At 44.4% G+C, this 71804-nt stretch overlaps 3 protein-coding genes across 5 annotated transcripts; 2 read left to right on the top strand and 1 right to left on the bottom strand.

The window, feature by feature from the left end:
• The first annotated feature begins 6901 nt into the window (after nt 1-6901).
• si:ch211-121a2.4 (transmembrane protein 205) lies at nt 6902-16117 on the top strand. The gene is made up of 4 exons (XM_046301349.1): nt 6902-6987; nt 14784-14928; nt 15018-15181; nt 15552-16117. Exons 2-4 carry the CDS (start codon nt 14829-14831, stop codon nt 15852-15854), a joined length of 567 nt encoding a protein of 188 aa, XP_046157305.1. The 5' UTR covers nt 6902-6987; nt 14784-14828; the 3' UTR covers nt 15855-16117.
• On the top strand, nt 6935-11014 carry LOC123997201 (piggyBac transposable element-derived protein 4-like). 2 transcript variants are annotated; one of them, XM_046301351.1, is made up of 3 exons: nt 6935-7000; nt 9277-9867; nt 9997-11014. In XM_046301351.1, exon 3 carries the CDS (start codon nt 10020-10022, stop codon nt 10509-10511), a length of 492 nt encoding a protein of 163 aa, XP_046157307.1. In that variant the 5' UTR covers nt 6935-7000; nt 9277-9867; nt 9997-10019; the 3' UTR covers nt 10512-11014. The 2 variants fall into 2 exon arrangements, with proteins under 2 accessions (XP_046157307.1, XP_046157308.1); XM_046301352.1 differs by lacking the exon at nt 6935-7000 and adding an exon at nt 7810-7867.
• A 6485-nt stretch (nt 16118-22602) lies between the features above and the next one.
• slc35d1a (solute carrier family 35 member D1a) lies at nt 22603-47630 on the bottom strand. Of its 2 annotated transcripts, none has more exons than XM_046301035.1 (12): nt 47315-47630; nt 46838-46871; nt 46672-46758; nt 46523-46590; nt 43304-43375; nt 40049-40117; nt 36898-37000; nt 31594-31686; nt 28433-28500; nt 28238-28316; nt 23488-23570; nt 22603-23394 (listed from the first exon to the last, which is right to left on the bottom strand). In XM_046301035.1, exons 1-12 carry the CDS (start codon nt 47422-47424, stop codon nt 23391-23393), a joined length of 870 nt encoding a protein of 289 aa, XP_046156991.1. In that variant the 5' UTR covers nt 47425-47630; the 3' UTR covers nt 22603-23390. The 2 variants fall into 2 exon arrangements, with proteins under 2 accessions (XP_046156991.1, XP_046156990.1); XM_046301034.1 differs by having other exon boundaries at nt 22603-23402; nt 47315-47624.
• Nucleotides 47631-71804: the final 24174 nt, after the last annotated feature.

The following is a 71804-nucleotide window of genomic DNA, read 5'->3' on the forward strand; positions in this document are numbered from 1 at the left end:
TAATGATGTACTGAGTGACATGCTGAACATCTTTGTTTTTGTTTACCTTGACGAGATCCTGATTTTTTCACCGTCACTCCAGATTCATGTTCAGCACGTTCGACGTGTTCTCCAGCGCCTTTTAGAGAATTGTCTTTATGTGAAGGCTGAGAAGTGCGCTTTTCATGTCTCCTCCGTCACTTTTCTCGGCTCTGTTATTTCCACTGAAGGCATTCAGATGGATCCCGCTAGGGTCCATGCTGTCAGCGATTGGCCCGTCCCTAAGTCACGTGTCGAACTGCAGCGCTTTCTCGGTTTCGCAAATTTCTATCGGCGTTTCATTCGTAGTTTCGGTCGAGTGGCAGCTCCTCTCACAGCCCTTACTTCTGTCAAGACGTGCTTTAAGTGGTCCGTTTCCGCCCAGGGAGCTTTTGATCTCCTCAAGAAGCGTTTAACATCCGCTCCTATCCTTGTTACACCTGACGTCACTAAACAGTTCATTGTAGAGGTAGACGCGTCAGAAGTGGGCGTGGGAGCCATTCTGTCCCAGCGCTCCCATTCTGACGATAAGGTCCACCCTTGCGCGTATTTTTCTCATCGCCTGTCGCCGTCGGAACGTAACTATGATGTGGCTAACCGCGAACTGCTCGCCATCCGCTTAACCCTAGGCGAATGGCGACAGTGGTTGGAGGGGGCGACCGTTCCTTTTGTCGTTTGGACTGACCATAAGAACCTTGAGTACATCCGTTCTGCCAAACGACTTAATGCGCGTCAGGCTCGTTGGGCGCTGTATTTCGCTCATTTCATTTACATTTACATTTAAGTCATTTAGCAGACGCTCTTATCCAGAGCGACTTACAAATTGGTGCATTCACCTTATGACATCCAGTGGAACAGTCACTTTACAATAGTGCATCTAAATCTTAAAGGGGGGGGTGGGAATACTTATCCTATCCTAGGTATTCCTTAAAGAGGTGGGGTTTCAGGTTTCAGGTTGTCTCCGGAAGGTGGTGATTGACTCCGCTGTCCTGGCGTCGTGAGGGAGTTTGTTCCACCATTGGGGGGCCAGAGCAGCGAACAGTTTTGACTGGGCTGAGCGGGAGCTGTACTTCCTCAGTGGTAGGGAGGCGAGCAGGCCAGAGGTGGATGAACGCAGTGCCCTTGTTTGGGTGTAGGGCCTGATCAGAGCCTGGAGGTACTGAGGTGCCGTTCCCCTCACAGCTCCGTAGGCAAGCACCATGGTCTTGTAGCGGATGCGAGCTTCAACTGGAAGCCAGTGGAGAGAACGGAGGAGCGGGGTGACGTGAGAGAACTTGGGAAGGTTGAACACCAGACGGGCTGCGGCGTTCTGGATGAGTTGAAGGGGTTTAATGGCACAGGCAGGGAGCCCAGCCAACAGCGAGTTGCAGTAATCCAGACGGGAGATGACAAGTGCCTGGATTAGGACCTTCGCCGCTTCCTGTGTGAGGCAGGGTCGTACTCTGCGGATGTTGTAGAGCATGAACCTACAGGAACGGGCCACCGCCTTGATGTTGGTTGAGAACGACAGGGTGTTGTCCAGGATCACACCAAGGTTCTTAGCGCTCTGGGAGGAGGACACAATGGAGTTGTCAACCGTGATGGCGAGATCATGGAACGGGCAGTCCTTCCCCGGGAGGAAGAGCAGCTCCGTCTTGCCGAGGTTCAGCTTGAGGTGGTGATCCGTCATCCACACTGATATGTCTGCCAGACATGCAGAGATGCGATTCGCCACCTGGTCATCAGAAGGGGGAAAGGAGAAGATTAGTTGTGTGGCGTCTGCATAGCAATGATAGGAGAGACCATGTGAGGTTATGGTAAGCAACATTATATTAGGTAGCATTGTTTAAAGTGGCTAGTGATATATTTACATCATTTCCCATCAATTCCCATTATTAAAGTGGCTGGAGTTGAGTCAGTGTCAGTGTCAGTGTGTTGGCAACAGCCACTCAATGTTAGTGGTGGCTGTTTAACAGTCTGATGGCCTTGAGATAGAAGCTGTTTTTCAGTCTCTCGGTCCCAGCTTTGATGCACCTGTACTGACCTCGCCTTCTGGATGATAGCGGGGTGAACAGGCAGTGGCTCGGGTGGTTGATGTCCTTGATGATCTTTATGGCCTTCCTGTAACATCGGGTGGTGTAGGTGTCCTGGAGGGCAGGTAGTTTGCCCCCGGTGATGCGTTGTGCAGACCTCACTACCCTCTGGAGAGCCTTACGGTTGAGGGCGGAGCAGTTGCCGTACCAGGCGGTGATACAGCCCGCCAGGATGCTCTCGATTGTACATCTGTAGAAGTTTGTGAGTGCTTTTGGTGACAAGCCGAATTTCTTCAGCCTCCTGAGGTTGAAGAGGCACTGCTGCGCCTTCTTCACGATGCTGTCTGTGTGAGTGGACCAATTCAGTTTGTCAGTGATGTGTATGCCGAGGAACTTAAAACTTTCTACCCTCTCCACTACTGTTCCATCGATGTGGATAGGGGGGTGTTCACTCTGCTGTTTCCTGAAGTCCACAATCATCTCCTTAGTTTTGTTGACGTTGAGTGTGAGGTTATTTTCCTGACACCACACTCCGAGGGCCCTCACCTCCTCCCTGTAGGCCGTCTCGTCGTTGTTGGTAATCAAGCCTACCACTGTTGTGTCGTCCGCAAACTTGATGATTGAGTTGGAGGCGTGCGTGGCCACGCAGTCGTGGGTGAACAGGGAGTACAGGAGAGGGCTCAGAACGCACCCTTGTGGGACCCCAGTGTTGAGGATCAGCGGGGAGGAGATGTTGTTACCTACCCTCACCACCTGGGGGGCGGCCCGTCAGGAAGTCCAGTACCCAGTTGCACAGGGCGGGGTCGAGACCCAGGGTCTCGAGCTTGATGACGAGCTTGGAGTGTACTATGGTGTTGAATGCCGAGCTGTAGTCGATGAACAGCATTCTCACATAGGTATTCCTCTTGTCCAGATGGGTTAGGGCAGTGTGCATTGTGGTTGAGATTGCATCGTCTGTGGACCTATTTGGGCGGTAAGCAAATTGGAGTGGGTCTAGGGTGTCAGGTAGGGTGGAGGTGATATGGTCCTTGACTAGTCTCTCAAAGCACTTCATGATGACGGAAGTGAGTGCTACGGGGCGGTAGTCATTTAGCTCAGTTACCTTAGCTTTCTTGGGAACAGGAACAATGGTGGCCCTCTTGAAGCATGTGGGAACAGCAGACTGGTATAGGGATTGATTGAATATGTCCGTAAACACACCGGCCAGCTGGTCTGCGCATGCTCTGAGGGTGCGGCTGGGGATGCCGTCTGGGCCTGCAGCCTTGCGAGCGTTAACACGTTTAAATGTCTTACTCACCTCGGCTGCAGTGAAGGAGAGACCGCATGTTTTCGTTGCAGGCCGTGTCAGTGGCACTGTATTGTCCTCAAAGCGGGCAAAAAAGTTATTTAGTCTGCCTGGGAGCAAGACATCCTGGTCCGTGACTGGGCTGGATTTCTTCCTGTAGTCCGTGATTGACTGTAGACCCTGCCACATGCCTCTTGGGTCTGAGCTGTTGAATTGAGATTCTACTTTGTCTCTGTACTGACGCTTAGCTTGTTTGATAGCCTTGCGGAGGGAATAGCTGCACTGTTTGTATTCGGTCATGTTACCAGACACCTTGCCCTGTTAGTGTCCTAGCTTTACGGACACTAACACACAGATAGCTTTCCGGGAGCAACCTTTAGACATATTGCAGGAGTGATAGGCAAGTTGGAGAAACAGGAAATCACACAGAAGGTGGTTCTATCAGTGGGTCTTGTCAATGGCTTGAACCAGCAGTACTCAACTGCAGTCAAGCAGTTGCAACAGCTACTGAATAAAACAACTGAAGTTTTTGCACAGGTTTATGTTCCCATCATACACTTTTCGGATGAGCTTTCATGGGAAAAGCAGAAGGTACTGAATCAATTGAACCAGTATATTCAGAAAAATTGTAGGGAACTACTGGATCTAACCCTAACCCTACTGGATCTAACCCTAACCCTAACCCTAATAAACTTAGATTTCACACAATGCAGGATGATCCAATACATTGGAGACCAGATACAGCTGTAAACATTTTAAATTACTGGCTAGACCAGTTAAACTATTAAGTGGGGAAGAGTGTATTGATATTACTCCCCAGCACTCTAATGTATTGAATTTATCGATTACTTTTAGACTTACAGCGGCAGAACAGCAACTTCTGGAGAAGGGCCTTATGTTTATTCCGACACCCGCTAAGATCGATCGTCTGGAGCTCAGGAGGGATCTGCACACTTATCATAGAAAATTAAAATGACTTGATCATTTTAATTATAATACTGACAACCAAAGAGTACCATTTATTGGTCCATCACACTGGGAGCCTAAACTACAGGGAGTGTCTAATACGATGCAGACTTTAATTCAAAGGGACTATACTTCCTTTAGTACATAGTACATGGCTCCATGTCATCTACAAGACCCTGCTAGGTAAAGTCCCCCCTTATCTCAGCTCGCTGGTCACCATAGCATCTCCCACCTGTAGCACACGCTCCAGCAGGTATATCTCTCTAGTCACCCCCAAAACCAATTCTTTCTTTGGCCACCTCTCCTTCCAGTTCTCTGCAGCCAATGACTGGAACGAACTACAAAAATCTCTGAAACTGGAAACACTTATCTCCCTCACTAGCTTTAAGCACCAACTGTCAGAGCATCTTACAGATTACTGCACCTGTACATAGCCCACCTATAATTTAGCCCAAACAACTACCTCTTTCCCAACTGTATTTAATTAATTAATTAATTTTGCTCCTTTGCACCCCATTATTTTTATTTTTACTTTGCACATTCTTCCATTGTAAAAACTACCATTCCAGTGTTTTACTTGCTATATTGTATTTACTTTGCCACCATGGCCTTTTTTGCCTTTACCTCCCTTCTCACCTAATTTGCTCACATTGTATATAGACTTGTTTATACTGTATTATTGACTGTATGTTTGTTTTACTCCATGTGTAACTCTGTGTCGTTGTATCTGTCGAACTGCTTTGCTTTATCTTGGCCAGGTTGCAATTGTAAATGAGAACTTGTTCCCAACTTGCCTACCTGGTTAAATAAAGGTGAAATAAAAAAATAAATAAAAATGTAGGTTCTATATGGCAGGAAAAGATAATCTTACAAAACAAGAATGGAATTCTTTAAATTCCTTAAGTAAGAATTCAAACATAGTTATAAAACCAGCAGATAAAGGATCAAAGATTGTTATATTGGATAAAACCCAGTATCTGATAGAGGCGAATAGGCAATTGAGTAATTCTAAACATTATAGACCACTGACTCATTCATTGCAGCAGGAGACCCAGAGAAAATGGGGAAGATTATAGGGGAACTTTATGAGAATAAATACATTACAGACACAAATGTTTTACCTATATGGACCAGATACCCCGCCCCCCAGACAATTTTATTTGTTGCCTAAAATCCACAAACCTCCTGAGGCTTGGACCATTCCTTCAGAGGTTCCATGTGGTAGGCCGATTGTATCGGATTGTGGTTCTGAATCATATAGAATAGCGGAGTATTTAGATTATTTAATAAATCCTCTGTCACGAAAACATCAAAGCTTCATTAAAGACACGTATGAATTTGTGACAAAATTGAAAGAAATTAGTGTGCCTCAAGAAACTGTTTTTTTCAATTGATATTGACTCCTTCATACCAACATTGACACCAATGTGGGTCTTAGAGCAATCAAAAAAATCCATAAATATCCAGACTCCACTGCATTTATTGGTTCAATGAGACCTTTCAGCAATCCATACTCAGTTGGACCCAAACCACTGAGAAATACGTCTGCTTTCTTTCCATCTTTGATTTAATTTGCGGCCAGCCAACGCTCAAAACGCTCTAAATGGGAATCAAAATCCTCTTTTGTAGCCTCAAACTCTAGTACTCGACCAATGGTTGCCATTTTCTACATACATTTTTTTTGTATCCTCATTCCTTGTATTCCTTCATTTTCAGAATGTTCGTTCATCCTATTCCTCACTTTCTCCATTTCAGAAGTTTCTGCAATTTCTTCAATCTCTGCACTCATTTGTAATAATTTTACGCTTGTTCTATTTCGTCGTTTAAAAAAACATGTTTTACAATATTTCTCCGCTGAGATTGCCTATTTTCAATGGGTTCAATGACAGTTCTTAATTTAAACACCAGAGGGCAGTGTCGCTATTCTGGACTCCAATATAGGCTTGCTACTTGGCAGCTCCCGAACACTGTAAAATCTGTCATCAAGGCGAAGGGTGGCTACTTTGAATAATCTCAAATATAAAATATTGTAGCGGCCCAGGGTCGTTAAAATATATTTTGATTTGTTTAACACTTTTTTGCTTACTAGATGATTCCATATGTGTTATTTTATAGTTGATGTCTTCACTATTATTCTACAATGTAGAATATAGTAAAAAATAAGGAAAAACCCTTGAATGAGTAGGTGTGTCCAAACTCTTGACTGGTACTGTATGCTTCAGTAAGGCTGGTTTCTTAGCGTTCATAGCAATGGTTATCAACTGTGCCAGAGATAGAACGTAAATCACAGAAAATATATATTGTGGTGGAAACTGCAGATAAGTATTTTGGTAAACGAGATCTGACTTCAGAAGAGTTACAGGGTGTGTTGAGGGATGGTGTTCTGTCCTCCCAGGTCGTTGGCATGGTGCAGGAGCAGATAGCATCAAAGTAGTGGAATGGGGTAGAGGGTTCTTAATGAGTGTAGTTTTTTAAATGAAACAGTGGTGTATAGGTATAGGGTTAGTTGGTGGTGCAATTATTAATATTTATTTTCATTTTACGAACAAGAATAATTCAGATAGGTTGGCCGTGACTGGCCTCACACTTCAGTACAGTAGGTGGCAGTGCACCTTAAAGTTGTATCCGCAGACCCATCTCCAACGAAGAAGAAGAGCGTCTCCAGTCAGCAAGGAAAGGTGTCGTTTTCAAGACTGCAACAAACTGGTAGCTATTTGAGGTGCTGTTGAAATAACATTAATTTCCTAAATAGAGATTAATGGACGTTATCATGAAAAGCACTGATTACAAATCTTTATGCACGATTAGACAACTTTGCACAATTTAGGTGGCTAGTTAGCAAGCCTGTCTTGACTTCTCATAATTGGCTAGCTAAGCTGCCAGGTAGGCAGCAGTTCGGGTTAGCAGCTACAGTACCTCTTCAAACATGACAACAAGTAGCTAGTCTACGTAGTTCGTTGAAGGTGACATTGAAGCTGGCTTGTTATGTCCCACCCCACCCTGATCAAATGGCTTGCAGGCTAACGTTAGCTGCCTAACTGTAGCATGCTGTAACCAGCTAGCGGGCTAAGTATGTCTGCAGTTAGTTAGTCATGTTATGCTGTCAGACGGATTAAAAAACCCACATGTTTAACTAGGCAAGTCAGTTAAGATCACATTATTATTTACAATGACGGCCTACAAAAAAATGCCTTTTTCCGGGGATTAAACCTACATAAATATATATTGTAATGACCTGACTAGATCATAAATGAACAATTGTCCAGACAGAGGCTTGAGTTTGCGAATTGACGGTTTATTAAACCAACTTTACACAGGCTACTGTTTGGGCCGTAGCACACGCCAAATAGATGACAGATAACCCACAAGCCAATCGTGACCTTCTCTTGTGAAGCCCAGACGTAAGAGAGAGAGAACAAAGGCTGAACCTGGTCTTAACTTCCAATGCTCCACCCCCCTGCCCAACCCCCCTCCACGCCACTCCACCAACCACCAGGATGCCCGGCATCAGAACATTCCAGGCATTCCCGTGATTGGCAGATAGCAGGTTGATTGACATGTCGGACCCCGCGAACACCGGGTACTGGTCAGTACAACACAACCACCTCCTAGCCTAACACATAACAAACAGCTAGCTGTCTGTGCGGGTCGCTACAATATATATAATTAAATAAATAAAAATATAGGGCAAAACGCACATCACGATAAGAGGCATCACTAACGTTACATAGAGACCTAAAACAACATAGCATGGCAACAACACATGGTTCTGGGGTCGAAATAACCAAGGGACACAACGGTGTAAAGCTGTTGGGAAAAAGCCGTAAGAATCGGACTACATTTTAATTACTCTCTAGTCACAACGCGACTTTTCCAAGATCAGGGAGGCGAATTTCATTTGTAAACAACCGCTGCAGACTACCAGTGAAATTCTTAATTACGTGCCCTTCCTAACAATGCAGAGAGGAAAAATATGAAATAAAATAATGAGGAATAAATACACAATGACTAACGATACCATGGCTATATATACACTGGGTACCAGTACCGATATGTAACTTTACATAACGTATACAGCACCAGTCAAAAATGTGGATAGCCTACTCATTCCAGGGTTTTTATTTTATTTTTGACTTTTCTACATTGTAGAATAATAGAAGACATCAACTATGAAATAACACATGGAACCAAAGTGTTGAACAAATCAAAATATATTTTAAATGTGAGATTATTCAAAGTAGCCACACTTTGCCTTGACAGCTTTGCACACAGTTGGCAATCTCTCAACCAACTTCATGATGTAGTCAACTGGAATGAATTTCAATTAACAGATGTGCCTTGTTAAAAGTGAATTTGTGGAATTTTCCTTAATGCATTTGAGCCAATCAGTTGTTTTGTGACAAGGTAGGGGTGGTACAGAAGGTATTTGGTAAAGGACCAAGTCCATATTATGGCAAACTCAAATTAGCAAAGAGAAATTAGTCCATTCATTACTTTAACTCTTATTGTCTTAAGTATCAAAAATGACCCGCCACTATGTTTAACAGCAGAGAAAACACCCTAAATTGTATTTTTTCAACTTGAAATTAGTTGACTTTTCCTAGAGTGACCCCAACATTAGAAAAAGTTAAACATTGCCTTTGTTCATATTTCCATGAAAGCTGTACACCACCAGGGTACAAAGATTCTTAGGGTCATTTTTGTCCCAGTAGTTATTTACACACCAACAATGAGAAATTGAGATTGTGTGCTACTGATTGAACTTAGACGTGCATGTGCAGCATCTCCCCTCCACGACCCCGCACATGACTCAAGTTCACAGACAAAATAAAAACAATTTCAGACTAACTAAATATTGTTTGCTAATGGTGAATGCAGTCAGAGGCTATAAAGGTGCTGCAGATGACAGTCCCTCCCAGTTCTCTCTCTGCTGAAGCCATGAGTGCAACGTTTCAGTGCCCAACAGGTCGTAGATCTGATTTTTATTTTCTTCAGATGTCCAGGAGAAACAAGAAAACAATGGTTTAGAAGAGGTATCTAAAGAAGAAGATGGGGAAGAATACAACCCATAACACGATGAATCATCTTCAGATGGAGAAATCCCCCAAGCTGAAAGATACATTTTTGTCAAAGAACAGCAAAATAACATGGTCCTTGTCACCATATGACAACCAGGGCAGGAAGGCAGCACAAATGTCAGAAGGATGGCCCCAGGGCCCACAATGCATGCAGTTGCCCAGGACATTACCTCAACATTCTACATGTTCACACCAGCCATCGAAAAAAATCATCCTGGAAATTACAAAATTGGAGACAACTCGAAAAGGATGGATGAGATTGACCTGCGTGTCTATATAGGGCTGCTAAGGGCCCGAGGCGAGGCTACATGTAGTCTCTGGGATGCAGAGAGTGGAAGGGCGATTTTCCGTGCCATGATGCCACAGTCTTTCACACGGTCTCAAGAATGCTAAGATTTGATAACTGAGTCAAGATCTGTGAGAGACAAACTGGCAGTCATAAGAAGTGGGTGGAGTGTCTGCCATACCTCTACAACCCTGGGCCTAAAGCAACTGGTTCTATTCAGAGGTACATTTTTATTTTCATATCTGTAATGTGATTCACTGTTAATTTTATTATGTATTGCTGTAATATCATTGATTTAAGTGATTGTTTTCTGTGACAAAGTAATTACTGACAGTAATCTCTTGTCTAAAGGTCACTGTCCTGTCCGGCACTATATGCCCAGCAAGCCAGCAAAGTATGGCATCAAGATATGGGTGGCCTGTGACACACAATGCAGCTACGCTTGGAAGATGCAAGTCTACACAGGGAAGCTGACCAGTGAAGGCCCGGAGAAGAACCGGGGGATGCAGGTTGTGCTTGGTGCGACAGATCGACTGATGGGGCACAATGTCCCGTGGGACAATTTCTTCACCTCTTATCAACTCAGCCAGCAGCTCCAGAAGAAGATCACCATGGTTGGCACAGTTAGAAAGAAGAAGCCTGAGATCCCCCTGCACTCCTCAACACAAAGGGGGAGAGAGGCCTTCTCATCAAAGTTTGCCTTCACCACCACTCTAGTTTCTTACCTCACAAAGAGGAACAAGAATATGGTCCTCCTGAGCACACTGCACAAAACGGCTAAGATCAGTGATCATAAGGACAGGAAGCCAGATATCATCCTGGACTACAACCACAACAAAGAGGAGTGGACAACCTGGACAAGGTGATTGTAACTGACAGCTGCAGGATGATGACTGCCCGCTGACCCCTGGTCATCTTCCATAACATCATTGATGTGTCCTCATACAATGCCTTCATGATATGGAACAAGATCAACCTTACCTGGATGCCTGTAAGTGGAACAAGAGGATGTTCCTGGAGCAGCTGGGAAAGGCTCTTGTAACCCCACACATTCAAAGAAAGGAGAGGCAAAGGACTGTAAAACAAATACTATGTGCTGCACATGTGAGAAATACATCTGCAAAGTCCATGCACACACACTTGCATACTTTCCTACATGTGCTAAGTAGAGTTCATTGATTTATGTTCACATTTTTGTTTTGTATCTAGTTTATTGTTTATACACCTTGTGGGTGGGGGCAATGGTTAAAAAATGTGAGAAGACTAGTCTTTTGTAGTTGAATTCCTCATTGTACAGTATAAGAATATCACTGTTGCCAAAAAGGTTCAAGATGTATTGTTTCCCTTCAATATAATGCAATCAAGACTACTTTTCACATTTCTGCTTCTTTCTTAGGCAATACAAGTGCTGTCTCTTGCACATAATATATAATAATAATATATGCCATTTAGCAGACGCTTTTATCCAAAGCGACTTTCAGTCATGTGTGCATACATTCTACATATGGGTGGTCCCGGGAATCGAACCCACTACCCTGGCGTTACAAGCGCCATGCTCTACCAACTGAGCTACAGAAGGACCACATAAGTTTACACCTATGCAGTACATTAAGCAATAATAATAATAAACCTCTACTTTAGTAAATAACTATTGATAGGTGCGTTGTTAAAAAAAGAGTGGTGTAGACTGCATTTAATCAGTCTTTCTGCATGGTGAAGAGGGAAAACCCAGATATTCAAAGTTTGAAGAATGACAGGTTGTTTCTTCATGCAAAATATATTTGGGATTTAAAATTCAATTAAGCTACTTTATTTTAGGGGTTTAGTGAAGGCGGGCCACTTTTTTTTTACCCTTAGGACAAGGGAAGTATACAGAATGCTAAGACTACAAGGGTTGTTTAAGACATGAAGGTCAGCCAATCTGGAGAATTTCAAAGGACTTTGAAAGATTCTTAAGTTGTATTTGCAAAAACCATCAAGTGCTATGATGAAACTGGCTCTCATGAGGACCGCCACAGGAAAGGAAGACCGAGTTACCTCTGCTGCAGAGGATAAGATCATTAGAGTTAACTGCACCTCAAATAAATGCTTCAGAGTTCAAGTAACAGACACATCTAAAAATCAACTGTTCAGAGGAGACTGCGTGAATCAGGTCATGGTCGAATGGCTGCAAAGAAACCACTAATAAGAGACTTGCTTGGGTCAAGAAACACGAGCAATGGACATCAGGTGGAAATCTGTCCTTTGGTCTGTCTGATCAGTCCAAATTAGATTTTTTTTGATCCAACCACTGTGTCTTTGAGATGCAGAGTAGGTGAACGGATGATCTCTGCATGTGTGGTTCCCACCGTGAAGCGTGGAGGTGGTGGTGTGATGGTGCTTTGCTGGTGACACTCAGTGATTTAATTAGAATTCAAGGCACACTTAACCAGCATGGCTACCACAGCATTCTGTAGCGATATGCCATCCCATTGGGTTTGGTCTTAGTGGGACTATCATTTGTTTTTAAACAGGACAATGACCCAACACACCTCCAGGCTGTGTAAGGACTATAAGAAGGAGAGTGATGACCTGGCCTCCACAATCACCTGACCTCAACCCAATTGAGATGGTTTAGGATGAGTTGGACCGCAGAGTGAAGGAAAAGCAGCCAGCAAAGGCTCAGCATAAGTGGGAACTGTTGGAAAAGCATTCCAGGTGAAGTTGGTTGAGAGAATGCCAAGAGTGTGCAAAACTGTCAAAGGATGTCTACCTTGAAGAATCTGAAATACAAAATATATTTTGACTGAACACTTTTCTGTTACTGCGTTGTTTCATAGTTTTGATGTCTTCACTATTATTCTACAATGTAGAAAATAGTCAAAATAAAGAAAAACCCTTGAATGAGTAGGTGTGTCAACTTTTGACTGGTACTGTAGGTAGGGATACAGTGCCTTTGGAAAAGTATTCAGACCCCTTGACTTTTCCCAAAATTTTGTTAGGTTACAGCCATATTCTAAAACTGATGAAATCATTTATTTTCCCCCTCAATCTATATACAAGATCCCATCATGACAAAGCAAAAACAGGTTTTTAGAAATGTTTGCTAATAAAATAAATATGACATTTACATAAGTGTAAGATGGCGTCGGAGAGGATGGCTGCCGTTTCATGGGCTCTTAATTAACCAACAGTGCTATTTTGTTTGTTTTCTAAGCATTGTTTGTAACTTATTTTGTAGATAATATTGCTGCTACCATCTCTTATGACAAAAAGATCTTATCGAAATCAGAACTGCGATTACCCATCTTGAACTGGACGAATAATTTCTCTTAAATGAGTCAGACGAGGGATTTACTCCAGACACCTGAACAGGCCCTCATCCCCGTCATTCACAGGAGATAAGAGACGGAAAAGATATCGCAGAAAGAGATCGGGGGGCCTGGAGAATCTGCAGATGATTGGCTAATCTGCCCTTGCCATCCGTACTACTGGCCAACGTACAATCTCTGGAAAATAAATTGGACATGCTAAAAGCACTTATATATCTTGTTTCACTGAGAAGTGGCCGAACAAAGACATGAATAAAATGCATCTGGCGGGTTATACACTGCATCGGCAGAATAGAACAGCAGCCTCTGGGAAGACAAGGGGAGGCGGTCTATGTATATTTGTAAACAACAGCTGGTGCACGATATCTAAGGAAGTCTTAAGGTTTTGCTTGTCTGAGGTAGTGTGATCAACAGCTTATCATGAGATACTCTATCTACCTAGAGAGTTTCTGTATTTTTCGTAGCTGTCTATATACCACCACAGACCGATGCTGGCACTAAGACCACACTCAATGAGCTGTATACCGCCATTTGCAAACAGGAAAACGCTCATCCAGAGGCGGAGTTCCTGGTGGCCGGGGACTTCAAATCCGTTTTACCTAATTTCTATCAGCATGGTAAATGTGCAACCAAAGGGAAAAACACTCAAGAACACCTTTACTCCACACACAGAGACGCGTACAAAGCTCTCCCTCCATTTGGAAAATCTGACCATGACTTTATCCTTCTGATTCCTGCTTACAAACGAAAATTAAAGCAGGAAGCACCAGTGACTAGATCAATAAAAAAAGTGATCAGATGAAGCAGATGCTAAACTACAGGACTGCTTTGCTATCACAGACTGGAATATGTTCCGGGATTCTTCTGATGGCATTGAATACACCACATCTCTGGCTTCATCAATAAGTGCATCGATGACGTTGTCCCCACAGTGACTGTGTACATAGGTGGACACAGAGGAACTTGAAGCTCTCAACCTACTCCACTACAGCCCCGTGGATGGGGGCATGCTCGACCCTCTGTTTCCTGTAGTCCATTATCGGCTCCTTTGTCTTGCTACATTGAGTGAGAGGTTGTTGTCCTGGCAGGTCACTGACTTCCCTATAGACTGTCTCATCGTCGTCGGTGATGAGGCCTACCACCATCATGTTGTCAGTAAACTTGATGTTGGAGTCGTGCGCGGCCATGCAGGAGTGTTGAGGGTCAGCATGGCGGATGTGTTGTTGCCTACCCTCACTATATGGGGGCGGCCTGTTAGGAAGTCCAGGATCCAGTTGCAGAGGGAGGTTTTCAGTTCCAGGGTCCTGAGCTTGGAGGGCACTAATGGTGTTGAACACTGGTCAATGAACAGAATTCTCTTATAAATTGATAAGATTGAAGTACTGCTAGTTTTGTCTTTTTCATCAGCATGCTAGGCTAGCTAATGCTTTAGCAGCCCATTGGATTCCATGAAAATGCGAAGCCTAGCATTGGTTGCTTTAATATTAGCTTGCCTAGAATACTGACGGAAATGTTTCATTGTAATGCTCCTCGTTTTTAATCATCTTGATTTGTCAGTTGGCATAATTAGTACACTGACATCTCCCATCACTGGATTGAGGTGCGTTTTCCAAGACATTGCCACGTTCCGACTAGAGAATATAATTAACATGTAGTCAGATTCTTATAGCTACAAGGGAAACATAGTTAAGTTGAGTAGCTAGCTAGTTGTACATTGCTGTTATTCTGTAACCAGACTTTCACCTCTGGTCCAGTAACCTGCTACTGCTGGTGACTTAGTGGGGGGACAGGGTCAGAGAGATATAACCCTGTGTGTCTGCTTTACAGGGATCCAGGCAGAGAGAAAGGTGGAAGGAGACGGCTGGACTGACAATGACCACTGAAGGGGATCCCAGCCTCTCTGCCAAACTGCTGCAACTGGTGCTGCTGTCCACCTACTGGGGCATGCAGATCTGGTTTACCTGCATATCAAGTAAGTAACTTGACCTCTGATCCCCTTAACCCTGTGAGACCTGTATGATGGACAGTACTCCTATAGGGCTCCTGTGTGTTTTTGATCAGGCTTGGTGATGGACAGCCACCTGAACAGACACACATTTGGTTTGATCCAGAGCAGACTGGTTCCGTTCTACCTTCACCTGGGCTCTCTCTGTGCCTTCCTCAACCTGACGCTGTTCGCTGTCTACCACCCTGCAGACCTGCTAGATGACAGAGAGGCCTTCCAGGTAACCCGGACCCTTTACCCTACCATCCTGCTAGATGACAAGGAACATTTCAATTGCATACTCATCTCCTTCTCAAAACCCATTGGATGAGAAAGCCAGAGGTCCCTCCCTTCAGACCTTCTCCTCCAATGGGTTATGAAAAGGAGAGGACATGAAATATGCAACAGATTATCCCAGGGAGACCTTCCAGGTACACGAGGAGTCCTGACCGTGGGAGAATCCTCACCTCATAACCCATTGGAGAAGGTCCGAAGGGAGGGACCTCTGGCTCTCTCAATGGGTTTTGAGAAGGAGATCTGTAACCTTGTCAGGGACTCATTCCTCTATGCAGCCGCTTTCATACATTGATACACTTTGTCTCTCGCTGTAGATTGGGGTATACTTCCTGTGTGTGTCGGTAGCAGCGGTCAACGCCCAGTGGTTCGGTCAGATGACATCAGAGATAATGGAAGACATGCATCTAATGGAGCAAGCACAAGGATTGGGCCAGGACATTGGTCTATCTACCAATAGGGAGGCTTACGCCAAGCTGTGTGAGACAGACGGTAGATACAGGCGTCTGTCTGGTCGGCTGTGGCTTTACAGACTGTTGTCTTCGCTGTGTAACATCTGCTGCATTACCTGCAATGCATACAGCCTGTACTACCTAGCAGAGAACCTTACTTCACTATAGCACAGTTACCAAATCTGCAGTATCTATTGGCTGGGGAAATATGGATGGTAAGTCCACGGGTGGCTGGAGTGAATGGTATCGACACATTAAAATCCTGGTTTCATACCATTCACATTACTATGAGCCGCGCTACCCTCACCAGCCTCCCGTGGTTATGTCCAGCAACACTCAGGTTTGTTCTTTTTCAAGCCATTTTAATCTTCTACTAGAGCGATAGAGGGGATGTATTTTATTAAACTAGAGGAGAGATGTATATTATTCTACTGGAGGAGAGATGTATTTTATTCTACTAGAGGAGAGATGTATATTATTCTACTGGAGGAGAGATGTATTTTATTCTACTAGAGGAGAGATGTATTTTATTCTACTAGAGGAGAGATGTATTTTATTCTACTAGAGGAGAGATGTATTTTATTCTACTAGAGGAGAGATGTATTTTATTAAACTAGAGGAGAGATGTATTTTATTAAACTAGAGGAGAGGTGGAGGGATGTATTGTATTAAACTAGGAGAGGTGGAGGGATGTATTTTATTAAACTAGGAGAGGTGGAGGGATGTATTTTATTAAACTAGGAGAGGTGGAGGGATGCATTTTATTAAACTAGAGGAGAGGTGGCGGGATGTATTGTATTAAACTAGGAGAGGTGGAGGGATGTATTTTATTAAACTAGGAGAGTTGGAGGGATGCATTTTATTAAACTAGAGGAGAGGTGGCGGGATGTATTGTATTAAACTAGGAGAGGTGGAGGGATGTATTGTATTAAACTAGGAGAGGTGGAGGGATGTATTGTATTAAACTAGGAGAGGTGGAGGGATGTATTTTATTAAACTAGGAGAGGTGGAGGGATGCATTTTATTAAACTAGAGGAGAGATGCATTTTATTAAACTAGATGAGATTGAGGGATGCTTTTTATTCTACTAGAGGAGAGATGGAGGGATGCATTTTATTCTACTGGAGGAGAGATGGGGGATACATTTTATTCTACTGGAGGAGAGATACATTTTATTCTACTGGAGGAGAGATGTATTTTATTAAACTAGAGGAGAGATGGAGGGATGTATTTTATTCTACTGGAGGAGGGATGTTTTATATTCTACTGGAGGAGAGATGGAGGGATGCATTTTATTCTACTAGAGGAGAGATGGAGGGATGTATTTTATTAAACTAGATGAGAGATGGAGGGATGCGTTTTATTCTACTGGAGGGATGTATTTTATTCTACTACCAGAGGAGAGATGGGGGTATGCATTGTATTCTACTAGAGGAGAGATGGAAGGGTGCATTTTATTCTACTAGAGGAGAGATGGAAGGGTGCATTTTATTCTAGAGAGATTGAGGGATGTATTTGATTCTACTTGCAGAGAGATGGATTTTATTATACGACTAGAGGAACGATCAGAGATGGCAGAGCTTTGGTTTGGCAGCTTTTAAGTTGGATTAAAGGTATACGCAAGGATACTTGCGTGAGCCAATGCTAACTAGTGTTAGCACAATGATTGAAAGTCCATGGTATCATGCAACCCAGTCATTGCACTAACACCAGTTAATATTGGCTCACAAAAGTATCCTTGCGTTAATCAGACTGGGGAAGTAGATAAAGGTTTTCATTGTCAAAATCCCTTTAAAATGTAGAGCTGATGTGGATAGTGTCAGTAAAGCAAGAGATTATTTTTAAAGTCACATTTACACAACCCTCATCTACCGGTAGAAATTAGGGGGTGGTGAGGTAATCACTCTCCTGCAAGACTCAGCCTATCCTGTGGGGCTGCCATGGGGACCTCCAGGTGCGTCCTTGATGTCATCTCCTGAGAACGCTCCAACCTGTGTGTTGGCTTCATAGAGGTAGAAAGGACTCTGTGCCTCAATGGATTCTGTGACAGCATGGGTAGCGCCATCTCAATTTGAAAGTTGTCCATTTTCTTTTGTGTTTAATAAGAGTATTGCTAATATTGGTGATTTAGCGCCACCTGCAGTGCTGAACCAAATCTTGACTCATTTGTTGGCTACCAAATTGATAAAAATGTATTTTACAAACCATAGGCAACAATTCACTGAACACTCCCCACTCAGTTGACTACTATGAAATGGTGGAAGCCATTTTTTTTTCTCACTTTGACTTTTCTACATTGTAGAATAATAGTTAAGACAAACTATGAAATAACACATGGAATCATGTAGAAATCAAGTGTTAAATAAATCAAAATATGAGATTGACAGCTTTGCATTCTCTCAACCAGCTTCATGAGGTAGTCACCTGGAATACATTTAAATTAACAGGTGTGCCTTAAAAGTTAATTTCTGGAATTTCTTTCCTTCTTAATGCGTTTGAACCAAAGTAGGGGTGGTATACAGAAGATAGTCCTATTTGGTGCAAAAAACAGCTCAAATAAGCAAAGAGAAAAAAAACGGTCAGTCAATACAGAAAATGTATTCCAAGTGCAAAAACCAAGCGCTATGATGAAACTGGTTCTCATGAGGACCACCACAGGAAAGGAAGACCCAGAGTTACCTCTGCTGCAGAGAATACATTTATTAGTTACCAGCCTCAGAAATTGCAGCCCAAATAAATGCTTCAGAATTCAAGTAACAGACTGCATGAATCAGGCCTTCATGGTCAAATTTCTGCAAAGAAACCACTACTTAAGGACACCAATAAGAAGACTTGCTTGGGCAATGAAACACAAGCAAAGGACATTAGACCAGTGGAAATCTGCACTTTGGTCTGATGAGTCAATTTTAGATTTTTGGTTCCAACCGCCGTGCCTTTGAGATGCAGAGTAGGTAAACGGATGATCTCCGCATGTGTGGTTCCCACTGTGGAGGTGATGGTGCTTTGCTGGTGACACTGTCTGATTTAATTAGAATTCAAGGCACACTTAACCAGCATGGCTACCACAGCATTCCGTAGCGATACGCCATCCCATCGTGTTTGGTCTTAGAAGGACTATCATTTGTTTTTCAACAGGACAATGACCCAACACACCTCCAGGTTGTGTAAGGGCTATTTGACTAAGAAGGAGAGTGATGCATCAGATGACCTAGCCTTCACAATCACCCAACCTCAACCCAGTTGAAGGAAAAGCAGCAAACAAGAACTCAGCATATGTAGCATTCAACCAGCATTCCAGGTGAAGCTGGTTGAGAGAATGCCAAGCTGTCATCAAGGCAAAGTGTGGCTACTTTGAAGAATCTCAAATATATTTAGATTTGTTTAACACTTTTTTGGTTACAACATGATTCCATAGGATGTATACACTTATTTTACAATGTAGGAAATAAAAACCCTGGAAGCAGTAGGTATCAACTTTTGACTGGTACTGTATATTTATTTGGTGTTACATGTAGGAGTGGATTTCTTTTAATTTGGGGTGTTTTAATCAAATATATCTGAGGTGCCCTTGAGCAAGACATTTAACCCCTAATATGCAGGGTTTTTCTGGATCAAAAAGGGTGGTGGGTGTGGCTGAATGAGCCCCCCCATCTTGGCGGAGGTAGACATTTTTTTAAAGCCAATTTCTCCATGGTGTTAGAATACATTTTGCAGTCTTAAAAGCAAATGTCCTGCAATTCATTTACCATGGCTAATGCTGTGTTCTAACAAATCGATACCGCTTAATTGCTTTTGAAATGTAAATCTCCCCGACTGTCAAGCTTTTTTGTGATTGTTAGTTCCATTAACTTTATTTGGTTTTAGTAATTTGTTTCCATAAATCCAGTGTAAGTAATAAAAAATAATTTAACGTATACCTCGGGTTTCAATCGAATGTCTGCACAGGGTTCCACATCCACGCACCTCCCTTAGTGCCCTGCAGATATTGCTGATGAGAGGGTTCATTTCATGGAACAGAAGGTATACATTAGGATTGCTGCTGCTGTGTGATTGACCCTGTGCTGCTTTTAGCCTCTGACTGTCAGTGGTCTAGCGGTTTGCAATAAACAGAAGACAGCAAAAAGATCCATTTCACTATGGACTGAAATACTTGAAGGGTTGTAGATGAGGTATTTTTAATGTTAAAAATCATTGTTCGACATGTTTGGTGATCAACATAACTTACTGCACAGATCAGTAACAAAAAGTAAGTACACCCAGCTAAAACCTTGGGGAGTGCAGACATTGGTATATCAAAAATGCTATTTTAAAATGGCGAATATTACCATACCTGACAACTTGACTGTTGTTGGGTAATGGCAATGTAAAAGGACCCTGACGTTTCTAAGTATTAAACAGCCTTCAGGGTTAAGTTAGTCCCATCCTTAACCCTTAGGGGAGAAGTTAACCTCTGACAGCCAAACTATGAAACAACTCTAAAAGCTTTAACAAGAGCAAGGTATTGTCTGTTGCCTGCCAGCTACAGTTAAAACAGACCCACTAATCAATGAGACGAGCAAGTGACCCCTTCGGCTAGGTAGACTCATCGATATGTCGTACATGCAGAAACTAAACAGCATAGTGGGTCAGACTCAACTTCTGTGCTGCTTTGGTGCCCTGGCTACCCAAACTTCTTGCGCCGGCCAAATGCCACGCCAACGGAGGAGCCTGGATCCCGACGATTTCTAGAAAGGAAACATCCTAACCGTTTTGATTGGTCCCAGAGACAGGTGTTGTGCCCAGAGCAAGAACACACGTGGATAAAGCGGAGTTTAGAAAATTTGTTATTGGCTTCGATGCCCGGTTAAAGACGATCCAATCTCTGACTTTGTTTTGTACAACACCCTTCATTTTGACGTCATCACAAATGAGGGCAGTCTCAGACTAACGTATGTAGCGAACATAGAGCAGCGGAAGATTTCAATTTGAGTTATAAAACAAACCCGCGCACATACTGTGTGAGAGCCAAGTATTGCATCTCAATATCTGTGGTGCTGCTCGTGACAACATTTAGCTGAGTCTACCTTTAAATATCTTTGTATGCTTCAAATCTAAGGAAAACATGGATGGTGGAGTTAACCTCTGGTCTTTAGGGCTCAGACACCTATAGAGTTTGGTGGCAGAGAGTATTTCGCACCTCTGAACGTAATTTGTGTACCGATTTTCAATGTAGAAGCACGAGTCAGACATCTACAGAGGATGATCGGCACACCAACACTATATCCACATGTGAAAGACTTTAGGGTAAGTTAACCCTGGACATGGCGTGTCACAGTAAGGCATATATAGTTCACCTTCTCCCAACATTGGCTAGCTAAACCAACAGCTGGTAAAAGTGCAATAATATTGTTTTTAAAAGCAAATGAAAAGATTTGACAATCATAAACTTAACCTAATTATCACAAGTTGCCTCTACAGAGACCCAGTCACACATACAAACCCTTTATAAAACCCAGAGCAGACATTCAGAAATACTGGAGAATGACAATATAAACAGTATTTCCTTTCAGATACAGTTGAAATCAGAAGTTTAAAATACACTTAGGTTGGAGTCATTAAAACTTGTACTTCAACCGCTCCACAAATTTCCTGTTAACAAACTATAGTTTTGGCAAGTCGGTTAGGACATCTACTTTGTGGATGCCAAGTAATTTTTACAACAATTGTTTACAGATTATTTCACTTAACTCACTGTATCACAATTCCAGTGGGTCAGAAGTGTACATACAAAGTTGACTGTGCCTTTAAACTGGAAAATTATGTCATGTCAATTAGCCTATCAGAAGCGTACCTGTGCAAGGCCTACCTTCAAACTCAGTGCCTCTTTGCTTGGGAAAATCAAAAGAAATCGTCGACCTCCACAAGCCTGGTTCATCCTTGGGAGCAATTTCCAAATGCCTGAAGGTACCACGTTCATTCTAAAGCCATCATTTGAGTCAATTGGAGGTGGACCTGTGCATGTATTTCAAGGCCCACCTTCAAACTCAGTGCCCCTTTGCTTGACATCATGGGAAAATCAAAAGAAATCAGCTAAGACCCCACAAAATAAATTGTCGACCTCCACAAGTCTGGTTCATCCTTGGGAGCAATTTCCAAAAGCCTGAAGGTACCACGTTCATCTGTACAAACAATAGTACGCACGTATAAACACCATGGGACCACGCAGATGTCATACCACCCGGGAAGAAGACGTGTTCTGTCTCCTAGAGATTAACGTACTTTAGAGCAAAAAGTGCAAATCAATCCCAGAACAAAAAGCAAATGACCCTGTGAAGATGCTGGAGGAAACGGGTACAAAAGTATCTATATCCACAGTAAAACAAGTCCTATATCGACATAACCTGAAAGGCCGCTCAGCAAGGAAGAAGCCACTGCGCCGCTATAAAAAAGACAGACTACGGTTTGAAACAAAAATAGAACTGTTTGGCCATAATGACCATCGTTATGTTTGGAGGAAAAGGGGGAGGCTTGCAAGCCAAAGAACACCATCCCAACCATGAAGCACGAGGGTGGCAGCATCATGTTGTGGGGGTGCTTTGCAGGAGGGACTGGTGCACTTCACAAAATAGATGGCATATCGTGAGGTAGGAAAATTATGTGGATATATTGAAGAAACATCTCAAGGAAGTTAAAGCTTGGTCGCAAATGGGTTGAATGACCCCAAGCATACTTCCAAAGTTGTGGCAAAATGGCTTAAGGACAACAAAGTCAAGGAATTGGAGTGGCCATCACAAAGCCCTGACCTCAATCCTATAGAAAATTTGTGGGCAGAACTGAAAAAGCGTGTGCGAGCAAGGAGGCCTACAAACCTGACTCAGTTACACCAGCTCTGTCAGGAGGAATGGGCCAAAATTCACCCAATTTATTGTGTGAAGCTTGTGGAAGGCTACTCGAAACGTTTGACCAAAGTTAAACAATTTAAAGGTAATGCTACCAAATACTAGTTGAATGTATTTAAACTTCTGACGCACTGGGAATGTGATTCTCTACTATTATTCTGACAATAAAGTGGTCATCCTAATTGACCCAAGATAGGGGATTTTTACTAGGATTAACTGTCAGGAATTGTGAAAAACTGAGTTTAAATGTATTTGGCTAAGGTGTATGCATGTAAACTTCCAACTTCAACTGTATGATGGACAACATCTTTTGCACATACCAGCACCCACATAATACTGCCTCAGATTCCATTGGACCATTCCTGTTTGAGGGAACATTCCACACATTCCGCTGGGTTCTGACATCAGGAGAGAATTCAATCCCCATGAACCCATTTCACCAAAAACGAGAAGACCGTGCTCTCCATGATGTAATCGTCTAATGACTAAACATGAGGAAGTTAAGTAAAAGCACCCTTTAAAATCATGTTGCCCCAGCCACGCCCTCCTAATCCACGTGTCCAGTGGGAGGAGCCTGTTGCCATGGTGGGGTGTCCAGTTGGTTGCTATGGTAACCACAGCTTTTTAGTCCATAAATACAACATGTACCAAAAATAGAATGTTCTCTTGTACCATTAACATTTGAAAAAGGATCTCCAGTGACTTTTCCTCTGGCATACCGATGTCACCATGATGTCATACCACCACTTTCCCCTTGATCTCCATGGCGTTCTCAGAGGGTTTACTGGACTGTTCCTCTGTCAGAGTAATGTAGGAGTACACCAGGCTACCTGCAATACTGACACACACACACACCATTAACTGTCTGAAATGAGCTATTTCTGCTGTTGTGTGACTTAAGCCCAAATATATCCAGTCCATACCTGATATTTAAACCAATGAAATTTGTCCAAGAGAAAATGTAGTCTCCACCAAACACCATCCCGATGTATGTCACTAGAATATTCTGTAAGAAAGAATGCAGTAGAAGGATTTAAAAAAACATTTTATCATTTCATTATTGATGGGTTAGGGGTAGAGCAAGGTTTTATGTGATTATAGATGGGTTAGAGAGCGTGTGTCATTGATGGGTTAGAGAACGTTTTGTCATTATTAATTGGTTAGGGTTAGAGAACGTTTTGTCATTATTAATGGGTTAGAGTGAGGTTTTATCATGTGATTATTGATGGGTTAGAGAGCGTGTGTCATTGATGGGTTAGAGAACGTTTTGTCATTATTAATTGGTTAGGGTTAGAGAACGTTTTGTCATTATTAATGGGTTAGAGTGAGGTTTTATCATGTGATTATTGATGGGTTAGAGAGCGTGTGTCATTGATGGGTTAGAGAACGTTTTGTCATTAATTGGTTAGGGTTAGAGAACGTTTTGTCATTATTAATGGGTTCGGGCATTTTATCATATGCCCGAACCCATTTTATAACTCTCTCTCCTCTGCTCTCATCCTTCTAGATCTATCGGCTGCCTTCGATATTGTGAACCATCAGATCCTCCTCTCCACCCTCTCCGAGTTGGGCATCTCCGGCGCGGCCCACGCTTGGATTGCGTCCTACCTGACAGGTCGCTCCTACCAGGTGGCGTGGCGAGAATCTGTCTCCTCACCACGCGCTCTCACCACTGGTGTCCCCCAGGGCTCTGTTCTAGGCCCTCTCCTATTCTCGCTATACACCAAGTCACTTGGCTCTGTCATAACCTCACATGGTCTCTCCTATCATTGCTATGCAGACGACACACAATTAATCTTCTCCTTTCCCCCTTCTGATGACCAGGTGGCGAATCGCATCTCTGCATGTCTGGCAGACATATCAGTGTGGATGACGGATCACCACCTCAAGCTGAACCTCGGCAAGACGGAGCTGCTCTTCCTCCCGGGGAAGGACTGCCCGTTCCATGATCTCGCCATCACGGTTGACAACTCCATTGTGTCCTCCTCCCAGAGCGCTAAGAACCTTGATGTGATCCTGGACAACACCCTGTCGTTCTCAACCAACATCAAGGCGGTGGCCCGTTCCTGTAGGTTCATGCTCTACAACATCCGCAGAGTACGACCCTGCCTCACACAGGAAGCGGCGCAGGTCCTAATCCAGGCACTTGTCATCTCCCGTCTGGATTACTGCAACTCGCTGTTGGCTGGGCTCCCTGCCTGTGCCATTAAACCCCTTCAACTCATCCAGAACGCCGCAGCCCGTCTGGTGTTCAACCTTCCCAAGTTCTCTCACGTCACCCCGCTCCTCCGTTCTCTCCACTGGCTTCCAGTTGAAGCTCGCATCCGCTACAAGACCATGGTGCTTGCCTACGGAGCTGTGAGGGGAACGGCACCTCAGTACCTCCAGGCTCTGATCAGGCCCTACACCCAAACAAGGGCACTGCGTTCATCCACCTCTGGCCTGCTCGCCTCCCTACCACTGAGGAAGTACAGCTCCCGCTCAGCCCAGTCAAAACTGTTCGCTGCTCTGGCCCCCCAATGGTGGAACAAACTCCCTCACGACGCCAGGACAGCGGAGTCAATCACCACCTTCCGGAGACACCTGAAACCCCACCTCTTTAAGGAATACCTAGGATAGGATAAGTAATCCCTCTCACCCCCCCCCTTTAAGATTTAGATGCACTATTGTAAAGTGACTGTTCCACTGGATGTCATAAGGTGAATGCACCAATTTGTAAGTCGCTCTGGATAAGAGCGTCTGCTAAATGACTTAAATGACTAAATGAATCATGTCATTATTAATGGGTTAGAAGAGTTTTGTCCTTAACAGGTTCGGGTTAGAGAGCTTTTTATCATGTGATTACTGATGGGTTAGAGAGCATTTTATCATGTCACTATTAGGGATGCACAATATATTGGTGAACTTATCGGCATCGGCCGGTATCGGCCCGATGTCAAAGCTACCGTGCATACCTAAATAACGTAGGTACATGATGTAATGGCGCTACACAGCACTCCTAACCTAGCCCACACAATGTCTGCTGTGTGGATCTAGCAGTCATTTGAGCGAGACAAGGCTAAATCAATTAATGCCAAGATAATGGAATTCATTGCCCTTGACAATCAACCGTTCTCTGTCGTGGGTGATATTGGCTTTCGCCGACTGGTCGAGCACCGGGACACACTACCAAGTGTGCTATTTTTCAGATGTTACACAGTAATAGCGTCACGACATACAGTGCCTTGCGAAAGTATTCGGCCCCCTTGAACTTTGCGACCTTTTGCCACATTTCAGGCTTCAAACATAAAGATATAAAACTGTATTTTTTTGTGAAGAATCAACAACAAGTGGGACACAATCATGAAGTGGAACGACATTTATTGGATATTTCAAACTTTTTTAACAAATCAAAAACTGAAAAATTGGGTGTGCAAAATTATTCAGCCCCCTTAAGTTAATACTTTGTAGCGCCACCTTTTGCTGCGATTACAGCTGTAAGTCGCTTGGGGTATGTCTATCAGTTTTGCACATCGAGAGACTGAAATGTTTTCCCATTCCTCCTTGCAAAACAGCTCGAGCTCAGTGAGGTTGGATGGAGAGCATTTGTGAACAGCAGTTTTCAGTTCTTTCCACAGATTCTCGATTGGATTCAGGTCTGGACTTTGACTTGGCCATTCTAACACCTGGATATGTTTATTTTTGAACCATTCCATTGTAGATTTTGCTTTATGTTTTGGATCAATGTCTTGTTGGAAGACAAATCTCCGTCCCAGTCTCAGGTCTTTTGCAGACTCCATCAGGTTTTCTTCTAGAATGGTCCTGTATTTGGCTCCATCCATCTTCCCATCAATTTTAACCATCTTCCCTGTCCCTGCTGAAGAAAAGCAGGCCCAAACCATGATGCTGCCACCACCATGTTTGACAGTGGGGATGGTGTGTTCAGAGTGATGAGGTGTGTTGCTTTTACACCAAACATAACGTTTGCATTGTTACCAAAAAGTTCAATTTTGGTTTCATCTGACCAGAGCACCTTCTTCCACATGTTTGGTGTGTCTCCCAGGTGGCTTGTGGCAAACTTTAAACGACACTTTTTATGGATATCTTTAAGAAATTACTTTCTTCTTGCCACTCTTCCATAAAGGCCAGATTTGTGCAATATACGACTGATTGTTGTCCTATGGACAGAGTCTCCCACCTCAGCTGTAGATCTCTGCAGTTCATCCAGAGTGATCATGGGCCTCTTGGCTGCATCTCTGATCAGTCTTCTCCTTGTATGAGTTGAAAGTTTAGAGGGACGGCCAGGTCTTGGTAGATTTGCAGTGGTCTGATACTCCTTCCATTTCAATATTATCGCTTGCACAGTGCTCCTTGGGATATTTAAAGCTTAGGAAATCTTTTTGTATCCAAATCCGGCTTTAAACTTCTTCACAATGCTCTCTGCGCTTTTAACGGACCTCTGAGACTATCACAGTGCAGGTGCATTTATACGGAGACTTGATTACACACAGGCGGATTGTATTTATCATCATTAGTCATTTAGGTCAACATTGGATCATTCAGAGATCCTCACTGAACTTCTGGAGAGAGTTTGCTGCACTGAAAGTAAAGGGGCTGAATAATTTTGCACGACCAATTTTTCAGTTTTAGATTTGTTAAAAAAGTTTGAAATATCCAATAAATGTCGTACCACTTCATGATTGTGTCCCACTTGTTGTTGATTCTTCACAAAAAAAATACAGTTTTATATCTTTATGTTTGAAGCCTGAAATGTGGCAAAAGGTCGCAAAGTTCAAGGGGGCCGAATACTTTCGCAAGGCACTGTACATACTATAGAACGCCGTTGTACAGAAAAAGCTGTACAGAAAAGTAAACACCTGCCACGAACGATGTGTTTTCAATACTGCGTTCGTAATAAAGCATAATTTGTTCGACCACACTTCTGGGGTAGCTAGCTTTAGCTTGGTACCTGGCCAGCACCAATACAACCTGCCTGAAAACAATGATCAGTAGAAACTGCAGTCATATTCATTATTCTTAGCAATGATTTAGGAATCCTTGTGAGTAAGTATTAGCTAGGTTGCCACTTGTTGTTCATGAACCAGCTACTTATAACTTTAGCTTTGGGCAACAGGGTTAAGCAGCCAGCTAGCTTCATCTGGCTAGTGAGGCTTGACTTGACTGAGTTATGTGTTGTGAAGCTAGCAACAATGAGGATTAGACGCAATGGTGGAATTTCCGATTTGCCTTCAAGATAAAAGTCAGTAAGAACAAATTCTTATTTACAACAACGGCCCGGACGATGCTGGGCCAATTGTGCGCCGCCCTATGAGACTCCCAATCACGGCTGGATGTTATCCATTCTGGATTCGAACCAGGCACTGTTGTTACGCCTCTTGCACTGAGATGCAGTGCCTTGGACCTCTGCGTCCATGTGTGTGTGTGTTTAACTGTACTAGAATGCTTAAAACGCCGCATTTTTTTTAGCTGAAAATATCAGCGGGTTAGAGAGCATTTTATGTCATTATTGATGGGTTAGTTAACGTTTTATCATTTCATTATTGATAGGTTAGGGTTAGTGTTTTATGTCATTATTAGAAAAGGTTTTATCATGTCATAATTAATGGGTTAGGGGTAAGACAGCATTTTATCTTGTCATTATTAATGGGCTGGGGTTCTGTTCTGGGAGCTTACCTTGATACAGCCCACGATGGTGGTGGTTAGAGCTGAGTTGTATTGTGTACAGAGCACTGTAGAATACATCAGCACAAACCTGCAATACAAACACACCACAAGTCATCACACACACAGCACAGAAGGGTAGAAAAACAGAAAGAAGAGGAGTATGGAAGAGGGGTAGAGAACAGAGGTTAAGAGTCAGGATCTCACCCCATTATACAGGATAGGATGAACTGGCTGAGAAACAGGATGTCTGACCAGCCATCATATTCCACCGCCTGCAGACATACACCATCATTAAGACAGCAGAGAAAGTGTATTTAGTAGTAGCTAACAACATAATGGTAGCTTTGTGTGTTTCTGGCTGCTGGCCTCTTCACTTCCTGAGTTTGGAAAACCAGGCCTCTCTACCACTCTCTCAGACACTGAGTCTCTCTGTCTCGCACTCTTTTGGTATCTTATTATGATCCCCCATTAGCTGTTGCAAAAGCAGCAGCTACTCTTCCTGGGGTCCACACAAAACATGAATAGACAAGTACAGCTCAAGGACATAACTACAAAAGCGGCACACGTAGCCTACATATCAATACACACAAACGATGTAGGTCAAACAGGGGAGAGGCGTTGCTTTATCTGTTTTTTTAAAACCAGGTTTGCTGTTCATTTGACCAATATGAGATACAGTATTATATAGAGCCATTGTTGCATGTTGTTTTCTTGTCAGTCTCTCAACTCTTCGCCAAGAGAGACTGGCATGCATACAGTTGCTTGGGAAAGTATTCACCCCCTTGGCATTTTTCCTATTTTGTTTCCTTACAACCTGGAATTAAATGTTTTTTGGGGGGTTTGTATCATTTGATTTACACAACATGCCTATCACTTTGAAGATGCAAAATATTTTTTTATTGTGAAACAAGCAAGATATAAGAAAAAAAAACAGAACTTGAGCGTGCGTAATTATTCACCCCCCCAAAGTCAATACTTTGTGGAGCAATTACAGCTGCAAGTCTTTTGGGCTGTCTCTATAAGCTTGGCACATCTAGCCACTGGGATTTTTGCTCATTCTTCAAGGCAAAACTGCTCCAGCTCCTTCAAGTTGGATGGGTTCCGCTGGTGTACAGCAATCTTTAAGTCATACCACAGATTCTCAATTGGATTGAGGTCTGGGCTTTGACTAGGCCATTCCAAGACATTTAAATGTTTCCCCTTAAACCACTTGAGTGTTGCTTTAGCAGTATGCTCAGGGTCATTGTCCTGATGGAAGGTGAACCTCTGTCCCATTCTCAAATCTCAAATCTCTGGAAGACTGAAACAGGTTTCCCCTCAATAATTTCCCTGCATTTAGCGTCATCCACCATTCCTTCAATTCTGACCAGTTTCCCAGTCCCTGCTGATGAAAGACATCCCCACAGCTTGATGCTGCCACCACCATGCTTCACCGGGTTCTCGGGGTGATGAGAGGTGTTGGGTTTGTACCAGAAATAGCGTTTTCCTTGATGGCCAAAAAGCTCAATTTTAGTTTCATCTGACCAGAGTACCTTCCTCCATATGTTTGGGGTCTCCCCCACAAGCTTTTTGGCAAACACCAAACGTGTTTGCTTATTTTTTTCTAAAGCAATGCCTTTTTCTGGCCACTCTTCTGTAAAGCCCAGCTCTGTGGAGTGTAGGGCTTAAAGTGGTCCTATGGACAGATACGCCAATCTCCGGTGTGGAGCTTTGCAGCTTTTTCAGGGTTACTTTTTTTGTTTGTTTCCTCTCTGATTAATGCCCTCCTTGCCTGGTCCGTGAGTTTTGGTGGGCAGCCCCCACGTGGTGCCATATTCTTTCCATTTTTTTTATTATAATGGATTTAATGGTGCTCTGTGGGATGTTCAAAGTTTCTGATATATTTTTTATAACACAACCTTGTCCCTGACCTGTTTGGAGAGCTCCTTGGTCTGCTTGGTGATGCTACAGACTCTGGGGCCTTTTAGAACAGGTGTATATATATACACTGAGATCATGTGACACTTAAAGTCCACATGTGTGCAATGTGACTTCTGAAGGTAATTGGTTGCACCAGATCTTATTTAGGGGCTTCATAGCAAAGGGGAATACATATGCACCGGGGCTTCATAGCAAAGGGGAATACATATATACACGCACAACTTTTTTATTTCACTTCACCAATTTGGACTATTTTCTGTATGTCCATTACCGGAAATCCAAAAATAAAAATCCATTCAAATTACAGGTTGTAATGCAACTAAATAGGAAAAACACCAAGGGGGATTAATACTTTTGCAAGGCACTGTAGTATTTATATCAGGCCTCTGATTACAATGAAGAGCAAAAGGTGCCGCTCTGTTCTGGGCGTTCTAGGTCTTTTATTGCAGCACTCGACCGGACAATAATCAAGACAAGAAAACTAGAGCCTGCAAGACTTGGTGTCATAAAAGCACAGTATCTCTTTATTACGGACAGACCGCTCTCCATCTTCACAACCATTGAATATGTTTTGACCATGACAGTTTACAAGTAATTTAGTCCTCTCAACTTGTACAACAGCCACTGAGGTCTAGAACGTAGGAAATTATTTGCACCAAATAGAATGCTCTTCGTTTTAGAGATGTTCAGGACAAGTTTATTACTGGCACCCATTCCAAAACAGACTGCAACTGTTAAGGGTTTTGATGACTGCATGAGCATATGGTTGAATCGTCAGCATACATGGACATACAGGCTTTGTGTAATGCCAGTGACAGGTCATTGGTCAAAATAGAAAAAAGTGGGTTAGGGTTAGAGCTGAAGAGCTGCCCTGTGGTACACTACACCTTAAATGTTTGACATTAAAGCCCTTCTGACTTCTATTAGATAGCTCTGAGGTTGAAAATCCATAACACAAGTTCTCAACAACAGGTCAAAGGCTGCACTGAACTCTAACAGAACAGCACCCACAATCGTCTTATTTTACATTTATGTCAGAGAAGTACATGTTGAGTGCCCTTCTCTAGAAGCATGCTGAACGTCTGTTGTTAATTTGTTTACAGAGAAATAGTGTTGTACTGTGTTTGCAGCAAGCTGATAGGTCTGCTGTTAGAACCAGTAAACCAGCTGCTTTACCACTCTTGGGTAGCCAAATGACTGGCTTCCCTCCAGGCCTGAGGACAAATACTTTTCTCTAGGCTCAGATTAAAAATATGACCGACAGATGCTTTTCTTTAATTATTAGTTTTTTCATGCACGAGTTGACGGCTCACAGTTCGTTGTTGATGTTTCCTGCCTAAGTTTGCCCACTTTGCCAATTGTCTCGTGCCCTCCCTCTCAGTCTCTCCATGACATTAGCACATTGAGAGACTGCTGCCACACAGACCGGCAGACACAGATCTTACCCTCTGAACGTCTCCAGTGAGTTGAGCTAGCAGCATTGTTGGAAAGATCATAAACAACGCATTATAATACAGCAAGCCATACTTCCCCAGCTCCTGAGAGGGGCAAGAGAGGGAGAGAAGGGAGGGGAAGAAGAGGCAGAGAAGAGAACAGAGGGTTATTCATGATGGTACATTCCTCTCTAGCCAGCATACAGCTGTCACCAGCTCACTGCTCTACAACAAACTCTTTGGGGTTGTTGGGATGGCATGCTAACACTATATATGGTGGTAGGGTTATCATTAGTCTAAAGAACCGTACATAAAAATGACTTTGGCAGTAGTAGACTAGTATAACTAGCAATAGAATAGTATAAATAGCGGCAGTATAACATAACTTGCGGGAGAACAACGAGCGGTAGAACAGTATAAATAGCAGTATAATAGTAGTATAGCTAGTGGTATAACTAGTAGTATAGCTAGTGGTAGAATAGTATAACTAGTAGTATAGCTAGTGGTATAACTAGTAGTATAGCTAGTGGTATAACAGTATAACTAGCAGTATAATAGTAGTATAGCTAGTGGTAGAATAGTATAACTAGTAGTAGAACAGTATAACTAGCAGTATAATAGTAGTATAGCTAGTGGTATAACTAGTAGTATAATAGTATAACTAGTAGTATAACTGATGGTAGAATAGTATAACTAGTGGTATAACTAGTAGTAGAGCATTATAACTAGTAGTATAAGAGTATAACTAGTAGTATAACTAGTGGTAGAAAAGTATAACTAGAGGGAGAACATAATAACTAGTAGTAGAACAGTATAACTAGTAGTATAACAGTATAACTAGTGGCAGAACAGTATAACTAGTAGTAGACCTAGTGGTAGAACAGTATAACTAGTGGTATAACTAGCAGTATCACTAGTAGTAGACCTAGTGGTAGAACAGTATAACTAGTGGTATAACTAGCAGTATCACTAGTAGTAGACCTAGTGGTAGAACAGTATAACTAGTGGTATAACTAGCAGTATCACTAGTAGTAGAACAGTATAACTAGTGGTATAACAGTATAACTAGTAGTATAACTAGTGGCATAACTAGTAGTAGACCAGTGTAACTAGTGGTAGTAGTCAAATAGTATAACTAGTGGTAGAAATGGTAGTAGAATAGTATTACTAGTAGTAGAACAGTAGAACTAGTGGTGATGAGTGATCGTCAAAGCAGTAGCATGAAGTGAATTAGAAAGCTAGCAGACAGTGTAATATGAGTGCAACAGCCAACCTCATGTCAACTCCCAAAATTAACTCTCATTCAGAAGTCACCGAGGGTGACAGTGGGTCACTTTCTAAACATATCTCAGCCTTCCTGTGCTATACTGGAGTACAAGCCTTGATAATTTATTGAGTTAAAACATCAGTCACAAGTTTTGTCTGATTAGCTAAACTAACTGGTATCCAGCAATAACATGTGAAGGATAGCTTGCCTTCCATTATCTCCACATACACTACATGGACACCTGCTCTACACACATCTCATTCCAAAATCAGGGGCATTAAAATATGGAGTTTGTCCCCCCCTTTGCTGGGAAGGCGTTCCACTGGACGTTGGGACTTGCTTCCATTCAGCCACAAGAGCATTAGTGATGTCGGCCGATTAGGCCTGGCTCGCAGTCGACGTTCCAATTCATCCCAAAGGTGTTTGATGGGGTTGAGGTCAGGACTCTGTGCAGGCCAGTCAAGTTCTTCCACACTGATCTCGACAAACAATTTCTGTATGGACCTCGCTTTGTGCACGGGGCCATGTCATGCTGAAACAGGAAATGGCCTTCCCCAAACTGTTGCCAAAAAGTTGGAAGCACAGAATAGTCTAGAATGTCATTGTATGCTGTAGAGTTAAGATTTCCCTTCAATGGAACTAAGGGGCCTAGTCTGAACCATGAAAACAGCCCCAAACCATTATTCCTCCACCTCCCTGACCAAGGCCCTTCTCCCCCGATTGCTCAAATTAATGTAATACATGTTTGAATAAGGCTATAACGTAACAAAATGTGGGAAACGTGATAGGGTCTGAATACTTTCCGAATGCTAGGTGCTAAATATATTAGTCCAGCTAGGTGCAACATACGGTATCAGTCAAAAGTTTGCACCCACCTCTTTCAAGACTTTTTCTATTTTCTACATTGTAGAATAGTGAAGACACCAAAACTATGAAATAACACATATGGAATCATGTAGTAACCAAAAAAAGCATTCAAAATATATTTTAGATTCTTCAAAGTAGCCTTGATGACAGCTTGGCATTCTCTCAACCTGCTTCATCTGGAATGCTTTTCCAACAGTCTTGAAGGAGTTCCTACATATGTTGAGCACTTGTTGGCTGCTTTTCCGTCACTCTGCGGTCCAACTCATCCCAAACCATCTCAATTGGGTTGAGATCGGGTAATTGTGGAGGCCAGGTCATCTGATGCAGCAATCCATCCCTCTCCTTCTTGGTCAAATAGCCCTGACACAACCTGGAGGTGTGTTGGGTCATTGTCCTGTTGAAAAACAAATGATAGTGGGACTAAGACCAAACGAGATAGCTTTCTGTCGCGATACACCATCCTATGGTAGCCGTGCTGGTTAAGTGTGCCTTGAATTCTAAATTCCAAGCTTTAACTTCTTGACTGATGTCTTGAGATGTTGCTTCAATGTCTTGATGTTGCTTCAATATATCCACATCATTTTCCTACCTCACGATATGCCATCTATTTTGTGAACTGTACCAGTCCCTCCTGCAGCAAAGCACCCCCACAACATGATGCTGCCACCCCTGTGCTCCATGGTTGGGATGGTGTTCTTCGGCTTGCAAGCATCCCCCTTTTTCCTCCAAACATAACGATGGTCATTATGGCCAAACAGATCTATTTTTGTTTCATCAGACCAGAGGACGTTTCTCCAAAAAGTACGATATTTGTCCCCATGTGCAGTTGCAAACCGTAGTCTGGCTATTTTTTATAGCGGTTTCGGAGCAGTGGCTTCTTCCTTGCTATGCGGCCTTTCAGGTTGTCGATATAGGACTCAATTTACTGTGGATATAGATACATTTGTACCCGTTTCCTCCAGCATCTTCACAGGGTCCTTTGCGGTTGTTCTGGGATTGATTTGCACTTTTCGCACCAAAGTACGTTCATCTCTAGGAGACAGAACTTGTCTCCTTCCTGAGCGGTATGACGGCTGCGTGGTCCCGTGGCGTTTATACACGTGAACGTGGTACCATCAGGTGTTTGGAAAGTGCTCCCAAGGATGACTTTCTAAGGTCTTGGCTGATTTCTTTAGATTTTCCCCACGATGTCAAGCAAAGAGGCACTGAGTTTGAGTTTGAAGGTAGGCCTTGAAATACATCCACAGGTTCACCTACAATTGACTCAAATGTCAATTCGCCGATCAGAAGCTTCTAAAACCATGACATAATTTTCTGAAATTTTCCAAGCTGTTTAAAGGCACAGTCAACTTAGTGTATGTAAACTTCTGAGCCACTGGAATTGTGATAGTGAATTAATCAGTCTGTAAACAATTGTTGAAAAAAATTACTTATGTCATGCACAAAGTAGATGTCCTAACAGACTTGCGAAACCTATAGTTTGTTAACAAGACATTTGTGGAGTGGTTGAAAAACGAGTTTTAATGACTCCAACCTAAGTGTATGTATGTAAACTTCCGACTTCAACTGTACAGTGGGGAAAAAAAGTATTTAGTCAGCCACCAATTGTGCAAGTTCTCCCACTTAAAAGGATGAGGCCTGTAATTTTCATCATAGGTACACTTCAACTATGACAGACAAAATAAGAAAACAAATCCAGAAAATCACATTGTATGATTTTTTATGAATTTATTTTCAAATTATGGTGGAAAATAAGTATTTGGTCACCTACAAACAAGACAGACCTGTAACTTCTTCTTTAAGAGGCTCCTCTGTCCTCCACTTGTTATCTTTATCCATGGCACCTGTTTGAACTTGTTATCAGTATAAAAGACACCTGTCCACAACCTCAAACAGTCACACTCCAAACTCCACTATGGCCAAGACCAAAGAGCTGTCAAAGGACACCAGAAACAAAATTGTAGACCTGCACCAGGCTGGGAAGACTGAATCTGCAATAGGTAAGCAGCTTTGTTTGAAGAAATCAACTGTGGGAGCAATTATTAGGAAATGGAAGACATACAAGACCACTGATAATCTCCCTCGATCTGGGGCTCCACGCAAGATCTCACCCCGTGGGGTCAAAATGATCACAAGAACGGTGAGCAAAAATCCCAGAATCACACGGGGGGACCTAGCGAATGACCTGCAGAGAGCTGGGACCAAAGTAACAAAGCCTACCATCAGTAACACACTACGCCGCCAGGGACTCAAATCCTGCAGTGCCAGACGTGTCCCCCTGCTTAAGCCAGTACATGTCCTGGCCCATCTGAAGTTTGCTAGAGAGCATTTGGATGATCCAGAAGAAGATTGGGAGAATGTCATATGGTCAGATGAAACCAAAATATAACTTTTTGATAAAAACTCAACTCATCGTGTTTGGAGGACAAAGAATGCTGAGTTGCATCCAAAGAACACCATACCTACTGTGAAGCATGGGGTTGGAAACATCATGCTTTGGGGCTGTTTTTCTGCAAAGGGACCAGGACGACTGATCCGTGTAAAGGAAAGAATGAATGGGGCCATGTATCGTGAGATTTTGAATGAAAACCTCCTTCCATCAGCAAGGGCATTGGAGATGAAACGTGGCTGGGTCTTTCAGCATGACAATGATCCCAAACACACCGCCCGGGCAACGAAGGAGTGGCTTCGTAAGAAGCATTTCAAGGTCCTGGAGTGGCCTAGCCAGTCTCCAGATCTCAACCCAATAGAAAATCTTTGAAGGGAGATGAAAGTCTGTGTTGCCCAGCAACAGCCCCAAAACATCACTGCTCTAGAGGAGATCTGCATGGAGGAATGGGCCAAAATACCAGCAACAGTGTGTGAAAACCTTGTGAAAACTTACAGAAAACGTTTGACCTCTCATTGCCAACAAAGGGTATATAACAAAGTATTGAGATAAACTTTTGTTATTGACCAAATACTTATTTTCCATTTGCAAAACAATTAATTACAAATCTTACAATGCGATTTTCTGGATTTTTTTCTCTCTCTTGTCTGTCATAATTGAAGTGTACCTATGATGAAAATTACAGGCCTCATCTTTTTAAGTGGGAGAACTTGCACAATTGGTGGCTGACTAAATACTTTTTTGCCCCACTGTATATACACATACACATTGGTCCAGCTAGCTGCTTACATACCTTGGAGTCTAGCTTCTGCTTGACGTAGGCCCCATTAGCTGCAGTCAGAACATCATTTAGCAGAATAAACACATAGCCTTGGAGGTCGAAAGACAGGTCAGCACTGGAGAGAGAACACGTACGGATGGACACATACAGCAGGTCAGTGCAGTAGAGCGCAGAGACAGGTCAGAAACATAAGGGAGGGCGTACATGTTGAAACATGTATTTAGCTGGGGGCAGAGACTCAGCTTACACACGCCATAAAGATAACATTCTAGAGAGGGCATGACTCCTCCAGCACAACTCAAAGAGATCATTGAAACACTTTATGAAATGATTCATTTTATTTTTGGTAAAACAATATGCACAGTTTAAAACAGTTTTTAAAATACAAGAAACCCAGAGGATGACACATTGTTACGGATAGTGTTATCCTGTGTGTTTGTGTGTATGTATCCTGTGTTCTTTTTTCTCCTCACAGGTGAAAATCATCACTCCCCAACCAGTCACCAATCAATCATCAATCAGAAGACACACCTCCTCCTGTTTCCTACTCAATCACAGTTTCTTTCCCTTGGTTTAAAAACCCTGTCAGTTGTTTGCTCTGGAGCTCAATCTCTCTGTAAATGCCATATGTCTGTAGATCACTCTGTTTCACCCTCTCCTACTATGTCTCTTTATGTATTGAGCTAGCTTTTGTTTGAGCACCTCCATAGCACTTTGTCCTCACCTGTGAGTATTGTTTTTGGTGTTTGTGTTTGTTTGCTGGTGGGAAAAGGGGGAACCAAGACAAGTCGCCCATGGGCATACACTACCCGTAGGTAAACTTTGTTAAATACACTAGTTAGAACTGGGCGGACCACCCACTGTATTTTTGGTTAGTTAATTAGCTGCTGTTGAAATAGGCTAGTCTAGCTTAGGGGTGTTTTTGAATACTTATTATTTCTTTCCTTGGGTCTAGCTCAGCCCCTTTTCCTGCACCCCCCATTACCGTGTGTTTTCTAATAAACCATGTGTTTGACGGTAATTTAGTTGTCTGTGGTTATTTCGTTCTCACTTTTACCTTTTCACTATTATAATTTGCATGAGTTATGTTACGGGTCTCGTTACCATCTCCCCTAGACTGTCGGGCCAAAAGGGATTCGTAACACACATGAAAGCGTAAACACTTCTTTCCAATGTGGTCATTCAGTGTAGGACAAAAACAGGGCATAACACAAGAAAATACATGGAGATACTGGTGTGGACCCTAACCCTTCTCTGTGCACCAGGAATAAAGCTGACCTAAAGATAATATATACCATATGAATAACGTTGACCTAAAGATATAACATATGAATAAAGCTGTCCTAAAGATATTATATACCATATGAATAAAGCTGTCCTAAAGATATTATATACCATATGAATAAAGCTGTCCTAAAGATATTATATACCATATGAATAAAGCTGTCCTAAAGATATTATATACCATATGAATAAAGCTGTCCTAAAGATATTATATACCATATGAATAAAGCTGTCCTAAAGATATTATATACCATATGAATAAAGCTGTCCTAAAGATATTATATACCATATGAATAAAGCTGTCCTAAAGATATTATATACCATATGAATAAAGCTGTCCTAAAGATATTATATACCATATGAATAAAGCTGTCCTAAAGATATTATATACCATATGAATAAAGCTGTCCTAAAGATATTATATACCATATGAATAAAGCTGTCCTAAAGATATTATATACCATATGAATAAAGCTGTCCTAAAGATAGTATATACCATATGAATAAAGTTGACCTAAATGTTTTATGCATGCTCTTCAACCAATCGCTGCCCGCACCTGCCTGCATCACTACTCTGGAAGGTTCTGACTTAGAATATGTGGACAACTACAAATACCAAGGTGTCTGGTTACTGTAAACTCTCCTTCCAGACTCACATTAAGCATCTCCAATCCAAAATGAAATCTAGAATCGGCTTCCTATTTCGCAACAAAGCATCCTTCACTCATGCTGACAAACATACCATCCTACCGATCCTTGACTTTGGCGTTATAATTTACAAAATAGCCTCCAACACTCTACCCAACAAATTGGATGCAGTCTATCACAGTGCCATCCGTTTTGTCACCAAAGCCCCATATACTACCCACCACTGCAACCTGTCCGCTCTCGTTGGCTAGCCCTCACTTCATACTCGTCGCCAAACACACTGGCTCCAGGTCATCTACAAGTCTCTGCTAGGTGAAGCCCCGCCTTATCTCAGCTCACTGGTCACCATAGCAGCACGTGCTCCAGCAGGTATATCTCACTGGTCACCCCCAAAGCCAATTCCTCCATTGGCCACCTTTCCTTCCAGTTCTCTGCTGCCAATGACTGAAACGAACTGCAAAAATCACTGAAGCTGGAGACTCATATCTCCCTCACTAGCTTTAAGCACTAGCTGTCAGAGCAGCTCACAGATCACTGTACCTGTACATAGCCCATCCAACTACCTCATCCCCATAATGTATTTATTTATTCATCTTGCTCCTTTGCACCCCAGTATCTCTACTTGCACATTCATCTTCAGCACTTTACCATTCCAGTGTTTAATTGCTATATTGTAATTACTTTACCTCCCTTATCCTACCTCATTTGCACACACTGTATATAGATTTTTTTCTACTGTATTATTGATTGCATCTTTGTTTATTCCATGTGTAACTCTGTTTTGTTGTTTGTGTCGAACTGCTTTGCTTTATCTTGGCCAGGTCGCAATTGTGCATGAGAACAAGTTCTCAACTAGCCTACCTGGTTAAATAAAAGGTGAAATAAATACAAATACAAAACTATACCATATGAATAAAGTTGACCTAAAGATATTATATACCATATGAATAAAGCTGTCCTAAAGATATATAACATATGAATAAAGCTGTCCTAAAGATATTATATACCATATGAATAAAGCTGACCTAAAGATAGTATATACCATATGAATAAAGCTGTCCTAAAGATATTATATACCATATGAATAAAGCTGTCCTAAAGATATTATATACCATATGAATAAAGCTGTCCTAAAGATATTATACTAAATGAATAAAGCGGTCCTATAGATGATATACCATGACTAAAGCTGACGTCAGAGACTCTTCACACATGGAGCAGTAGAACGTACCTTGCCGCTACAAACGCCCCCAGGATCATAGTAAACACAGTTAGCTGGACAGGCCTGGAGAATGTCTTCCTGAAGAGTTGAAGAGTAAAAGGTTAGAGACGAAGTACAGACCTTCAGACATTCTTCAGACCTCTTGATTTATTCAATGTTGTGTTACAGCCTGAATTCAAAATGGATTCAATAGATTTCACAAAATAACACATAAAAGTTTAAACATGTATTTAGAAATTGTCGCAAATGATTTGAAACTGAAATAAAAAAACTTCATTTACATAAGCATTCACACCCTTGAGTCAATACATGTCAGAATCACTTTGGAAGTCTTTCTAGGTAAGTCTATCAGCTTTGCACCCCAGGATTATAAAATATTTGCACATTATACATTTGTTTTATTCTTCAAGCTCTGTCAAGTTGGTTGCTGATCATTGCTAGACAGAAATGTTAAAGTCTTGACAGATTTTTAAGCCAATTTACACTGAACAAAAATAAAACGCAACATACAATTTCAAAGATTTTACTAAATTACAGTTCATAAGAAAATGAGTCAACTGAAAAATTCATTTGGCCCTAATTGTGGATTTCACGACTGGGAATACAGATATCTTAAAAAAAAAAAAAAAAAAAATAGGGGCGATGATCAGAAACCAGTCAGTATCTGGTGTGACATATCCTTCGCATTAAGTTGTTGATTGTGGTCTGTGGAATGCTGTCCCACTCCTCTTGCTAGATATTGACTGGAACATGCTGTCGTACATGTCGATACAGAGCATCCCAAACCTGCTCATTTGGTGACATGTCTGGTGAGTATGCAGACGATGGAACAACTGGGATATTTTCAACTTCCAAGAATTGTGTACAGATCCTTGCGACATGGGGCCATGAATTACCATGTTGAAACATGAGGTGATGATGGATGAAAGGCACAAAAAAAAAATGGCTCAGAATCTCATCATGGTTCACTACACCACCTAACCAAAACTATCTGGACACCTGCTCGACGAACATCTCATTCCAAAATCATGGGCATTAATATGGAGTTGGTCACCCCTTTGCTGCTATAACAACAACACACTCTTCTTGGAAGGCAATCCGCTAGATGTTGGAACATTTCGGTCAGCCACAAGACCATTAGTAAGGCCGGGCACTGATGTTGGGTGATTAGGCCTGGCTCACAGTCGGCGTTACAATTCATCCCAAAGGTGTTCGATGGGGTTGAGGTCAGGGCTCTGTGCAGGCCAGTCAAGTTCTTCCACACCGATCTCGACAATCCACTTCTGTATGGACCTCGCTTTCTGCATGGGGGCACTGTCATGCTGAAACAGGAAAGGGCCTTCCTCAAACTGTTGCCACAAAGTTGGAAGCACAGAATAATCTTGAATGTCATTGTATGCTGTAGATTTAAGATATCCCTTTACTGGAACTAAGGGGCCTAGCCGGAACCATGAAAAACAGCTCCAGACCACTATTCCTTCTTCACAAAACTTTTCAGTTGGCACTATGCATTCGGGCAGGTAGTGTTGTCCTGGCATCCGCCAAATCCAGATTTGTCCGTCGGACTGCCAGATGGTGAAGCTGGATTTATCACTCCAGAGAACGCGTTTCCATTCCATTGGCTGCGAGCTTTACACCACCCCGGCCGACGCTTGGCATTGCACATGGTGATCTTAGGCTTTTGTGTGGCTGCTCGGCCAGGGAAACCCATTTCACGAAGCTCCCAACAAACAGTTCTGGTGCTGACGTTGCTCCCAGAGACAGTTAAGAAATCTGTAGTGAGTGTTGCAATTGTCGTCATGGTATCTCTGTGCATTCAAATTGCCATCGATAAAATGCTAATTGTGTTTGTTGTCCATAGCTTATGCCTGCCCATACCATAACCCCACCACCACGGGGCACTCTGTTCACCATGTGACATCAGCAAACCGCTCACCCACACGACGCAATGCACGTAGTCTGACATCTGCCTGGTACAGTTGAAACCAGGATTCATCCATGAAAAGCGCACTTCTTCAGCGTGCCAGTAGCCATCGAAGGTGAGCATTTGCCCACTGAAGTTGGTTACAACGCCAAATTGCAGTGAGGTCAAGATCCTGGTGAGGATGACGAGCAAGCAGATGAGCTTGCCAGAGACTTTTTCTGGCCTTTTGTGCAGAAATTAGTGCTCGTCTCGGAGGGGCTGGCGTGCTTGTTACACTTTGCTTGCTGATGCGAGGCCGGTTGGACGTACTGCAAACTCTTTAAAACAACGTTGTCGACGGATTATGGTAGAGAAATTTAACATCAATTGTCTGGCAACAGCTCTGGTGGACATTCCTGTAGTCACCATGCCAATTGCACACTCCCACAACTTGAGACATCTGTGGCATTGTGTTTGAGACAACTGCACATTTTAGAGTGGCAGGTTATTGTACCCAGCACAAGGTACACCTGTGTAATGATCATGCTGTTTAATCAGCTTCTTGATATGCCACACCTGTCAGGTGGATGGATTATCTCGGCAAAGGAGAAATGCTCACTAAGACATTTATAAACAAACGTATGCACAACATTTCTGGGATCTTTCATTTCAGCTCATGAAAATGGGGACCAACACAATAAAAGAATACCTTACGGCACGACAGGGACTGTGAAGAGACATTTTTATGCATTTTGTATTATGTAGTGTATTATGCGATACGACTAATACTGTATGTGGTTGTCTCGCCTGGCTATCTTATTAAGATCAATGCACTAGCTATGGGCCACTCTGTTGAAGAGTGGTACTGAGTGATGTGTTGGATTTGCCGAAACAAAGTTCATTTCTTTGCCACATTTTGTGCAGTTGTACTTTAGTGCCTTACTGTCGCCAGGATGCATGTTTTGGAATACTTCTATTCTGTACAGGATTCCTTTTTACTCTGTCACTTAGTTTAGTATATCAATTACAATGTTGTTGATCATCAGTCCTCTCCTATCACAGCCATTAAAATCGGTAAATGTTTTAAAAAGTCACCATTGGCCTCATGGTGAAATCCCTGAGCGTTTTCCTTTCTCTCCGGCAACTGAGTTAGGAAGGACGCCTGTATCTTTGTAGTGACTGGGCTTATTGATACACCATCCAAAGTGTAACTAATAACTTCACCATGATTAAAGGGATCACATAGTAGAAGTTAGGATTATCCCTTTAGAGGATAGAGACAAAACAAAGCTGTATAACCTAGTGTTTCAATATTCAAACAAAATAAATATATTTAAATAATATTAAATAGTAAATCATACTTGAGCAGCAGAACTTCAGCCATCATGGTGAAGAGGATGGAGAACCTCCTGAGGACTGTGAACATCGGCAGGCTGGTAGAGAGAACAATATCATCATCATCTATCCACTGCCTCCAAAACAACACAGCTAGATGAAGCCCCAACCTGCACCCCCAGATAACCCCAACCTGCACCCCCAGATAACCCCAACCTATAACCATTCCATATAACCCCAACCTGCGCCCCCAGATAACCCCAACCTATAACCATTCCATATAACCCCAACCTGCGCCCCCAGATAACCCCAACCTATAACCATTCCATATAACCCCAAATATTACCAGAACATACAGTGCATTATTCAGACCCTTGATTTTATCCACATTTTGTTATGTTACAGACTTATTCTAAAATGAGTTTTCCCCCTTTTCAATCTACACACAATACCCCATAATGAGAAAGCAAAAACAGGTTTAGACATGTTGGTATTAAAAATAAACAGAAATGCCTTATTTCCATAAATAGCCAAGACACTTTACGCAGTACATTGTTGAAACACCTTTAGCAGCAATTACAGCCTCGAGTCTTCTTGGGTATGAAGATACAAACTTGGCACACCTGTATGTAGGGAGTTTCTCTCATTCTTCTCTGCAGATCTGCTCAAGCTCTGTCAGGTTGGATTGATAGCATCGCTGCACAGCTATTTTCACATCTCTCCAGAGATCAGTTTCAAGTCCGGGCTCTGGCTGGGCCACTCAAGGACATTGAAACTTGTCCCAAAGCTACTGCTGCTGTGTCTTGGCGTCGTTGTCCTGTTGGAAGGTGAACCCTCACCCCAGTCTGAATGTCCGGAGCAGGTTTTCATCAAGGATCTCTGTACGATGCTCAGTTCGTCTTTCTCTCAATCATGACTAATCTCCCAGTCCCTGCTACTGAAAAACATTCCCACAGCACGATGCTGCCACCACCATGATTCACTGTAGGGATGGTGCCAGGTTTCCTCCAGACATGACGCTTGGCATTCAGGTTAAAGAGTTCAATCTTGGTTTCATCAGACCAGAGAATCTTGTTTCAAATGGTCTGAGAGTCCTTTAGGTGCCTTTTGGCAAACTCCAAGCAGGCTGTTGTGCCTTTTACTGAGGAGTGGCTTCCAACTGGCCACACTACCATAAAAGGTCTGATTGGTAGAGTTATGCAGAGATGGTTGTCCTTCTGGAAGGTTCTCCCATCGCCATAGAGGAAATCTGTCAGTCACCTCCGTGACCAAGGCCCTTCCCCATTGCTCAGTTTGGCCAGGCAGTCAGCTCTAGAAAGATTATAGGTGGTTCCATTTAAGAATGATGGATGCCACTGTGTTGTTGGGGACCTTCAATGCCGCAGAAACGTTTTGGTACCCTTACCCAGATCTGTACCTCGACACAATCATGTATCAGAGCTCTACGGACAATTGTTTCGACCTCATGGCGTAGTTTTTGCTCTGACATGCACTGTCAACTGTGGGACCTTATATAGACAGGTGTATGTCTGTCTAATCAATTGAATTTACCACAGGTGGAATCCAATCAAGTTGTAGAAACATCCAGTACGATCAATGGAAACAGGATGCACCTGTGCTTAATTTCAAATCTCATAGCAATTGGTCTGAATACTTCCCTTATTTACATCTTTTATTTTTAATATATTTACAAACATCACTAAAAACCTGTTTCGCTTTGTCATGTGGTATTGTGTGTAGATTGATGAGGAACATGTTTATTTTTATCCCTTTTAGAATAAGGCTGTAACGTAACAAAATGTGGGAAATCAGAAGGGGTCTGAATACTTTCCAAACCCCCCCCAGATAGCCACAACATATAACCCCCCCAGATAGCCCCAACATATAACCCCCCCAGATAGCCACAACATATAACCCCCGAGATAGCCACAACATATAACTCGACAGATAGCCACAACATATAACTGACAGATAGCCACAACATATAACTGACAGATAGCCACAACATATAACTGACAGATAGCCACAACATATAACTGACAGATAGCCACAACATATAACTGACAGATAGCCACAACATATAACTGACAGATAGCCACAACATATAACTGACAGATAGCCACAACATATAACTGACAGATAGCCACAACATATAACTGACAGATAGCCACAACATATAACTGACAGATAGCCACAACATATAACTGACAGATAGCCACAACATATAACTGACAGATAGCCACAACATATAACTGGGCGATATGACGATATATATCATGTGACAATAGAAAAACATCTAACGTTTAATATCATGCTCTATCGTTTATTTCGTTGTGTCGCAAATCACTCTTCAGGGCAATATTTTTAGTCAACTGGACGACGCTTTGCATTCTGGAAATTTGCAACAAATATGGAGTAGAGTGAATGTGACACAGAGCTCGTACCTAAAAGAGGAGCTACTTCGGTTGCATGGACGTGGTTTGGGTATGAAACTTCTGACATGGACCAGAAAACCGTCCTTTGCAAAAATATGCCGCAGGCCGGTCCAGACAACAGGCTCAAAAACCACAAACCTCTTACCACATACGCAATAATCATGTGAAACAGTACGGAGAGTCTCCACGGACGAGACCCAAAAAAGTAAAGTTGAGTGCTCAAAACAAATCCGACTCAGATGTTGCAAGAGAGGTTAACTCGCGGAAGGAGATAACAGCTGCTGTTACAACTTACATCTGAAAAGACATGGCCCCAATTTAAATGCTCGGGAAACGGGGGCTTCGTGAGTTGACACACGACCCAAGGTACCAAATTGATGTGACAAGTATTAATGCCAAAATAACATGCAACACAGGCAAGCCCCCCCAAAAAAAATATATAGACATATATATTTTGAAGTGTTTTCCATTTACCTTTTTCGATTTAATACATTTATATTTTGTTACATGCTTAATTGAAAATGTGCACAAAAGTTCTCCTTTTATTTAGAACCTATGAGTAAGTACCTTTAATTTGTAGAGTATAATTCAAAATGTCATGAGAAATAGACCTTTACATGTGGTCATTTTATATAAACTATTGATTCATTGAATTTACAGAAAAGGTACTGTATCTTGATATGTATCGTTATCGGGATTTGAAATTACCTATATCGGGATATGAGATTTTGTCCATATCACCCAGCCCTACCACAACATATATACATTACATATCAACATAACATATAAACCCAGATAAACATAACATACTTTAGCCGTTTTGTCCCAAACAGTCCAGTTATCTGGTTCCCTACGTACAAGAAAGGGAGTGGGAAGGTCTGCAACAAGAGAAACACGTTACACACACAAAGATGGACACAGACAGACATGCACACCTACCTATTAGCTGACTGACTCACCTTGCGAGGTATACTATGGTCGAAGTCTGGGAAACTCAGCACCCTCAGAGCCTTGCCCACCCACAGCACGACCACGGTGGCCAGCATCTACAACAGACACCTCAGTTATACTGGATTAACACACCGCACTTTCTCTCTCACACAAAACCACGGGAATAACACTTACCTGCCCGATGCCGACGCATATTGACGAGGGGAACCTGAAAGTAAAAATGTATCGTACTGTGACAAGAAAACAGCTTGAGAAAATTGACAAACTCGTCTAACTTCGTGATTTGAAGGTGTCCCAAACGGTGACAACGAGGAAACGACAGTAGTCAGCTAGCTACTGTAGCGATGAAAGTTAAACTTTAAATAAATTAACGTTAGCCACCAAAGCCTCAAACCCGTAGCTAAGTTACCTACATAGAAAATATAAATAAATGTTTAAATGTGTATCTAACGTTAGTAGGAAGTAACTCGCCGGCGTAAATGAACTAGCTAAATAACGTAACCTGTCCAAGCAGTATTATTTAACTAGCAAGTGAGTTTACGTTAGCTAGTTGATGAATAGCCTGAATAGATCAGAATCAAACAGTAGCATCGCTGTGTGTCTAGATGTTTTTGGAACCAAGCGAACAGACTAAACGGAAATCAAACAAACCTATAGTTTGTGAGGATGCTCTTGTTTACCACGACGATGAGAAAAGAACTGAGTCCGTAAAATACCGCGGCGAACAGCTTCACGAACACCGTGAGAGATTTGTCCGCCATCCCCGAGCACTCTTTCCTCTTTCCCACTCTGTATCCTTCTCTAGAAGAGTCTAAACGGGATCACTGGGACGTCCGGTAAACGGTAGACTCAACGATATGACGTTGCCACGAGCAGCACCGCAGATATTGACTGTGTTCGAGATAGTCAAAACGACTGCAGGCGACTGACTGACCTACAAATCACATTGCATCATAAATAACTCATCATTATTTGTAGATCAGTCAGTCACAATTTACCAATGATTACATAACGGTGTTGATGCTCTCGAACACGGACAGTATCTGCGCATGTGCAAGGGATGCTTCACGCGTTGTTGCCAGGGCTCCAAAACAGCGGAGCAGTTAGCCCCACGCTTCAACGCCCTTCGTTTTTGCGGAAATTAACCCACTATGCTGTTCACTTTCGGCATCTATGTCATATCGCTGAGTCTACCTTTAAGGTAAAGTTAGGGTGATGATTTAGGGTGTGGACGTATTGAGGATCCCATATAGCACTAACCATCATCCTCGCTCAGCCATCGCTTGCTTGCCCTGCGTCAGAGAGGAAGAGGAAAGAGAGGTCTAACTCGGCGAAAAATCTGTCAATTTCAATTCGAGGGGCTTTATTGGCATGGGAAACATGTTTAAGTTGCCAAAGAAAGTGAAATAAACAAAAAAGTAACAGTAAACACTCACAAAAGTTTCAAAATAATAAAGACATTTCACATGTCATATTATGTCTAAAAACAGTGTTGTAATGATGTGCAAATAGTTAAAGTACAAGAGCAGTGCACATAACATTTGATTTGAAGACAGGTTGTCACATGCTCAGAATACAACAGGTGTAGTAGACCTTACCGTGAAATGCTTACTTACAAGCACCTAACCAACAATGCAGTTCAAGAAAGAGTTAATAAAATATTTACTAAATTAACTAGTGAAAAAAAAACGAAAACATTGAAAAATAACAAGAAAATGACATAACAATAACGAGGCTATATACAGGGAGTACCGGTACTGAGTCAATGTGCGGGGGTACATGTAAATGGTCGGGGTGGCCATTTGATTAGTTGTTCAGCAGTCTTATGGCTTGGGGGTAGAAGCAGTTAAGGAGCCTTTTGGTCCTTTGCGCTCTGGCACCGCTTGCCTTACGGTAGCAGAGAGAACAGTCTATGACTTGGGTGACTGGAGTCTGACAATTTTTTGGGCCTTCCTCTGACACCGCCTAGTATATAGGTCCTGGATGTCAGGAAGCTTGGCCTCTTCACAAATATCTTTGTGTGTTCGGACCATGATAGTTTGTTGGTGATGTGGACACCAAGGAACTTGAACCTCTCCACGACAGCTCTGTCGATGTGAATGATGGTGTGTTCGGCTAGGCAAGGGAATAGGCAAGCACCCCTGAGAGGCCCCAGTGTCGAGGATCAGCGTGGCAGATGTGTTGTTGCCTACCCTTACCACCTGGTGGCAACCTGTCAGGAAGTCCAGGATCCAGTTGCAGAGGGAGGTGTTGTCCCAGGGTCCTTAGCTTAGTGATGAGCTTTGTGGGCACTATGGTGTTGAAAGCTGAGCTGTAGTCAATGAACAGCATTCTCACATAGGTGTTCCTTTTGTCCAGGTGGGAAAGGGCAGTGTGGTCTGCCTACGGCAGTCTTTCTCAACAGCAAGGCTATGCTCACTAAGTCTGTACATATAGTAGTCATTGAGGCTTGTTTTCAAATTGCTGTGCGTTTTGTTGCCAACCTATTTTGCTACCTGACAACTTTACGGGTTTCACTTTTTAATTACCGTTCATATATTTATTTTTTCCTCGACTTTTTCACTCCGGACGCTTTATCTGGACACGATTCGTCAGGACCTCCAACAGCCGAAGCTAAGTAGTAACATTAACATGATGCCTTCTAATTGCAGCCGCTGTGCTCGCCTTACGGCGAGGATAGCTGTACTGCAAGCCCAGCTTCAGACGCAATCGTTAGGCAAGGGTAATTTCAGTGTAGGAAAGGATGAAACAGCGTCTGTGCCACCAGTAAGTACAGATAGTAGTATAAATCCCCTGGCACAGTCCCCGCAGCCGGACAACTTTCTCACGGTTTCTGGAAGGAAATGCTGTAGGAACGCTCAACCGGTGTCGCTCATTCAGCAGACAGAAACTTTCAACCGGTTCTCCCCATTAAGCAGCGGGTCGGTGTCAGAGGCCGAGTCTTCTCTGGTCTCTACTCCTCCCGTTACGGGGTCTGAGACGCCGAAGCTTCCCACCATTAGCTCTGACAAATTGAAAACTCTAGTCATTGGCGACTCCATTACCCGCAGTATTAGACTTAAAGCGAATCATCCAGCGATCATACACTGTTTACCCGGGGGCAGGGCTACCGACGTTAAGGCTAATCTGAAGATGGTGCTGGCTAAAGCTAAAACTGGCGAGTGTAGAGAGTATAGAGATATTGTTATCCACGTCGGCACCAACGATGTTAGGATGAAACAGTCAGAGATCACCAAGCGCAACATAGCTTCTGCGTGCATATCAGCTAGAAAGATGTGTCGGCATCGAGTAATTGTCTCTGGCCCCCTCCCAGTTAGGGGAGTGATGAGCTCTACAGCAGAGTCTCACAACTCAATCGCTGGTTGAAAACTGTTTTCTGCCCCTCCCAAAAGATAGAATTTGTAGATAATTGGCCCTCTTTCTGGGACTCGCCCACAAACAGGACCAAGCCTGACCTGCTGAGGAGTGACGGACTCCATCCTAGCTGGAGGGGTGCTCTCATCTTATCTGCCAACATAGACAGGGCTCTAACTCCTCTAGCTCCACAATGAAATAGGGTGCAGGCCAGGCAGCAGGCTATTAGCCAGCCTGCCAGCATAGTGGAGTCTGCCACTAGCATAGTTAGTGTAGTCAGCTCAGCTATCACCATTGAGACCGTGTCTGTGCCTCGACCTGGGTTGGGCAAAACTAAACATGGCGGTGTTCGCCTTAGCAATCTCACTAGGATAAAGACCACCTCCATTCCTGTCATTACTGAAAGAGATCATGATACCTCACATCTCAAAATAGGGCTACTTAATGTTAGATCCCTTACTTCAAAGGCAATTATAGTCAATGAACTAATCACTGATCATAATCTTGATGTGATTGGCCTGACTGAAACATGGCTTAAGCCTGATGAATTTACTGTGTTAAATGAGGCCTCACCTCCTGGCTACACTAGTGACCATATCCCCGTGCATCCCGCAAAGGCGGAGGTGTTGCTAACATTTACGATAGCAAATTTCAATTTACAAAAAAAAAAAAAAATGACGTTTTCGTCTTTTGAGCTTCTAGTCATGAAATCTATGCAGCCTACTCAATCACTTTTTATAGCTACTGTTTACAGGCCTCCTGGGCCATATACAGCGTTTCTCACTGAGTTCCCTGAATTCCTATCAGACCTTGTAGTCATTGCAGATAATATTCTAATCTTTGGTGACTTTAATATTCACATGGAAAAGTCCACAGACCCACTCCAAAAGGCTTTTGGAGCCATCATCGACTCAGTGGGTTTTGTCCAACATGTCTCTGGACCCACTCACTCTCACAGTCATACGCTGGACCTAGTTTTGTCCCATGGAATAAATGTTGTGGATCTTAATGTTTTTCCTCATAATCCTGGACTATCAGACCACCATTTTATTACGTTTGCAATTGCAACAAATAATCTGCTCAGACCCCAACCAAGGAACATCAAAAGTCGTGCTATAAATTCACAGACAACACAAAGATTCCTTGATGCCCTTCCAGACTCCCTCTGCCTACCCAAGGACGCCAGAGGACAAAAATCCGTTAACCACCTAACTGAGGATCTCAATTTAACCTTGCGCAATACCCTAGATGCAGTTGCACCCCTAAAAACTAAAAAAATGTCTCATAAGAAACTAGCTCCATGGTACACAGAAAATACCCGAGCTCTGAAGCAAGCTTCCAGAAAATTGGAACGGAAATGGCGCCACACCAAACTGGAAGTCTTCCGACTAGCTTGGAAGGATGGTACCGTGCAGTACCGAAGAGCCCTTACTGCTGCTCGATCGTCCTATTTTTCTAACTTAATTGAGGAAAATAAGAACAATCCGAAATTCCTTTTTGATACTGTGGCAAAGCTAACTAAAAAGCAGCATTCCCCAAGAGAGGATGACTTGCACTTTAGCAGTGATAAATTCATGAACTTCTTTGAGGAAAAGATTATGATTATTAGAAAGCAAATTACGGACTCCTCTTTAAACCTGCGTATTCCTCCAAACCTCAGTTGTCCTGAGTCTGCACAACTCTGCCAGGACCTAGGATCAAGAGAGACGCTCAAGTGTTTTAGTACTATATCTCTTGACACAATGATGAAAATAATCATGGCCTCTAAACCTTCAAGCTGTATACTGGACCCTATTCCAACTAAACTACTGAAAGAGCTGCTTCCTGTGCTTGGCCCTCCTATGTTGAACATAATAAACGGCTCTCTATCCACTGGATGTGTACCAAACTCACTAAAAGTGGCAGTAATAAAGCCTCTCTTGAAAAAGCCAAACCTTGACCCAGAAAATATAAAAAACTATCGGCCTATATCGAATCTTCCATTCCTCTCAAAGATTTTAGAGAAGGCTGTTGCGCAGCAACTCACTGCCTTCCTGAAGACAAACAATGTATACGAAATGCTTCAGTCTGGTTTTAGACCCCATCATAGCACTGAGACGGCACTTGTGAAGGTGGTAAATGACATTTTGATGGCATCGGACCGAGGCTCTGCATCTGTCCTCGTGCTCCTAGACCTTAGTGCTGCTTTTGATACCATCGATCACCACATTCTTTTGGAGAGATTGGAAACCCAAATTGGTCTACACGGACATGTTCTGGCCTGGTTTAGGTCTTATCTGTCGGAAAGATATCAGTTTGTCTCTGTGAATGGTTTGTCCTCTGACAAATCAACTGTACATTTCGGTGTTCCTCAAGGTTCTGTTTTAGGACCACTATTGTTTTCACTATATATTTTACCTCTTGGGGATGTTATTCGAAAACATAATGTAAACTTTCACTGCTATGCGGATGACACACAGCTGTACATTTCAATGAAACATGGTGAAGCACCAAAATTGCCCTCGCTAGAAGCATGTGTTTCAGACATAAGGAAGTGGATGGCTGCAAACTTTCTACTATTAAACTCGGACAAAACAGAGATGCTTGTTCTAGGTCCCAAGAAACAAAGAGATCTTCTGTTGAATCTGACAATTAATCTTAATGGTTGTACAGTCGTCTCAAATAAAACTGTGAAGGACCTCGGCGTTACTCTGGACCCTGATCTCTCTTTTGAAGAACATATCAAGACCATTTCGAGGACAGCTTTTTTCCATCTACGTAACATTGCAAAAATCAGAAACTTTCTGTCCAAAAATGATGCAGAAAAATTAATCCATGCTTTTGTCACTTCTAGGTTAGACTACTGCAATGCTCTATTTTCCGGCTACCCGGATAAAGCACTAAATAAACTTCAGTTAGTGCTAAATACGGCTGCTAGAATCCTGACTAGAACCAAAAAATTTGATCATATTACTCCAGTGCTAGCCTCTCTACACTGGCTTCCTGTCAAAGCAAGGGCTGATTTCAAGGTTTTTTCAAGCATTACATGGGCTTGCTCCTACCTACCTCTCTGATTTGGTCCTGCCGTACATACCTATACGTACGCTACGGTCACAAGACGCAGGCCTCCTAATTGTCCCTAGAATTTCTAAGCAAACAGCTGGAGGCAGGGCTTTCTCCTATAGAGCTCCATTTTTATGGAACGGTCTGCCTACCCATGTCAGAGACGCAAACTCGGTCTCAACCTTTAAGTCTTTACTGAAGACTCATCTCTTCAGTGGGTCATATGATTGAGTGTAGTCTGGCCCAGGAGTGGGAAGGTGAACGGAAAGGCTCTGGAGCAACGAACCGCCCTTGCTGTCTCTGCCTGGCCGGTTCCCCGTTTTCCACTGGGATTCTCTGCCTCTAACCCTGTTACGGGGCTGAGTCACTGGCTTGCTGGGGCTCTCTCGTGCCGTCCCTGGGGGGGGATGCGTCACCTGGGTGGGTTGATTCACTGTTGTGGTCGGCCTGTCTGGGTTCCCCCCACCCCTTGGGTTGTACCGTGTCGGAGATCTTTGTGGGCTATACTCGGCCTTGTCTCAGGATGGTAAGTTGGTGGTTGAAGATTTCCCTCTAGTGGTGTGGGGGCTGTGCTTTGGCAAAGTGGGTGGGGTTATATCCTTCCTGTTTGGCCCTGTCCGGGGTGTCCTCGGATGGGGCCACAGTGTCTCCTGACCCCTCCTGTCTCAGCCTCCAGTATTTATGCTGCAGTAGTTTATGTGTCGGGGGGCTAGGGTCAGTTTGTTTATCTGGAGTACTTCTCCTGTCCTATTCGGTGTCCTGTGTAAATCTAAGTGTGCGTTCTCTAATTCTCTCCTTCTCTCTTTCTTTCTCTCTCTCGGAGGACCTGAGCCCTAGAACCATGCCCCAGGACTACCTGACATGATGACTCCTTGCTGTCCCCAGTCCACCTGGCCATGCTGCTGCTCCAGTTTCAACTGGCCTGGGCCCTAGGACCATGTCCCAGGACTACCTGACATGAGGACTCCTTGCTGTCCCCAGTCCACCTGGCCATGCTCCTGCTCCAGTTTCAACTGTTCTGCCTTACTATTATTCAACCATGCTGGTCATTTATGAACATTTGAACATCTTGGCCACGTTCTGTTATAATCTCCACCTGGCACAGCCAGAAGAGGACTGGCCACCCCACATATGCTCTCTCTAATTCTCTCTTTCTTTCTCTCTCTCGGAGGACCTGAGCCCTAGGACCGTGCCCCAGGACTACCTGACATGATGGCTCCTTGCTGTCCCCAGTCCATCTGACTGTGCTGCTGCTCCAGTTTCAACTGTTCTGCCTTATTATTATTTGACCATGCTGGTCATTTATGAACATTTGAACATCTTGGTCATGTTCTGTTATAATCTCTACCCGGCACAGCCAGAAGAGGACTGGCCACCCCACATAGCCCGGTTCCTCTCTAGGTTTCTTCCTAGGTTTTGGCCTTTCTAGGGAGTTTTTCCTAGCCACCGTGCTTTTACACCTGCATTGTTTGCTGTTTGGGGTTTTAGGCTGGGTTTCTGTACAGCACTTTGAGATATCAGCTGATGTACGAAGGGCTATATAAATAAATTTGATTTGATTTGATTTTGATTGATTTCCTTCAATTTGTATTCTGACACTGTATTCTGTTTAGGGCCAAATAGCACTAGTTTGCTCATTTTTTTTGTGTAAATTCTTTCGAATGTGTTAAGGCTTTATCTTTTTGTTTTCTCATGATTTGGTTGCGTCTAATTGTGTGTCCATCCTGGGGCTCTGTGGGGTGATGGTGAACAGAGCCCAGGACCAGCTTGCTTAGGGGGCTCTTCTCCAGGTTAATTTCTCTGTAGGTTATGGTTTTGTTAAAGAAGGATTGGAAATCACTTCCTTTTAGGTGGTTGTAGAATTTAAAGTCTCTTTTCTGGATTTTGATAATTAGCAAGGATCAGCCAAATTCTGTTCTGCATGCATCATTTGGTGTTTTATGTTGTACACAGAGGATATTTTTGCAGAATTCTGATGCAGAGTCTCAATTTGGTGTTTGGCCCATTTTGTGAATTCTTGGATGGTGAGCGGACCCCAGACCTCACAACCGTAAATGGAAATGGGTTCTATAACTAATTCAAGTATTTTAGCCAGATGCTAATTGGTATGTCAAATTTTATGTTCCCTTTGATGGCATAGAAGGCCCTTCTTGCCTTGTTTCTCAGAATGTTCACATCTGAGGCCGAGGTACAGTTGAAGTCGGCAGTTTACATAAACTTAGGTTGGAGTCATTAAAACTAGTTTACATACACTTAGGTTGGAGTCATTAAAACTAGTTTACATAAACTTAGGTTGGAGTCATTAAAACTAGTTTACATACACTTAGGTTGGAGTCATTAAAACTCATTTACATACACTTAGGTTGGAGTCATTAAAACTAGTTTACATACACTTAGGTTGGAGTCATTAAAACTAGTTTACATACACTTAGGTTGGAGTCATTAAAACTAGTTTACATACACTTAGGTTGGAGTCATTAAAACTAGTTTACATACACTTAGGTTGGAGTCATTAAAACTAGTTTACATACACTTAGGTTGGAGTCATTAAAACTAGTTTACATACACTTAGGTTGGAGTCATTAAAACTAGTTTACATACACTTAGGTTGGAGTCATTAAAACTAGTTTACATACACTGAGGTTGGGGTCATTAAAACTAGTTTACATACACTTAGGTTGGAGTCATTAAAACTCGTTTTTCAACCACTCCACAAATTTCTTGTTAACAAAACTATAGTTTTGGCAAGTCGGTTAGGACATCTACTTTATGCATGACACAAGTCATTTTTCCAACCATTTTTTAGAGACAGATTATTTAATTTATAATTCACTATTCCAGTGTGTCAGAAGTTTACATACACTAAGTTGACTGTGCCTTTAAACAGCTTTAAACAGAAGATGATGTCATGGCTTTAGAAGCTTCTGATAGGCTAATTGACATAATTTGAGTCAATTGGAGGTGTACCTATGGATGTATTTCAAGGCCTACCTTCAATCTCAGTGCCTCTTTGCTTGGCATCATGGGAAAATCAAAAGATATCATCCAAGACCTCAGAGAAAAAAAATGTCGACCTCCACAAGTCTGGTTCATTCTTGGGAGCAATTTCCAAACGTCTGAAGGTACCACATTCATCTGTACAAACAATAGTACGCAAGTATAAACACCATGGGCCCACGCAGCCGTCATACCTCTCAGGAAGGAGACGTGTTCTGTCACCTAGAGATGAACGTACTTTGGTGCGAAAAGTGCAAATCAATCCCAGAACAACAGCAAAGGACCTTGTGAAGATGCTGGAGGAAACAGGTACAAACGTATCTACAGTGCCTTGCGAAAGTATTCGGCCCCCTTGAACTTTGCGACCTTTTGCCACATTTCAGGCTTCAAACATAAAGATATAAAACTGTATTTTTTTGTGAAGAATCAACAACAAGTGGGACACAATCATGAAGTGGAACGACATTTATTGGATATTTCAAACTTTTTTAACAAATCAAAAACTGAAAAATTGGGCGTGCAAAATTATTCAGCCCCTTTACTTTCAGTGCAGCAAACTCTCTCCAGAAGTTCAGTGAGGGTCTCTGAATGATCCAATGTTGACCTAAATGACTAATGATGATAAATACAATCAGCCTGTGTGTAATCAAGTCTCTGTATAAATGCACCTGCACTGTGATAGTCTCAGAGGTCCGTTAAAAGCGCAGAGAGCATCATGAAGAACAAGGAACACACCAGGCAGGTCCGAGATACTGTTGTGAAGAAGTATAAAGCCGGATTTGGATACAAAAAGATTTCCCAAGCTTTAAACATCCCAAGGAGCACTGTGCAAGCGATAATATTGAAATGGAAGGAGTATCAGACCACTGCAAATCTACCAAGACCTGGCCGTCCCTCTAAACTTTCAGCTCATACAAGGAGAATACTGATCAGAGATGCAGCCAAGAGGCCCATGATCACTCTGGATGAACTGCAGAGAACTACAGCTGAGGTGGGAGACTCTGTCTATAGGACAACAATCAGTCGTATATTGCACAAATCTGGCCTTTATGGAAGAGTGGCAAGAAGAAAGTCATTTCTTAAAGATATCCATAAAAAGTGTCGTTTAAAGTTTGCCACAAGCCACCTGGGAGACACACCAAACATGTGGAAGAAGGTGCTCTGGTCAGATGAAACCAAAATTGAAATTTTGGCAACAATGCAAAACGTTATGTTTGGCGTAAAAGCAACACAAGCTCATCACCCTGAACACACCATCCCCACTGTCAAACATGGTGGTGGCAGCATCATGGTTTGGGCCTGCTTTTCTTCAGCAGGGACAGGGAAGATGGTTAAAATTGATGGGAATATGGATGGAGCCAAATACAGGACCATTCTGGAAGAAAACCTGATGGAGTCTGCAAAAGACCTGAGACTGGGACGGAGATTTGTCTTCCAACAAGACAATGATGCAAAATCTACAATGGAATGGTTCAAAAATAAACATATCCAGGTGTTAGAATGGCCAAGTCAAAGTCCAGACCTGAATCCAATCGAGAATCTGTGGAAAGAACTGAAAACTGCTGTTCACAAATGCGCTCCATCCAACCTCACTGAGCTCGAGCTGTTTTGCAAGGAGGAATGGGAAAACATTTCAGTCTCTCGATGTGCAAAACTGATAGAGACATACCCCAAGCGACTTACAGCTGTAATCGCAGCAAAAGGTGGCGCTACAAAGTATTAACTTAAGGGGGCTGAATAATTTTGCACACCCAATTTTTCAGTTTTTGATTTGTTAAAAAAGTTTGAAATATCCAATAAATGACGTTCCACTTCATGATTGTGTCCCACTTGTTGTTGATTCTTCACAAAAAATACAGTTTTATATATTTATGTTTGAAGCCAGAAATGTGGCAAAAGGTCGCAAAGTTCAAGGGGGCCGAATACTATCGCAAGGCACTGTATATCCACAGTAAAACGAGTCCAATATCGACATAACCCGAAAGGCCGCTCAATAAGGAAGAAGCCACTGCTCCAAAACCGCCATTAAAAAGCCAGACTACGGTTTGCAACTGCACATGGGGACAAAGATCGTACTTTTTGGAGAAATGTCCTCTGGTCTGATGAAACAAAAATAGAACCGTTTGGCCATAATGACATTTACATTTAACATTTACATTTAAGTCATTTAGCAGACGCTCTTATCCAGAGCGACTTACAAATTGGTGCATTCACCTTATGACATCCAGTGGAACAGTCACTTTACAATAGTGCATCTAAATCTTAAAGGGGGGGGGGGTGAGAAGGATTACTTATCCTATCGTAGGTATTCCTTAAAGAGGTGGGGGGAAAAAGGGGAGGCTTGCAAGCCGAAGAACACCATCTCAACCGTGAAGCACGGGGGTGGCAGCATCATGTTGTGGGGGTGCTTTGCTGCAGGAGGGACTGGTGCACTTCACAAAATGGATAGCTGCATGAGGAAGGAAAATTATGGGGATAAATTGAAGCAACATCTCAAGACATCAGTCAGGAAGTTAAAGCTTGGTACCAAATGGACAATGACCCCAAGCATACTTCGAAAGTTGTATCAAAATTGCTTAAGGACAACAAAGTCAAGGTATTGGAGTGGCCATCACAAAGCCACGACCTCAATCCTATAGAAAATTTGTGGGCAAAACTGAAAAAGTGTGCGAGCAAGGAGGCCTACAAACCTGACTCCGTTACACCAGATCTGTCAGGAGGAATGGGCCAAAATTCACCCAACTTATTGTGGAATGCTACCTGAAAGGTTTGACCAAAGTTAACAATTTAAAGGTAATGCTACCAAATACTAATTGAGTGTATGTAAACCTCTGACCCACTGGGAATGTGATTAAATAAATAAAAGCTGAAATAAATCACACTACTGTTATTCTGACATTTCACATTCTTAAAATAAAGTGGTGATCCTAACTGACTTAAGACAGGGACATTTTACTAGGATTAAATGTCAGGAATTGTGAAAAACTGAGTTTAAATGTATTTGGCTAAGATGCATGTAAACTTCCGACTTAAACTGTAAATATAAGCAGATAATTATTCAATCCACGAATACTAAACATGTGCCTTTACCATAAAAACATATCTCTGTTTAGTATTTTGATCGTCGACAAAGTTTATTTGAGCTATGGTCAGCGCCATTTTAAATTGCCATAGTAACGACTGGCGGTGTGGTATTGAGTCTTTACCCGGAGCGTCAATCGAAGAGAGTGAGGTTAGGTGCGGACAACTAAGACGGAAACAACAATAGTAATTCAAACATGAACTGTATAGTGCCGGGCTGCATGAATTGGCTCCAAAACAATCCCTTGGTAAACGACCATAGGCTGCACTTTTGAAGAAGTTGCTCCATGTCCTGAAGAGGAAGGACATGCCAGCTCGAGCTAGCAGGATCTACAGACAGCACTTTGCGGAGGCAGACTTCGCGATGAAGGGCACTCTCAATGCGGCAACTAGGAGTTTCCGAATGGTGGTGTGGGGGCTGTGCTTTGGCAAAGTGGGTGGGGTTATATCCTTCCTGTTTGGCCCTGTCCGGGGGTGTCCTCAGATGGGACCCCAGTGTCTCCTGACCCCTCCTGTCTCAGCCTCCAGTATTTATGCTGCAGTAGTTTGTGTCGGGGGGCTAGGGTCAGTTTGTTATATCTGGAGTACTTCTCCTGTCCTATTCGGTGTCCTGTGTGAATCTAAGTGTGCGTTCTCTAATTCTCTCCTTCTTTCTTTCTCTCTCTCGGAGGACCTGAGCCCAAGGACCGTGCCCCAGGACGACCTGACATGATGACTCATTGCTGTCCCCAGTCCACCTGACTGTGCTGCTGCTCCAGTTTAAACTGTTCTGCCTTATTATTATTCGACCATGCTGGTCATTTATGAACATTTGAACATCTTGGCCATGTTCTGTTATAATCTCCACCCGGCACAGCCAGAAGAGGACTGGCCACCCCACATAGCCTGGTTCCTCTCTAGGTTTCTTCCTGGGTTTTGGCCTTTCTAGGGAGTTTTTCCTAGCCACCGTGCTTCTACACCTGCATTGCTTGCTGTTTGGGGTTTTAGGCTGGGTTTCTGTACAGCACTTTGAGATATCAGCTGATGTACGAAGGGCTACATAAATACATTTGATTTGATTTGAGTCATAGGCCTATTTAATGCCCTTTGCTTGGGCCTCCATTTGACATTTAGAGGGTTATGGTGTAGGGGTTACCGACTGACCATCATCGCTGACTTCGGAGTCAAGCAAAAGTGACTGAACGGAGGAGGTGACGTGAGTCAATGCAAGGGAGCCCGAGATAACATTAACTGGTCATGAATGCTGTTGACGAGGCTAGCGTTAAGACACTGGACAACTTTGTTGCAACTCTAGTTGAAGGTAACAAGCTAATTGCGACTGAAGTATTTAGCAACTAACATTAGCAAGCAACTAAACTGCAACAAAAATTGCAAAAGTTTCTCTGTGTTATTAGGTAGTTACTATAGCTAGCTTCCACCTCAGTCAAGTAATATTTTGTTAGCTCCACCTCATTTAGTTAGACTGAAGTTGACATAATTAATATTCGCTGAAAAACAAATGTCCCTGTATTTGCTGTGTGTGTGTCTGTGTGTTGACAAAGCATACAAGACAGGTAAGCTTGTTAATGCCAAGTTATATATTTGTCTTAACAAAATGTTTGTTTGCTTTCAGGATGACATCTTCATCCCTGAATGTTTTCATCCTGGAGGCAGAGGAGGTACAAGCAAATTCCATGTTATTTCTAAAGCTATTGTTTAGTTCAAGTATATGCAGTGATTCTTGAATATAACTGTAGCCTAATAGATGCCTTGAGCAGCAGGGTAGCCTAGTGGTTAGAGCATTTGACTAGTAACCGGAAGGTTGCAAGTTCAAACCCCCGAACTGACAAGGTACACATCTGTCATTCTGCCCCTGAACAGGCAGTGTTCCTTGGCCGTCATTGAAAATAAGAATTTGTTGCCTAGTTAAATAAAGGTCAAATAAAAACATTTAAATTATTTTCTACCAATAGGAAAGAACAGCATGCCAAACTGACCCCTTGGTGCCAGAGTGTTCATGTGCTGCGGTGGAGAAGAGGTCCACCACTAAAGAGCTCAGGGCCCGGCTAGACTGCGCTCACGACCATCAGTATACAACGGAGTCCTGCCCCTATAGCAAAATTTCACCAATTATTTAACTGGCATATCGGCTGCTGACTGATTGAATAACTTCTTCTGACAGGAAGTCCTTCATAAGGATTAGTGACACGTCCAATACATCGCCATCCAGACAGACTGACAGGAACCTCTGACTGGATGTAATACGAGAACGAACTCTGATCTGGGGCAATGATTGGCTCAAACATGAATGGCTTCAGTAGGTTTATTGGCTCCCTAACTAACATTATTTCATTCTCTGTAATAAACTTATTCTCAGAGCTACTTGGTAAATTCAGCCATTTTTGGGAGTTTCAAAATGTTCTCTCCTGCCAGTGATGCAACAATGCCAATATGGGGATTTACAGTTAGCTGGAGTTCTAAATCATTGTTTCCATTCTCCTTCTCCACCTCAGTCCGTGGAGCAGCCACCCATCTCCACCTTCTGCCCTCCAGGTGTTGTTGTGCTGGTCTGTTTTGTGGGTTTGTTCTGTCTGGATTGTGTGGACTAGCTCTCTGAGCTCCACCATGTCTCTCTCCAGCTCTCTGAGCTCCACCATGTATCTCTCCAGCTCTCTGAGCTCCACCATGTCTCTCTCCATCTCTCTGAGCTCCACCATGTCTCTCTCCATCTCTCTGAGCTCCACCATGTCTCTCTCCATCTCTCTGAGCTCCACCATGTCTCTCTCTGAGCTCCACCATGTATCTCTCCATCTCTCTGAGCTCCACCATGTATCTCTCCATCTCTCTGAGCTCCACCATGTCTCTCTCCAGCTCTCTGAGCTCCACCATGTCTCTCTCCAGCTCTCTGAGCTCCACCATGTATCTCTCCATCTCTCTGAGCTCCACCATGTCTCTCTCTAGCTCTCTGAGCTCCACCATGTATCTCTCCAGCTCTCTGAGCTCCACCATGTCTCTCTCCAGCTCTCTGAGCTCCACTATGTCTCTCTCCAGCTCTCTGAGCTCCACCGTGTATCTCACCAGCTCTCTGAGCTCCACCATGTATCTCTCTGAGCTCCACCATGTCTCTCTCCAGCTCTCTGAGCTCCACCATGTCTCTCTCCAGCTCTCTGAGCTCCACCGTGTATCTCTCAAGCACTCTGAGCTCCACCATGTCTCTCTCCAGCTCTCTGAGCTCCACCATGTATCTCTCTGAGCTCCACCATGTCTCTCTCCAGCTCTCTGAGCTCCACCATGTCTCTCTCCAGCTCTCTGAGCTCCACCATGTATCTCTCTGAGCTCCACCATGTCGCTCTCTGAGCTCCACCATGTCGCTCTCTGAGCTCCACCATGTCTCTCTCCAGCTCTCTGAGCTCCACCATGTATCTCTCCAGCTCTCTGAGCTCCACCATGTCTCTCTCTGAGTTCCACCATGTCTCTCTCTGAGCTCCACCATGTCTCTCTCTGAGCTCCACCATGTCTCTCTCTGAGCTCCACCATGTCTCTCTCCAGCTCTCTGAGCTCCACCATGTCTCTCTCTGAGCTCCACCATGTCTCTCTCCAGCTCTCTGAGCTCCACCATGTCTCTCTCCAGCTCTCTGAGCTCCACCATGTCTCTCTCCAGCTCTCTGAGCTCCACCGTGTATCTCTCCAGCTCTCTGAGCTCCACCATGTCTCTCTCCAGCTCTCTGAGCTCCACCGTGTATCTCTCCAGCTCTCTGAGCTCCACCATGTCTCTCTCCAGCTCTCTGAGCTCAACCATGTATCTCTCTGAGCTCCACCATGTATCTCTCCAGCTCTCTGAGCTCCACCATGTATCTCTCCAGCTCTCTGAGCTCCACCATGTCTCTCTCCAGCTCTCTGAGCTCCACCATGTCTCTCTCCAGCTCTCTGAGCTCCACCATGTATCTCTCCAGCTCTCTGAGCTCCAACATGTCGCTCTCTGAGCTCCACCATGTCGCTCTCTGAGCTCCACCATGTCTCTCTCCAGCTCTCTGAGCTCCACCATGTCTCTCTCTGAGCTCCACCATGTCTCTCTCTGAGCTCCACCATGTCTCTCTCTGAGCTCCACCATGTATCTCTCCAGCTCTCTGAGCTCCACCATGTATCTCTCCAGCTCTCTGAGCTCCACCATGTCTCTCTCCAGCTCTCTGAGCTCCACCATGTCTCTCTCCAGCTCTCTGAGCTCCACCATGTATCTCTCCAGCTCTCTGAGCTCCACCATGTATCTCTCCAGCTCTCTGAGCTCCACCATGTCTCTCTCCAGCTCTCTGAGCTCCACCATGTCTCTCTCCAGCTCTCTGAGCTCCACCATGTCTCTCTCCAGCTCTCTGAGCTCCACCATGTATCTCTCCAGCTCTCTGAGCTCCACCATGTATATCTCCAGCGCTCTGAGCTCCACCATGTCTCTCTCTGAGCTCCACCATGTCTCTCTCTGAGCTCCACCATGTCTCTCTCCAGCTCTCTGAGCTCCACCATGTATCTCTCCAGCTCTCTGAGCTCCACCATGTATCTCTCGAGCTCTCTGAGCTCCACCATGTATCTCTCCAGCTCTCTGAGCTCCACCATGTCTCTCTCCAGCTCTCTGAGCTCAACCATGTATCTCTCCAGCTCTCTGAGCTCCACCATGTCTCTCTCCAGCTCTCTGAGCTCCACTATGTCTCTCTCCAGCTCTCTGAGCTCCTCTGTGTATCTCTCCAGCTCTCTGAGCTCTACCATGTCTCTCTCCAGCTCTCTGAGCTCCACCATGTATCTCTCTGAGCTCCACCATGTCGCTCTCTGAGCTCCACCATGTCTCTCTCCAGCTCTCTGAGCTCCACCATGTATCTCTCCAGCTCTCTGAGCTCCACCATGTCTCTCTCTGAGCTCCACCATGTCTCTCTCTGAGCTCTACCATGTCTCTCTCTGAACTCCACCATGTCTCTCTCTGAGCTCCACCATGTATCTCTCCAGCTCTCTGAGCTCCACCATGTATCTCTCCATCTCTCTGAGCTCCACCATGTCTCTCTCCAGCTCTCTGAGCTCCACCGTGTATCTCTCCAGCTCTCTGAGCTCCACCATGTCTCTCTCCAGCGCTCTGAGCTCCACCATGTATCTCTCCAGCTCTCTGAGCTCCACCATGTCTCTCTCCAGCTCTCTGAGCTCCACCATGTATCTCTCTGAGCTCCACCATGTATCTCTCTGAGCTCCACCATGTCGCTCTCTGAGCTCCACCATGTATCTCTCTGAGCTCCACCATGTCGCTCTCTGAGCTCCACCATGTCTCTCTCCAGCTCTCTGAGCTCCACCATGTATCTCTCCAGCTCTCTGAGCTCCACCATGTCTCTCTCTGAGCTCCACCATGTCTCTCTCCAGCTCTCTGAGCTCCACCATGTATCTCTCCAGCTCTCTGAGCTCCACCATGTATATCTCCAGCGCTCTGAGCTCCACCATGTCTCTCTCTGAGCTCCACCATGTCTCTCTCTGAGCTCCACCATGTCTCTCTCTGAGCTCCACCATGTCTCTCTCCAGCTCTCTGAGCTCCACCATGTCTCTCTCCAGCTCTCTGAGCTCCACCATGTATCTCTCCAGCGCTCTGAGCTCCACCATGTCTATCTCTGAGCTCCACCATGTCTCTCTCTGAGCTCCACCATGTCTCTCTCTGAGCTCCACCATGTATCTCTCCAGCTCTCTGAGCTCCACCATGTATCTCTCCAGCTCTCTGAGCTCCACCATGTCTCTCTCCAGCTCTCTGAGCTCCACCATGTATCTCTCCAGCTCTCTGAGCTCCACCATGTATCTCTCCATCTCTCTGAGCTCCACCATGTCTCTCTCCAGCTCTCTGAGCTCCACCGTGTATCTCTCCAGCTCTCTGAGCTCCACCATGTCTCTCTCCAGCGCTCTGAGCTCCACCATGTATCTCTCCAGCTCTCTGAGCTCCACCATGTCTCTCTCCAGCTCTCTGAGCTCCACCATGTATCTCTCTGAGCTCCACCATGTATCTCTCTGAGCTCCACCATGTCGCTCTCTGAGCTCCACCATGTCTCTCTCCAGCTCTCTGAGCTCCACCATGTATCTCTCCAGCTCTCTGAGCTCCACCATGTCTCTCTCTGAGCTCCACCATGTCTCTCTCCAGCTCTCTGAGCTCCACCATGTATCTCTCCAGCTCTCTGAGCTCCACCATGTATATCTCCAGCGCTCTGAGCTCCACCATGTCTCTCTCTGAGCTCCACCATGTCTCTCTCTGAGCTCCACCATGTCTCTCTCCAGCTCTCTGAGCTCCACCATGTATCTCTCCAGCGCTCTGAGCTCCACCATGTCTATCTCTGAGCTCCACCATGTCTCTCTCTGAGCTCCACCATGTCTCTCTCTGAGCTCCACCATGTATCTCTCCAGCTCTCTGAGCTCCACCATGTATCTCTCCAGCTCTCTGAGCTCCACCATGTCTCTCTCCAGCTCTCTGAGCTCCACCATGTATCTCTCCAGCTCTCTGAGCTCCACCATGTATCTCTCCAGCTCTCTGAGCTCCACCATGTATCTCTCCAGCTCTCTGAGCTCCACCATGTCTCTCTCCAGCTCTCTGAGCTCAACCATGTATCTCTCCAGCTCTCTGAGCTCCACCATGTCTCTCTCCAGCTCTCTGAGCTCCACTATGTCTCTCTCCAGCTCTCTGAGCTCCTCTGTGTATCTCTCCAGCTCTCTCAGCTCTACCATGTCTCTCTCCAGCTCTCTGAGCTCCACCATGTATCTCTCTGAGCTCCACCATGTCGCTCTCTGAGCTCCACCATGTCGCTCTCTGAGATCCACCATGTCGCTCTCTGAGCTCCACCATGTCTCTCTCCAGCTCTCTGAGCTGCAGCATGTATCTCTCCAGCTCTCTGAGCTCCACCATGTCTCTCTCTGAGCTCCACCATGTCTCTCTCTGAGCTCCACCATGTCTCTCTCTGAGCTCTACCATGTCTCTCTCTGAACTCCACCATGTCTCTCTCTGAGCTCCACCATGTATCTCTCCAGCTCTCTGAGCTCCACCATGTATCTCTCCATCTCTCTGAGCTCCACCATGTCTCTCTCCAGCTCTCTGAGCTCCACCATGTATCTCTCTGAGCTCCACCGTGTATCTCTCCAGCTCTCTGAGCTCCACCATGTCTCTCTCCAGCGCTCTGAGCTCCACCATGTATCTCTCCAGCTCTCTGAGCTCCACCATGTCTATCTCCAGCTCTCTGAGCTCCACCATGTATCTCTCCAGCTCTCTGAGCTCCACCATGTCTCTCTCTGAGCTCCACCATGTCTCTCTCCAGCTCTCTGAGCTCCACCATGTCTCTCTCCAGCTCTCTGAGCTCCACCATGTCTCTCTCCAGCTCTCTGAGCTCCACCGTGTATCTCTCCAGCTCTCTGAGCTCCACCATGTCTCTCTCCAGCTCTCTGAGCTCCACCGTGTATCTCTCCAGCTCTCTGAGCTCCACCATGTCTCTCTCCAGCTCTCTGAGCTCAACCATGTATCTCTCTGAGCTCCACCATGTATCTCTCCAGCTCTCTGAGCTCCACCATGTATCTCTCCAGCTCTCTGAGCTCCACCATGTCTCTCTCCAGCTCTCTGAGCTCCACCATGTCTCTCTCCAGCTCTCTGAGCTCCACCATGTCTCTCTCCAGCTCTCTGAGCTCCACCATGTATCTCTCCAGCTCTCTGAGCTCCAACATGTCGCTCTCTGAGCTCCACCATGTCGCTCTCTGAGCTCCACCATGTCGCTCTCTGAGCTCCACCATGTCTCTCTCCAGCTCTCTGAGCTCCACCATGTCTCTCTCTGAGCTCCACCATGTCTCTCTCTGAGCTCCACCATGTCTCTCTCTGAGCTCCACCATGTATCTCTCCAGCTCTCTGAGCTCCACCATGTATCTCTCCAGCTCTCTGAGCTCCACCATGTCTCTCTCCAGCTCTCTGAGCTCCACCATGTCTCTCTCCAGCTCTCTGAGCTCCACCATGTCTCTCTCCAGCTCTCTGAGCTCCACCATGTATCTCTCCAGCTCTCTGAGCTCCACCATGTATATCTCCAGCGCTCTGAGCTCCACCATGTCTCTCTCTGAGCTCCACCATGTCTCTCTCTGAGCTCCACCATGTCTCTCTCCAGCTCTCTGAGCTCCACCATGTATCTCTCGAGCTCTCTGAGCTCCACCATGTATCTCTCGAGCTCTCTGAGCTCCACCATGTATCTCTCCAGCTCTCTGAGCTCCACCATGTCTCTCTCCAGCTCTCTGAGCTCAACCATGTATCTCTCCAGCTCTCTGAGCTCCACCATGTCTCTCTCCAGCTCTCTGAGCTCCACTATGTCTCTCTCCAGCTCTCTGAGCTCCTCTGTGTATCTCTCCAGCTCTCTGAGCTCTACCATGTCTCTCTCCAGCTCTCTGAGCTCCACCATGTATCTCTCTGAGCTCCACCATGTCGCTCTCTGAGCTCCACCATGTCTCTCTCCAGCTCTCTGAGCTCCACCATGTATCTCTCCAGCTCTCTGAGCTCCACCATGTCTCTCTCTGAGCTCCACCATGTCTCTCTGAGCTCTACCATGTCTCTCTCTGAACTCCACCATGTCTCTCTCTGAGCTCCACCATGTATCTCTCCAGCTCTCTGAGCTCCACCATGTATCTCTCCATCTCTCTGAGCTCCACCATGTCTCTCTCCAGCTCTCTGAGCTCCACCGTGTATCTCTCCAGCTCTCTGAGCTCCACCATGTCTCTCTCCAGCGCTCTGAGCTCCACCATGTATCTCTCCAGCTCTCTGAGCTCCACCATGTCTCTCTCCAGCTCTCTGAGCTCCACCATGTATCTCTCTGAGCTCCACCATGCTCCACTCTCTGAGCTCCACCATGTCTCTCTCCAGCTCTCTGAGCTCCACCATGTATCTCTCCAGCTCTCTGAGCTCCACCATGTCTCTCTCTGAGCTCCACCATGTCTCTCTCCAGCTCTCTGAGCTCCACCATGTATCTCTCCAGCTCTCTGAGCTCCACCATGTATATCTCCAGCGCTCTGAGCTCCACCATGTCTCTCTCTGAGCTCCACCATGTCTCTCTCTGAGCTCCACCATGTCTCTCTCCAGCTCTCTGAGCTCCACCATGTATCTCTCCAGCGCTCTGAGCTCCACCATGTCTATCTCTGAGCTCCACCATGTCTCTCTCTGAGCTCCACCATGTCTCTCTCTGAGCTCCACCATGTATCTCTCCAGCTCTCTGAGCTCCACCATGTATCTCTCCAGCTCTCTGAGCTCCACCATGTCTCTCTCCAGCTCTCTGAGCTCCACCATGTATCTCTCCAGCTCTCTGAGCTCCACCATGTATCTCTCCAGCTCTCTGAGCTCCACCATGTATCTCTCCAGCTCTCTGAGCTCCACCATGTCTCTCTCCAGCTCTCTGAGCTCAACCATGTATCTCTCCAGCTCTCTGAGCTCCACCATGTCTCTCTCCAGCTCTCTGAGCTCCACTATGTCTCTCTCCAGCTCTCTGAGCTCCTCTGTGTATCTCTCCAGCTCTCTGAGCTCTACCATGTCTCTCTCCAGCTCTCTGAGCTCCACCATGTATCTCTCTGAGCTCCACCATGTCGCTCTCTGAGCTCCACCATGTCGCTCTCTGAGATCCACCATGTCGCTCTCTGAGCTCCACCATGTCTCTCTCCAGCTCTCTGAGCTCCAGCATGTATCTCTCCAGCTCTCTGAGCTCCACCATGTCTCTCTCTGAGCTCCACCATGTCTCTCTCTGAGCTCCACCATGTCTCTCTCTGAGCTCTACCATGTCTCTCTCTGAACTCCACCATGTCGCTCTCTGAGCTCCACCATGTCGCTCTCTGAGCTCCACCATGTCTCTCTCCAGCTCTCTGAGCTCCAGCATGTATCTCTCCAGCTCTCTGAGCTCCACCATGTCTCTCTCTGAGCTCCACCATGTCTCTCTCTGAGCTCTACCATGTCTCTCTCTGAACTCCACCATGTCTCTCTCTGAGCTCCACCATGTATCTCTCCAGCTCTCTGAGCTCCACCATGTATCTCTCCATCTCTCTGAGCTCCACCATGTCTCTCTCCAGCTCTCTGAGCTCCACCATGTATCTCTCTGAGCTCCACCGTGTATCTCTCCAGCTCTCTGAGCTCCACCATGTCTCTCTCCAGCGCTCTGAGCTCCACCATGTATCTCTCCAGCTCTCTGAGCTCCACCATGTATCTCTCTGAGCTCCACCATGTATCTCTCTGAGCTCCACCATGTATCTCTCTGAGCTCCACCATGTCGCTCTCTGAGCTCCACCATGTCTCTCTCCAGCTCTCTGAGCTCCACCATGTATCTATCCAGCTCTCTGAGCTCCACCATGTCTCTCTCTGAGCTCCACCATGTCTCTCTCCAGCTCTCTGAGCTCCACCATGTATCTCTCCAGTTCTCTGAGCTCCACCATGTATCTCTCCAGCTCTCTGAGCTCCACCATGTCTCTCTCCAGCTCTCTGAGCTCCACCATGTCTCTCTCTAGCTCTCTGAGCTCCACCATGTCTCTCTCCAGCTCTCTGAGCTCCACCATGTATCTCTCCAGCTCTCTGAGCTCCACCATGTATCTCTCTGAACTCCACCATGTCGCTCTCTGAGCTCCACCATGTCTCTCTCCAGCTCTCTGAGCTCCACCATGTATCTCTCCAGCTCTCTGAGCTCCACCATGTCTCTCTCTGAGCTCCACCATGTCTCTCTCTGAGCTCCACCATGTCTCTCTCTGAGCTCCACCATGTATCTCTCCAGCTCTATGAGCTCCACCATGTATCTCTCCAGCTCTCTGAGCTCCACCATGTCTCTCTCCAGCTCTCTGAGCTCCACCATGTATCTCTCTGAGCTCCACCGTGTATCTCTCCAGCTCTCTGAGCTCCACCGTGTATCTCTCCAGCTCTCTGAGCTCCACCGTGTATCTCTCCAGCTCTCTGAGCTCCACCATGTATCTCTCCAGCTCTCTGAGCTCCACCATGTATCTCTCCAGCTCTCTGAGCTCCACCATGTATCTCTCCAGCTCTCTGAGCTCCACCATGTCTCTCTCCAGCTCTCTGAGCTCCACCATGTATCTCTCTGAGCTCCACCATGTATCTCTGAGCTCCACCATGTATCTCTCTGAGCTCCACCATGTATCTCTCTCTGAGCTCCACCATGTCGCTCTCTGAGCTCCACCATGTCTCTCTCAGCTCTCTGAGCTCCACCATGTATCTCTCCAGCTGTCTGAGCTCCACCATGTATCTCTCCAGCTCTCTGAGCTCCACCATGTATCTCTCCAGGTCTCTGAGCTCCACCATGTCTCTCTCCAGCTCTCTGAGCTCCACCATGTATCTCTCCAGCTCTCTGAGCTCCACCATGTATCTCTCCAGCTCTCTGAGCTCCACCATGTCTCTCTCCAGCTCTCTGAGCTCCACCATGTCTCTCTCCAGCTCTCTGAGCTCCACCATGTATCTCTCCAGCTCTCTGAGCTCCACCATGTCTCTCTCCAGCTCTCTGAGCTCCACCATGTATCTCTCTGAGCTCCACCATGTCGCTCTCTGAGCTCCACCATGTCTCTCTCCAGCTGTCTGAGCTCCACCATGTATCTCTCCAGCTCTCTGAGCTCCACCATGTATCTCTCCATCTCTCTGAGCTCCACCATGTCTCTCTCCAGCTCTCTGAGCTCCACAATGTATCTCTCCAGCTCTCTGAGCTCCACCATGTCTCTCTCCAGCTCTCTGAGCTCCACCATGTATCTCTCTGAGCTCCACCGTGTATCTCTCCAGCTCTCTGAGCTCCACCATGTCTCTCTCCAGCTCTCTGAGCTCCACCATGTATCTCCCTGAGCTCCACCATGTATCTCTCTGAGCTCCACCATGTCGCTCTCTGAGCTCCACCATGTCGCTCTCTGAGCTCCACCATGTCTCTCTCCAGCTCTCTGAGCTCCACCATGTCTCTCTCCAGCTCTCTGAGCTCCACCATGTATCTCTCCAGCTCTCTGAGCTCCACCATGTATCTCTCCAGCTCTCTGAGCTCCACCATGTCTCTCTCTGAGCTCCACCATGTCTCTCTCTGAGCTCCACCATGTCTCTCTCTGAGCTCCACCATGTATCTCTCCAGCTCTATGAGCTCCACCATGTATCTCTCCAGCTCTCTGAGCTCCACCATGTCTCTCTCCAGCTCTCTGAGCTCCACCATGTATCTCTCTGAGCTCCACCGTGTATCTCTCCAGCTCTCTGAGCTCCACCGTGTATCTCTCCAGCTCTCTGAGCTCCACCGTGTATCTCTCCAGCTCTCTGAGCTCCACCATGTATCTCTCCAGCTCTCTGAGCTCCACCATGTATCTCTCCAGCTCTCTGAGCTCCACCATGTATCTCTCCAGCTCTCTGAGCTCCACCATGTCTCTCTCCAGCTCTCTGAGCTCCACCATGTATCTCTCTGAGCTCCACCATGTATCTCTCTGAGCTCCACCATGTATCTCTCTGAGCTCCACCATGTCGCTCTCTGAGCTCCACCATGTCTCTCTCCAGCTCTCTGAGCTCCACCATGTATCTCTCCAGCTCTCTGAGCTCCACCATGTATCTCTCCAGCTCTCTGAGCTCCACCATGTATCTCTCCAGGTCTCTGAGCTCCACCATGTCTCTCTCCAGCTCTCTGAGCTCCACCATGTATCTCTCCAGCTCTCTGAGCTCCACCAT

This window comes from Oncorhynchus gorbuscha, linkage group LG15 (assembly GCF_021184085.1).
Source record: "Oncorhynchus gorbuscha isolate QuinsamMale2020 ecotype Even-year linkage group LG15, OgorEven_v1.0, whole genome shotgun sequence".
NCBI lineage: Eukaryota > Metazoa > Chordata > Actinopteri > Salmoniformes > Salmonidae > Oncorhynchus > Oncorhynchus gorbuscha.

Coding starts and splice junctions, on each gene's coding strand:
- LOC123997201 (XM_046301351.1), top strand. CDS start 10,020: ATGCCCAGCAAGCCAGCAAAGTATGGCATCAAGATATGGGTGGCCTGT.
- si:ch211-121a2.4 (XM_046301349.1), top strand. CDS start 14,829: ATGACCACTGAAGGGGATCCCAGCCTCTCTGCCAAACTGCTGCAACTG. Junction 14,929..15,017: donor CTGGTTTACCTGCATATCAA/GTAAGTAACTTG, acceptor GTTTTTGATCAG/GCTTGGTGATGGACAGCCAC. Junction 15,182..15,551: donor ATGACAGAGAGGCCTTCCAG/GTAACCCGGACC, acceptor CTCTCGCTGTAG/ATTGGGGTATACTTCCTGTG.
- slc35d1a (XM_046301034.1), bottom strand. CDS start 47,424: ATGGCGGACAAATCTCTCACGGTGTTCGTGAAGCTGTTCGCCGCGGTA. Junction 46,591..46,671: donor ACCATAGTATACCTCGCAAG/GTGAGTCAGTCA, acceptor CTCTTGTTGCAG/ACCTTCCCACTCCCTTTCTT. Junction 23,403..23,487: donor TTCATTGGTTTAAATATCAG/GTATGGACTGGA, acceptor TGTGTGTGTCAG/TATTGCAGGTAGCCTGGTGT.